At 42.2% G+C, this 65,588-nt stretch overlaps 2 protein-coding genes across 2 annotated transcripts in view; both read left to right on the forward strand.

The window, feature by feature from the left end:
- The window catches only part of LOC137260855 (uncharacterized), a 2,404-nt gene extending 731 nt beyond the window's left edge, over positions 1–1,673 (forward strand). Inside the window, exons 2-3 of the mRNA XM_067798410.1 lie at positions 469–597; positions 1,326–1,673. Of these exons, the coding sequence (XP_067654511.1) occupies positions 469–597; positions 1,326–1,594 (398 nt within the window). The 3' untranslated portion in view covers positions 1,595–1,673. The remainder of the gene's footprint in view (positions 1–468; positions 598–1,325) is intronic.
- Positions 1,674–35,191: 33,518 nt separating this feature from the next.
- On the forward strand, positions 35,192–60,441 carry LOC137261924 (uncharacterized). The gene is made up of 3 exons (XM_067799741.1): positions 35,192–35,549; positions 59,132–59,260; positions 59,567–60,441. Exons 1-3 carry the CDS (start codon positions 35,219–35,221, stop codon positions 59,839–59,841), a joined length of 735 nt encoding a protein of 244 aa, XP_067655842.1. The 5' UTR covers positions 35,192–35,218; the 3' UTR covers positions 59,842–60,441.
- Positions 60,442–65,588: the final 5,147 nt, after the last annotated feature.

The raw sequence follows: 65,588 nt of genomic DNA on the forward strand, positions 1-65,588 counted from the left end.
TTTTGTTTCAAAAACCACATTTCAATAAATGTTGAATTGTGAGAATAATGCATTGTATCACCTAATGACGAGAGAAAAAAGACTTATACTTTCTAATCTTTGCAAGTCAGTCTTTGACATATGGTCCCTGGCAATTCTTTCAAAGAGTATATATCTCAAATTGATCTCAGTTATGTGTAGTATCCTAGAGGATTGTTTTCGACATGTAAACAAATATCCCATTTTTTCTCCAGACAACACGGTTTAGTCTGAATCCATTGTCATTTGAAAGCATCATGTTTGTGTGTCCTTATACGCATTTTAATTGGTGTACACATTACAATCACGTAGAGGGGAGCGAGTCTTAGAAGTTAGAGAAAGGCACGATCAGTAACGAATGCCGTTTGACAAGCTTAATGTTTGTTTGTTTAGTAATCCTTTCGATGTGAAACTATTGTTGGTTGAAATACTACATACTTTTTCTTGAAGATCCGTCGTTTGGGATGAAGTGCGAGACCTCATCAAACTGCGCCTTCGGAAACTCAACGTGTGTGGACGGCGTCTGTGGATGCATGACGGGAACCAGTTATGACGTCACGACTGGTGATTGTCTGATTCGTGAGTATTTATCACGTTTGAAAGGGAGCCAAATCGTCAACCAATGATTCCGAGTGACGTTGACTAGGTTTGCTTTTGTTTCCTGTTTTAACCATTTTATGTGGATGTTTAATTTTAGTTTTAGTTTAATACCGCAATCAACAATAATCCAGCTTTATGTCGCCGGCCTGTAGGTAGTGAGTGAGTGAGTGAGTTAATATTTTACGTCACATCGGCAATATCTCAGCCATATCGTGACGAGAACAACTAGTATCAAAATCAATCATATGTCGACTATGTCAACCTGTCAACGAAGGACAGTAAACAACTAGAATATCACAAATGGAATTAAAACTATCATGGAAAGTTAAAAACAACTTCACCATTTGGACAATACACTATAAAATCAGGCTATAGATCGCCAACAACCGAAGGTAGATCACCACACTAGGGACCATGGGGAGTCTGGACCAGACAATCCAGTTATTTACAGCATGATCATCGATCTATGTCACTGGGATACGATGACATATGGCAACCAAACCACCGAGCATGGGTCATTGAAGATCAATTCTGTCCTTTTGGATATGACTTGATATTTTCATGCACTTGTGTGTATGTACACACTTGGCGACATAAGGTGAAATTTAAACTCACTAAATCACTAAAATTAAGATGAATAGCCTGAATGGCGCAAATGTTACTGTCGCCACAGAAGTAATATCTGCGACTGTGTGGTTTTGTTGCAGGCTGCAGTGCATACGGAAGTGAAAGTACCACTTACAAGGACTCTGGAATAGAATATTGCAACATCAACGTGCTCACAACGTCTACAAAGAAGGCGTGCATTGCAGCATGCGAGGCAGAGTCTGGTTTTAAGTGTATCAGTGCGGAGTATTACCACGGAGATGGCGAATGCAACCTCTGTGACACACCCGCACTGGAGCTCCCTAAGGGGAGTCTTGAGTCTGGTACCGCTAGTAACTGGACCCTGACGGTACGGCACTGTGCATACTGACAGTACCATGTCAATGCATCAGAACGCACGCCAAGATGCTGGACACCAACCATAATAACCGCACTAGTCTTAAACATCAGTGTCTTGACTTCTCTTGTTTTTGGCTATGCCATTCGCTTCAAAGTCATGAAATAGCTTATCGTCGCATTATTTGCTATATTGATGCAGCTTGTTTGACACGTGTAATATATACACCACACTTACTGGATTACAAAGAGCTTAGCAGAAATATCTGAGGTTGTGAGTCTGGTCTTTTAAAATCATGCATCCGATTTGTGTGCATTAGTTACCCTGCACTAATATATGCTTCTCAATAAAAACTACTGTTTTGAGGAGTCACGAGGATAATACGACATAATTCATGTTTTCAGATGGTTATGTTCAGGTATGAAGTTTGATCAACTTTTACTTATTGTTTTGTCCATTTAAATATAGTTTCCACACAGTGTGTCATTAACATCCGTCAACTGCTAGTCACTTGAATGAGTTCAGTGAGTTATAATTTTACATCACATCGGCAATATTACAGCCATATAGCGATGAACACAGATAATCAATTTACAAACTAGTCCATCACAGATGTATAATTTTAAAACTGGAAATGAAATCTCAGATACTTTAACTATAGAGGACAATACAATTAAAAAACTGGCCATAGATGGCCAACGACTGAAGGTATTGGCTGAGTTCATGTTTGTGACTATACGTACCTTGGTGACCCTTCAGTATTGATACTTTGGTGTACAGCGAAATCTTTATTAGAATTAAAAAATGTGAGCAGGCATTCCTGGAAATGACATTGCAAACATGTCATTTTAGGTTGCTGAACAAAACAAGACACTGCAGGACTGCGTACTTGTGAATTTGTGTTTTTCTTAGAGTGAGTATTCTACATACTTTAAACATGCAATAAACAAATTGCAGTTATTTTTTTCACGTGGGGACCAACCAGCCTTCTTAATTACTTCCAAAAAACAGTTTCTTGCTTCATCATGCCCTCACGTCGTGGGTTTCCGTGACATTTACAACTATGAATACGATCGCTGATACTCAAGTCATATAAACATGACCTATATTTACCTTTGTATCATTTAATGTCAATAAAACACTTTTGTCATTCTGAAGTTCATCGTTGTCCGTATTGGACGACAGGCGGCCATAGTGCACAAACTCTGATGACGTCCTATGTTTTCGTGGTATTCCCTGCATATCGGCTTACGGATAAACAGGAGGTGTCACAATCTCACACGTTATGAACAGCCAATCGGGAAGTGTCAAAGTATGTTTACAGTAATAACGAAGTTGATAAATTGTAATGCAGTCAGTAATTTTAAAATTAACAGAATAGTCACGTTTCTTCAGCATAAATTTCCAGTTCACAAAATATGTAGCGTTGATCAACGAAATACGCAAAATGGAACATGAAAAACAGCTTAAGAGATGACCCTCTCGGGCTTCCTTAGTTTGAAAAATAGAGCAGGGATTCCTTCTTAGGTCACGTGATTTTATTACATCAGCCAGCAGACGAGCGAGGTTTGGAAAACTTTGAAACTGAATAATTTTATTGAAAACGTTTGTGAAGATCACAAGAAGAGTGCATCACGTGCTAAACATTAGTTTTTTTATTAATGAAAGAAATTGATGAACGTCTGATCATGTTTCGCTCACAACCGTGACGATCAATTGAGGAACATAAACAATCGATAGGTGGCGCAATTTGGTGACTGGCTCGTGACAAAATTATGCCATTAGAAAATACCACTGAAACACAAGTACCACGGAATCATACGGCGGCATGTCCAACACACAAACACATTCTAGTGTCAGTCGGACAAGCTGGGCTGAAGCAGACTCGTCCCATACGATGAAACCTTGTCTTCTTTCATTGCAGTTCTGAAAGAAGTTGAAGATTTGATGCGTGTGATGTAGATATAATGTTCCATCAAGGCAATAAACATCCTACATGTTTTTGGAACATATTTGAAGTTAAATCAACAAATGTTAAATCGACAATAACACGTTGTTAGTTGAGTACGAAATCAACATGTGTTGGGGGCTGTGTCTATAACTGAAATAAAATGAAGCACAGAACAATCTTTCTCTCAGTTGTTCATGCGGTCATGGATAGTCAGGTACACTTGGAAAAACTCAAAGTTCATTCAGTCCTCAGTAATACAGCGGGTTCAGTTCTAAAGTGAGTTGAGAGGGTCGCAGATTCTGTGACAATAAGGCTGTTCGTAGGTAGTCTCTCCCCAACCTGTTTTGTGTTCACCACCAGTTTATTCCATGCTTGCTAGTTTCAATCAATTGTGAGCTGTCTGTGGCAGTTCAAACTGACTGAACCATCGTTCTCAGTAATCAGTTTGAAAAGACTCATGTGCCGATACACACAACTTTGAAATAGTGCATATTAAATATAGACATCATTTAACTGAATGGTTGTCTCTGAGTTTATTCACATCAGTATCATCCCAGCCACTTAGACCCAGACCAAGTTGAGGTACAAGTGATAATTAAAGAACAAATTAACTCTCACGAACAGAGAATAAGCGCATTAAAATGCGTTGCAAAAACAGAGAACAACAGAGTGTGTTATAAGCAGGATTCTAATATTAACTAAAGGTGCACATTAATGCATGTATCGTGTTCTATCCGTTGCGGATTTGGACGACCAATGATTTCGCGTTTTCTGAACGATAGCTGCAAGCAACAAAAGATGACTATGCCAACTGAATAAAATTGAAAACTTCAAACATGATGGGGCACCCGTGGCGAGCCACCTCCTCGTGGTGGGTGCTGGGTAATGCTAAGAGCTCGCCGACACCCCCGTTGTGGACCCGGGTCAATTTGGTCCATAGCACCCCATTGCTGGTCGCAAGGAGCGATCGAATTGGGCAACCTGTTTGCCGTGGGTTGCGTCCCGTGTCGGTGGAGGACGGTAGGCTGGTGGTTGAGGACACTGGTTCCAGGAATAGTGTTCCTTTGTCCAACACACCACTTCGCCCCTTACTTCACCTAGACGGGTGGTAGAATGGGCCCGATTCTACCAATCGGCTGGTCATGCCAAGCCCTGTGGTATTACTTGTATCTGTACAATTTATCTTATAAATTATATTTTGACTTAGGTCTTGGCTCGCGTTTTTGGTTGTACAATGTCATTCAATTTTGAAATATGTCTTCTTTCATTTGCCTAGAGTCTTGTGCCCAGAAGGCGATGGCTCATGGGCCAATCTGGTAGACTGATTACTTGTTTAATCCTTCTGCTGGAGTATATCACCTCAGTATCCTTGGTGCTGCAAGTCGGAGACCCACTTGTATATAGCATTGTCTTTATGATACTCCGTGGTGGGTGGGGAGCTGGGGTGATGAATCTTTACAACTTCAACATGGCTCTTGAAACCCCTTTGAAAAAGAAGCGTCAACTTGATAATGATCATGATGACAATGATGGTTGTCAAACTCCTAAACAAATTGAGTACTGGCCGAGATTTCTTGTCATAGAATCTCCGGACAAACAACCTATAAAGTTAAATCCATTTGTGATTTCAAAAGCTGTACATGGTATAGCAGGAGATGTAAAGAACATCAGGCGTATGAGATCTGGATCACTTCTAGTTGAATGTGCTAAGCGACAGCAAGCTACCAACTTACTCTCTCTTGATACATTGGCGGGACTCCCTGTTTCAGTGTCAGTTCACAGGTCACTTAATTCAAGCAAAGGCATTGTAAAGGACCGAGATCACCTCCTAGATGACATGTCTGAGCTTGATATTGTTTGTGAATTAAAGGATCAGGGCGTGACAAATGTGAAACGCTTTACTCGGCGTAAAAACTCGGAAGTAATTCAAACCAACACTTACTTGATTTCTTTTGTGTCTCCGTCTCCACCAAGAAGTATCAAAGCAGGTTATTGCAGCCTTGCAGTTGAGCAATATATCCCCAACCCACTGAGGTGTTTTAAATGCCAAAAGTTTGGTCATGGGGTAAATTCATGCAAAAATGTTATTACTTGTGCTCACTGTGCAGAGAAAACACATGTTACTGAAGACTGCGACAGCAACATTAAGAAATGCGTTAACTGTTCTGGTCAACATTAATCTTCATCTAAAGATTGTCCTATATGGAAAAGGGAGATACAGATTAGTAAAATCAAAGTTGCTCAGAACATTAGTTATAATGAGGCTAGGAAACTCGTACCATCCAGTGATCCAAATGGTTCATATGCTTCTGTAACTAGAAAAGTAGCTGTAGTAACATCTTCAATTGGCTGTCAAACAGATCTGACATGGACACATTCTATCAATCCCGAGCCCACCTACACGTCAGATTCCAGTACACAAACGCCTGTTGAGTCTTCTTCAGCTAAACAAGTTCCTGTTACATCATCAGCTGTTACTGTAACTTCAGTTCAGCCGACAGGAGCACAGAATGATTCAGCCAGTTCACAGTCTAGGAAGGGGAAATATTCGTTATCTAGATATAAAACTGACTCTTCTCGTAACAATGAAACGGGTAGAGTATCAAAAGGTTCTGATGATCCCATCAAACTTTATAATAAGTTTGGATCACTTGAAGTGATGGATGTCTCAGAGAGCATCCCTCAGAGAACAACAAGTTTATCGCCGAAACGTAATGGGCGAACAAGATCTCCTGTTAACCCGCCGAAGAGATGAATACTTCTCAGGCTTTGATTCAGTGGAATTGCAGAGGATTGAAGAATAACTTAAATGAAATCCAGTTACTCATACAAGATCTTAAACCGTCAGCATTATGTCTTCAAGAGACATATCTTAAACATACAGATAACTTTAATCTGAGACAGTACAGTGATTTTCACTCTTTTTCTCCTCCAGGAGATAAAGCTACTGGAGGCACTTCTATTTTGGTTCATCAGAGCGTCATCCATAGCCCTGTCGCTCTGAATACACATTTACAAACTGTTCCTGTTCGTCTTACTCTGCACATGGCACTGACATTGTGCAGCTTGTATATACCTCCCTCGTCAAATATTCAACATTCAGATCTTCAAAATTTATATGATCAGCTTCCGAAACCATGTCTTATCATGGGCGATCTTAACGGGCACAACCCACTTTGGGGTAGTGTCACCACAAATACTAAAGGTAAAATCCTTGAGGAATTCATTTCCGATAATAATTTATGCATTTTCAATGACGATTCAGCTACTTACCTACATCCAGCTACGGGAACGTATTCTTCCCTGGATATATCATTTGCCGACTCAAATTTATGTAATGAATTCGAATGGGAGGTGCATGATGACCTATGTGGGAGTGATCACTTCCCAACTATTCTTAAAGGCATTATCCCTGGGGATGATACACCCTTATCCAGACGGAACTTCGAGAAGGCTGACTGGTCCTTATATAAAACACTTTGTATTGATCATTTAAAACCTGATGTTTTTGTAAACAGCGAAGATCCTATACAGCTGTTTTCAGATATAATCAATAACATTGCTGACCAAACTATCCCCAAATCCTCTGCAATTCCACATTTTCGCAAACCATGGTTTACTAATGACTGTAAACAGGCCAGAAAGAGTAGGAGGAAAGCGGAAAAGTATTTTCACCGCCACCCTACAGTACATAATTTAGATAGAGTAAAAATGTTTAATGCCAAGGCTCGACGCACTTTTAAACAGAATAAGCGTCTGTCTTGGAGGAACTATGTTTCCAAAATTAATTCCCGTACACCTATGTCTAAGGTGTGGAATATGATACAAAGAATTAAGGGCAAAGGTTCCACATCTACAGTTCATCATCTCAAGGATGGTGACCGGTTATTAACTGATACATCTGATATTGCCAACAAGCTTGGTGAAACTCTCGCCAAACATTCTTCTTCGTCCAATTACGTACCTGAATTTCAACACTACCAGAAACAGCAGGAAAAGAAGAGAATAAATTTTACCTCAGACAATGGCGAAGACTATAATGAATTATTTTCATTACATGAGCTACACAATGCCCTTGAGCAAGCTCATGATACAGCGTCAGGAGCTGACGATATTCACTATCAGCTCCTGAAACATTTGCCCAAATCATGTTTGGAAACAATGCTAAATATTTTTGATTCAATATGGACTTCGGGAAATTTCCCGTCTTCTTGGCGTAATGCTATTGTAGTTCCTATTCCAAAACCTGGCCGGGATCATACTGATCCGTCGAATTACAGACCAATTTCTTTAACGAGTTCTGTCTGTAAAACCATGGAGCGTGTGGTAAACAATCGATTAACATGGTTTTTTGAAACTAACAACCTTATCACAAATATTCAGTGTGGTTTCAGGAAGAATTGTAGTACCATTGATCATTTGGTACGTTTAGAATCCTTTGTAAAAAATGCATTTATCAATAAGCAACATGCAGTATCGATCTTTTTTGATCTCGAGAAAGCATACGACACCACCTGGAAGCATGGCATTTTAAAGGATTTACATGGTTTCGGTTTAAGGGGTCGTTTACCTCTTTTTATATCGCAGTTTTTACAAGGCAAGCAATTTCAAGTCCGAGTAGGTTCTACCCTGTCTGATCATTAGAATCAGGATCAGGGTGTTCCGCAAGGCAGCATTTTGTGTGTGACCTTATTTAGTATCAAGATCAACAGTTTATCCAAGGTTTTAAAAGATTCAATAGATGGATCACTTTTCATGGATGATTTTAATATTTCCTGTCGCGGTCAGAATATGCATACTATTGAACGGCAACTGCAATTATGTTTAAACAAAATAAATAAATGGTGTCTTGAGAATGGTTTTAAATTTTCTAAGACAAAAACTAATTGCATCCATTTCTGCCGTAAGTATAAACCACATAAGGACCCAGTATTATTTTTAAATGGCACTCCTATCAAAGTCGTTAAGGAGGCCAAGTTCTTAGGTTTGATTTTCGACTCTCATTTAACTTTTCTTCCGCATATCAAATCCCTGAAAACTAAATGCCTGAAGGCACTTGATCTATTGAAAGTTGTATCAAACTCAAACTGGGGAGGGGATCAAGCTACTCTCCTGCACCAATACCGTTCACCTGTCCGTTCGAAGCTTGATTATGGCTCCATCATTTATGGTGGAGCCTGTAAAAGCAATCGAAAACTCCTTGATTCTATCCACCACCAAGGTCTGAGACTTTGTCTTGGGTCGTTCCGAACTTCTCCTATTGACAGTCTCTACGTCGAAGCCGATGAACCATCTCTTACACAGCGCCGTATCAAATTAGCATTACAATATATTACAAAACTATACTCTAACGAATCCAACCCTGCTTTTAACTGTGTTTTCGATCCTCTTTATGAGCATTTATACAACAAAAAGCCTTCTCTTGTTCTGCCTCTCGGGCACAGAATTAAACCATTCATTTCTGCTGCCGGCATTGAGCTGAAAAGTATAGCGCCTTCTCGTCTTCTTTCTTCTCCTCCTTGGCAATTAGTGAGGCCACAAGTTGACCTCACATTAACAAAGTTAAAAAAATCAGACACAAACGAATTACAATATAAACAAGAGTTTATGCAATTAAAAAATAATTATAGTACATACAAATCCTTATTTACAGATGGGTCCAAGGATGGTGGCACAGTTGCTTGTGCCACTGTCATTGGATCCAGAACAATATCTTCTCGATTACCTGATAACAGCTCCATTTTCACTGCAGAAGCAAACGCAATATTAACGGGCACCCGTGGCGAGCCACCTCCTCGTGGTGGGTGCTGGGTAACGCCAAGAGCTCGCCGACACCCCCGTAGTGGACCCGGGGGGATATTTGGTCCACCAACCCGTTTGCCGTGGGTTGCGGCCCTGTGTCGGCGGAGGAAGGGATCCTGGTGGTTGAGGGCAATAGGAGCTTGAAGCCATGTTCCTGTTGCCTAACACACCACTTTGGCCCTGACTTCGCCTAGATGGGTGGTAGAACTGGCCCGGTTCTATCAATCGGCTGGTCACGCCATGCCCTGTGCATAGTAAAACTTTTTTGCACACTCAACTACTTATTGGGTCTTGGCCATTTCGAGTTTTCATTTCCAAAATATTAACATATTTAATGCCTAGAGTCCTATGCCAGAAGGCGGTGGCTCATGGGCCAATCTGGCAATGTTGACCTCCAAGTTCAATATGTGTCCAATCATTTGTCACGGGCAGAACCACCCTGGCAATTTATTTGGTATACAAATGTTGCTATTTGTGTCATAGTTGCCGGAGTATAGCACCCCTGTATCCCTGGTGTCGGCATCTTGGAGATCCGATGCTATTTGACATCGTCCTTGTTGACACTCCATGGTGGGTGGGGAGTAGGGATGCTGAATTTTTTCCTTCAATCATGGATCCCCAATCATCTGGTTCTTGGCGAAATGAAAAAAAGCGAAGAATTGAAAATATTGATGAATCAACAAGAAGTGTTTCTTCCAATGCTGATAACTGGGCACGTTTCTTAGTGATTGAGGCAACAGACAATCTTCCTATTAAATTAAACCCCTTTGCCATTTCTAAGGCTGTTTCAGGTATCTGTGGAGAGGTTCGCAATGTCACCCGTCTTCGTAGTGGTTCACTTCTGGTGGAATGTGCACGGAGACAGCAATCTCTAAATCTTTTATCTATCAAAACATTTGCCAATATTGAGGTTTCTGTGTCCGTGCACAGAACATTAAATTCCTGCCGGGGCATTGTTCGGGACAAGGCTCGCTGCCTGTCTGACATGTCAGAACAAGACATAGTAACTGAACTTCATGATCAGGGAGTCACAGCTGTAAAACGGTTCACCGTCAAGAAAGACGGAATCAGTGTCAATACCAATACATATCTCTTGACGTTTGCTCGTGCATCCTTACCACCTTCAATCAAAGCAGGGTATTTCAATATTGGAGTGGACGTGTATGTCCCCAGCCCGCTTCGCTGCTTTAAATGTCAGAAGTTCGGTCATGGGGTTAGTTCTTGTCGTGGTTCGGCTGTATGTCATCGTTGTGGTGAACAACATGATAATACAGACTGCAACAATGAGTTCAAATGCGCAAACTGTTCGGGATCTCATGCTGCTACATCAAAATCTTGTCCTGTTTGGCAAAATGAGTCCAAAATAATGAAACTTAAATGTGAAAGGAATATTTCATACTTTGACGCAAAAAAACTGTTGACAGCTGAAACCACACCTCCATTAAATAAGACCTACTCTGCTGCCGTCACTCACGCTGTTATGACATCTCCTGTAAGTTGTCAGACAGACTTGACATGGGTTAAGTCTGCAAAACCCATTACCTTATCCTCAGTTGCAAAACCATCTTCCCCAGTAACTCAATCTACATCTGGATCACAGACTGAGAGACAGCCTGAGCCCAAATCACAATCGTATGATAAACAGACTGACAGTCAAAAACAGAAAGGAAAAAAATTAAGCAGGAAATCAATTCCCATCATCCCTTCATCTTCAGAAGTTCCTGTAGAAAACTCTTTTGGGCCTCTGGAGATGGATATCACTCTGTCCTCACAGGACAGCAGGAGGAATTTACCCTCCACACATTCGCGTGGAAGATCACCAATTGAGCCACCATGAACCAGTCCAATCTATTGCAATGGAATTGTAGAGGACTAAAAACTAATTTCAACGAGGTACAATTGCTGATACAGGACTTTCAGCCATCTACGCTATGTCTCCAAGAGACATATCTTAAAAATACAGATACCTTGAATTTGAGACAGTACAGCGCTTATCACTCTTTTTCTCCTCCGGGAGATCGGGCTACTGGAGGCTCTTCTATTCTCGTTCATCAGAGCGTAATACATAGTCCTGTTACTCTAAAAACAAACCTTCAAGTAGTTGCTGTTCGCTTGACTTTACACATTGCTTTGACATTGTGCAGTTTGTATATCCCTCCATCTTCCAATATTTGTCAGTCAGATCTTCAAAGTCTATATGATCAGCTCCCCAAACCATGTATTATTATGGGGGACCTCAACGGACACAATCCATTATGGGGAAGTGACAATACTAATAATAAAGGCAAAATCCTTGAGGAATTCATTTCCGATAATAATTTGTGTATTTTCAATGATGACTCAGCTACTTATTTACATCCAGCTACGGGAAAATACTCTTCCCTGGATTTATCACTAGCTGATTCCAACTTATACAATGAATTTGAATGGCTGGTCCATGATGACCTATGTGGGAGTGATCACTTCCCCACCATGCTGAAAGCCATCAACCCTGGTGATGATCCACCTGTATCAAGACTGAACTTTGCTAGGGCTGATTGGTCATTATATCAGACACTGTGTGCTGAACACTTGAAGCATGATCTTTTTAAGAACAGTGAAGATCCAATACAGTCTTTTTCGGATATACTAAATGCCATTGCAGACAAAACAATTCCTATGTCCTCTGCAATTCCACATATTCGTAAACCATGGTTTAATGACGAGTGTAAACAGGCCAGAAAATGTAGGAAGAAAGCCGAAAAATATTTTCGCAAACATCCTATAGTTCATAATCTAGACAAAGTCAAAATTACTAACGCAAAGGCTAGACGTGCTTTTAAACAAGGTAAACGTCAGTCTTGGCGAAATTATGTTTCCAAAATAAATTCACGTACACCAATGTCAAAGGTGTGGAATATGGTCCAAAGAATAAAGGGCAAGGGTTCCAAATCTACTGTGCATCATCTGAAGGACGGGGATGCCATATTAACTAATGAAACTGACATAGCAAATAAACTTGGCGCAACTTTAGCCAAAAATTCATCTTCATCAAATTATGTCCCTGAGTTCCAAAAGTATCAGAAACAAGAGGAAAAGAAAAGAATCAATTTTAACTCAGACAATGGTGAAGACTATAACGAATTATTTTCGTTGCATGAGCTCCATACTGCCCTTGAGCAAGCTCATGATACAGCAACAGGAACCGATAATATTAACTATCAACTCCTAAAGCATTTGCCCGAATCATGTTTAGAAGTCCTTTTAGGAATTTTTGATCAAATATGGACGTCGGGGAATTTCCCAACTTCATGGCGTAATGCCATTGTTGTCCCTATTCCAAAGCCTGGCCGGGATCATACTGATCCGTCTAATTACAGACCAATATCTCTAACGAGTTGTGTCTGTAAAACCATGGAACGTATGGTGAATAATAGATTAACTTGGTATCTTGAAACCAATAACATTATAACAAATATTCAATGTGGTTTCAGGAAAAATCGTAGTACCATTGATCACTTGGTACGTTTAGAATCCTTTGCTAAAAGTGCTATAGTTAATAAACAGCATGCTGTATCAATTTTCTTTGATCTTGAGAAAGCTTATGATACGACCTGGAAGCATGGTATTTTACAGGATTTGCATGATTTCGGTTTGAAAGGCCGTTTACCTCTTTTTATATCACAGTTTTTACAAGACCGGCAATTTCAAGTCCGCGTGGGTTCTACCCTGTCTGAACATTATAATCAGGACCAGGGTGTTCCACAAGGGAGTGTTTTGTCTGTTACTTTATTTAGCATTAAAATCAACAGTTTATCCAAAGTTTTAAATGATTCGATTGACGGATCACTTTTTGTGGATGATTTTAATATTTCCTGTCGTGGTAAAAATATGCGTACTATTGAGAGGCAACTGCAGTTATGCTTAAATAAAATTAATAAATGGTGTTTTGAAAACGGTTTCAAATTTTCTAAATCGAAAACTAATTGTATACACTTCTGTAGACGATATAAACCACATAAAGACCCTGAATTGTTTCTAAATGGCACTGCTATTAAAGTTGTTAAAGAGACCAAGTTCTTGGGATTGATTTTTGACTCACATTTAACGTTTCTTCCCCATATCAAATCCCTTAAGACTAAATGCCAGAAGGCACTTGACTTGTTGAAAGTCATTTCTAATTGTAAGTGGGGAGGAGACCAAGCTACCCTCCTACAAGTTTATCGATCATTGATCCGTTCGAAACTTGATTACGGCTCCATCGTATATGGTGGAGCCTGTAAAAGCAACCTTAAACTTCTTGATTCTGTCCATCACCAAGGTTTGAGACTTTGTCTTGGATCTTTCCGAACTTCACCCGTTGACAGTCTTTACGTTGAGGCCGATGAACCATCTCTTACACAACGTCGTATAAAATTATCCTTACAGTACATTACTAAATTATCCTCTAATGAATCTAACCCTGCATATAACTGTGTGTTCAATCCACTTTATCAGGATTTGTACGACAAGAAGTCTTCTCTTGTTCCACCTCTCGGACACAGAATTAAACCATTTCTTTCTTCGGCCGGCATTAAGCTGGAAAACATAGCTCCCTGCCGTCTTCTTTCTTCTCCTCCTTGGCAGTTAGTTAGACCACAAGTCGACCTAACATTATCTTCTTTTAAAAAATCCGAAACTAATGAATTACAATATAAACAAGAATATAATCAATTAAAATGTAAATACAGTCACTACAAACCCTTATTTACAGATGGTTCCACGGACGGTGGTGCAGTAGCTTGTGCCACTGTCATTGGATCCAGAACAATATCTTCTAGAATTCCAGATAACAGTTCTATTTTTACTGCAGAAGCAAAAGCCATATTAACGGCTGTCAAATATATTCAAAGACACCCTAAACATAAACAATATATTATCTATTCAGACTCTCTTTCTTGCCTTCAGGCGATTAAAAATATTTCTTGTAAACATCCACTTTTAATTGAAATTATTGAATTGTATAATGATCTTGCTACTGGCCAGTGCGACATCGTCTTCTGTTGGTTACCCAGCCACGTTGGCATTTCTGGGAACACGCTGGCTGACCTTGCTGCAAAAGCAGCACTCAACAAATCTGTGACACCACTTCCTATTCCATACACTGATTATAAAGCAATCATTAGGTCTTACATCCATGATCTGATGCAGAAGAGGTGGGACACCCAAGTAGGTATCAACAAATTACATGAAATAAAACCGTATATTGGATACACCTACTTGGTTTGTCAGTCAAGATTTGAAGAGGTCATTATGCGACGATGTCGTATTGGCCACACACGATATACACATGAATATGTGCTTAAAGGTGAGGATCCTCCTTTTTGTATCCCTTGTGATGAAAGAATCGTATATTCCATCACAAGGGATAAGTATTTCAAATCAAGAAATATGAAGGATCTTTTTAGTAATGTTAGTTATCATTTAATCATTGCGTTTGTAAAGGAATTAGACCTGTTACATGACTTGTAAATAGATAAATATTTTATGATTGGAAGTTGAATTAGCAACTGAGATTGTTAGTGGCTGTATCCTCGAAGGGGGTTGAAGTACCGTAAAATTATTGTCCTCCTAAGAGGGTACGTAAGTCCCAAACAGTTGAAGTCAGATTTAATGTTCCACGTTTTTAGTCGTAGAATATGTGTAATTTTAAAATTGTGGCTAATCTTGCATACAGTCGCCAGCAGCTGAGGGGATGGTGTAAATCCAACTAGGAACCATGCAGGTAGCTGGGGTACTGTAAGTCCCCATGGTCCCTAGTATGGTGATCTACCTTCGGTTGTTGGTGATCTATGGCCTGTTTTTATATTGTACTGTCCAAATAGTGATAATATTAGCTTTTAAGTTTCTACGCTAGTTTTAAATACTAACTGTGATAGTCTAGTGGTTTTACTGTCCTTCGTCGACAGGTTCTTCATAATATGATTATATATTCCGTTTTATGTCACATATGTTCTCGTCACAATATGGCTGCAATATTGCCGACGTGACGGTAAATGATAACTCACTCACTCAATATTAACGGCTCTTCAATATATTCAAAGACATCCTAATCATGTACAGTATATAATTTTTTTCTGACTCTCTTTCTTGCCTTCAGGCTATTAAAAATTTGTCTTGTAAACATCCACTTTTAATTGACATAATTGAATTGTATAATGATCTTGCAACTGGCCAGTGCGACATCGTCTTTTGTTGGTTACCCAGCCATGTAGGTATTTCTGGGAATGTGATGGCCGATCTTGCTGCTAAGGCTGCACTCAACAAATCTGTGACACCACTTCTTATTCCATACAGTGACTATAAAGCTAGCATTAGAACTTACATTCGTGATCTGATGCAAAAGAAGTGGGACACCCAAGTGGGAATAAATAAATTACATGCCATAAAACCTTATATTGGTTACACTCACTTGGGCTGTCAGTCCAGATTTGAAGAGGTCATTATGCGACGATGTCGCATTGGCCATACGCGTTACACCCGCAGTTATTTCAAAAAAGGCGATGATCCTCCGTTTTGTATCCCTTGTGATGAGAGAACCACGGTCAAGCATATCCTGCTTGACTGTGTTGAATTCTCCATCATAAGGGATAACTATTTCAATGTCAAAACAATGAAGGATCTTTTTAGCACAGTTAGTACTCATTTAATTCTTGGATTTTTAAAAGAAATTGATTTTCTTATTGAATTGTAATTGATATATTCTGTAGATAGTTGTATTTTAATGATTGGTAGTTTGAATTAGTAACTTGAATTGTTAGTGGCTGTACCCTCAAAGGGGGTTGAAGTATTGTAAAATTATTGTCCTCCTAAGAGGGTACGTAAGTCCACAAACATTCACAGTAAATTTAAGTCTACCAGGTTTTTAATTGTAGTATTCATGTTCTTTTAATTTTGGCTAACCTTTCGTACAATCGCCAGCAGCTGAGGGGATGATGTAAATCCAACTAGGGTCCATGTAGGTAGCAAAGGTACTGTAAGTCCCCATGGTCCCTAGTGTGGTGATCTACCTTCAGTTCTTGGCGATCTATAGTCTGTTTTTATATTGTATTGTCTAAATAGTGCTATTAGTTTTTTACTTTCCATACTAGTTTTAATTAAAATTGTGATATTCTAGTTGTTTTACTGTCCTTCGTTGACAGTTTTTTCCACATGCATATATTTAATTTAAATGTTCTCGTCACGATATGGCTGAGATATTGCCGATGTGACGTAAAATATTAAGTCACTCACTCACTCACTCAAACATGATGGACGGTCGGCAGCCGGACCATATGCGCACAGGACGCATTGACTAAGGTATTATTTAATTCTGAGCATCGCGATGACGAAGTTCATGCCTCTCCCTGACATCGATGGCGCGCACTATGAAGGGTAGTAGCTCCGGAGTTCCCACTTGATCACGATGTCTTGCAGTATAAGATTTTCCTGGGCAACAAGCAATCGGGAACGGACATATCCACGATAGGCACTCCAAACCGTGACATTAATCCTTCCGAATTGGTCCATTTCCTGTACACAACACTGGGAGGTTCACGACGTCACCTCCATACTCTGATCCTGCAATCAGTGAACCGTTGAGAGAATCTGGATTGGATTCATTGGATTTCGTAAACACAACCCTGTTCCACTGCCTCTGAGTCCATCGGAAGTGCCGTTGTTCCCACAGCTGCCGTTGACGTCGGTGTACGGGTGTCACGATAATGGTTCCACGATATGGTTCCCGTACATAGAGGTGAGCGGCTCGAGGGCGATGACGTATGACTGGCGCAGACACATGACCGTGGAACAGTTTATTTCTGGTGAATGGTGCAGTGACAAATGCATTGCGACATTGACGTAATACAATATAGGGGTCTGCAGCTTGTGACGCCACACATGATCGACCCGGACGGGAATGGTCAGGTGTGGAGCCAGTTAACTGAAGAAGTGCCCGTAGCTTATGGACTGTCCGGCTACTGCATCCCATCATCCTCGCAACGTCAGCTTCGGACGTGCCCGTGTGACATTTGACAGTCGAGATATTCAAATTCACAGAATTAATTCTTTTTCTTAACTCGTTTTCCTGATTTGCCAGTCTACCGTGCCACAAAAAACGTGTGTCTCATGTGGTAACGTGACAAGTGGTAGGTGGAAACATTCTTTTGGTCCCAAACTCGTTTGCCTGTGCTACACATAAGTGCGCATGGGCAATGATGTGCGGCATGTCGTCTTTGGCAACGTCTGTACTGTCAATATTCATGACAACTGTCACATAACAAACGTCAAGAGACAGACAAAATCTACTCTGACTGACCTTTCATGAGCACTGAAATTAGAAGAAATATGTTTCCAGTGAGTTAGCCTCCAGGTGATTAATCGATAAAGTTAATAATGCATAGGAGCAAATATTTACATTTGTGTGATATCGTCCATAGTTAGCCCCTTAAGGTTGCACTATACCAGAAATAACAATCAGTGAAACGTGATCAGCTTCTATGACCAATATAGGTTGGTAGTTCGTTCATAGACTTTGTGGATGCAACACTGCAGCTCTATGGCGTTGCCTGTACACAAGACAACACTCAGACCAGATAATATAGTCATTAATAATGGCCAATCCATTTTTTAAATCAGAATATACATACAAACGGGGCCACACAACCAGGCCTGTTCAGTAAACTATTTCTCCTTAAAGCACTCTTGTGTGGCCGAAGAGCAATTCTAAAGATGAAACCTCTTTCTACGTCTTCAGCAAGCTATGCGTGTATCTCCAACTGACGAAATTCGATGATCATCTCAAAGGATAAATATTTTTGAATCATGAACTATGAAGGATGTTTCATCAACGTAAGTTCTCATTCAATTATTGTATTTTCAAAAGAATTAGATTTGTTGAGTGACCCGTAAATAAGAGAATATTTAATTATTGGTAGTTTAGATTGTTAGTGTCTAGTGGCTGTACCTTCAAAAGGGTTGAAGTACTGCACACTTATTGTCCTCCCGAGAGTCCCAAGACGTTTGATGTAAATGTAAACTTACTGGGATTTTTAGATGTATTATTCTTGTGGTTTACTTGTGGCTAACATTTCCTATACTCGCCAGCAGCTGAACAGATGGTGTAAATGCAACTAGGGTCCATGCAGGGGTAGCAAAGGTACTGTAAGTCCCCATGGTCCCTAGTCATTTGTTGGGGATAGCCTCCTTTTTATATTGTATTGTCCAAATAGTGATATCAGTTTTACCTTTCCACACTAGTTTTAATTCAAATTGTGATATTTTGTTGCTTTATTGCCCTTCGTCGACAGGTTTTTATGAGATACTAATAATCCTTTTCATATCGTCACGGCATGGGTGCAATATTGCCGAAGTGACGTTAAATATTAACTCAGTCACATGTGTATCCATCCATGTACTTTTTATAACCAGGAAGTCTGTTCTTTATAAGATATAATGTTCTTAACGAGTAGTATAGGGAATGGGGGTTCTGGATCACTTTCAAAAAAAGTCTCTACAACGCCTTATTTACTAACTAAGGCTTTGGTTGGGCCCTTAGCTCTTGCTACTATTACCCCTACTACAAAAAAGTTGGCGGTAATTACTGTGCCTATGTCACGTTTATATCGATGAAACAGTTTAACGTGAACCGCCTATGATCTCTTGCTACTCTTAACATGTGTTGGTAGGAGGTAACACTGTGCCGTACGGTACGATCAATAATTCTTCTCTTACAAACCCCCTACCCGGCCCATCCCTCAAGTAGTATAACTTAGGTTCGTCGGCTTTCATATCCACTTTATCTATGTTGTAAGTTTTGACTGACCATATAGGATCGGTGGCCCGCTTACGGTTATCACCCTCGTGTTCCCCCGGCTGGTATAGATACCTCACTAGGGCCCTATCTGGTATCTGTTTCTCCTTCCCACGCAATGGAGCGGCCGACTCTGCAACTATTGATTTTAGTTTGATAGCGTCTGCCGGTTTCTTACCGGTGAGACGGGTGACTTCATGGTTGATTGCCGACACCACCTTGGGTAACCTCGTGACCCATTCAGTCGATCGTTTTCCAGGGGTGGCCATCTCCCTAGCATACTGATGGCCGAACAAGCGCTCAGCCAAAGTCCTGTTAAATCTCTCAACTATGGCTTGGCTGCGATGGGCTCCGGCCGTGCCACGCCTGACCTTTGTATCGTGTTTGGCTAGCAGTTGTGACACGGCACCCATGAACTCCCGTCCGGGGTCAACTTGCAGCTCTGTTGGCCACGTCAGCGGGCTGCGTTTGTATATGCGTTCGAATCCTCTGGCTACCTGGGCCGAATCTTTCGTGGTCAAGGGTTCGGCTTCCTTGTAACGACTGGCTACGTCCACTACGGTTAAGGCATACTTGTACCTCTTGTCGTGGGGTAGGAACAGTAGGTCTGCCTGGTGAACGCTATTAGGTATGTTAATACCGAACCTCCTTCTAGGCACGTAGCGTGGTGCCGGCAAATAGATCTGCCACAGGGCTTGTTTTTCAAGCCACGCTTTGGCTTCCTCCAGGGGTACTCGCGCTATTTTAGCTAGCTTATCTACTGCGCTAGCTCCTTTCCAGTACCCACGCGGGCTGTAGTAAATAGCCTCAAATTTTTTCATGTCCATACGCGTATGTGTTTATCCCATCAATAGCTATCCAACGTTTCGTGTCCATAGGCGACAGGGACGTCTTGTTTATAGTCAGTCCGTATATCTTATGTCCATCACTTCTAAGTGTGTTCATTTTATGCCTAAAGGTAGGGGTCTTGAACAGGGCTTCCTTGAATCTGGCGTGTTTGATGTGTTGTTTCACCACATACTTCTTAACCCCCTTAGCCTTCCGGATCTCACTATTGTCGGCTTTCAGTATGGAGTACATCTTAGGTCTCAAACCTATGTACTCGGCTATGGGCGTGCCAGCACTCTCGTCCTTCATCTTACCTAGGACCTTTTTATTTACCGTACTGTGTATGGCATGGGTCTTAGGGTAGTCGCTGGTGTCGTATAAATCGAGGTGTTTTTTCATGTCCTCGTACACGTCCTCGGTTCGAATTTCTAACAGCAGGGAATCCGTGTCAGTGTACAGCACTTCACACCTGTCGCCGTACTGTTTCTTGAGCTCGTTGTAGTAAAAGTCGTACATCAGGTGTTTGGATAAATCGAGGATGCTCATCCCCACGTAAACAGGCCGGTTGAATTTTATGTGGCTTTTCTTCATGTGTAGGGCAACCAGGTTGTCTGTGAATATCTTACTACGGTTGAATGCCGGACTGACTATCAATCTCCTGAGCTTGTCTTCCTCACTCGACCGAACCAGCTTCACGGTCACGCGTTTCCTCAGGTTCTCCATAGTCTTACCAAACACCGAGTTGTTCATGAGCTTGTAGAGATTTTTCTCAAAATCACTGGTGGCATTTTTTCGTAGGTCTGTGGTCATTCTGATGTAGGGCTCCATCCATGGGCTCTGGTCGAACATGAGCACCCTGTGTATTTTGGTCAGCCTCATACCCAACGACAGGTACAGCTGTAGGTTGAGATAGTGAACGATGTACTTGGTCTTATTCATTAAGTTAGGCACGAGTTTTTCAACGTCTGTCACACGCCTACCTAACAAGTTATGTTGGTACTCAGACATCCAGTCTGGGTTAACCCTCATACGTTCGGGGGCCAGGGGGTAGCTGTTGTGTGATGTGTGTAATTCCTTGGTATACTCTAAGTCAACCTCGAGGATATACCCTTTGTTCGAATCTGGTGCAACCCCCATAACATCAACGTGGGGTACCCATTCGAATCCCCCTGTAGGTAGATACTGGCTCATGGCCCAGCCGTACAGGTTGTTTGCGTCGAGGTAGAGAATGTGATTGGTTGGCTTGTTAGGATCGTAACCTTTCACGTATTGATTATTTGCTTTCGCGTATCGTTTGGATGCCATGGAAATCCCACCTCGCAAGCCTTTCTCAATGAATAGGTGCATGTCGTAATCTGTGAGCAATTCCAAATTAACTCCGGTCTTTTTAAGCAAGCCGTCCCACGACAGACCTGGGCTGGTGTAATACCATGCGGGGTCGAGTTTATACTGCTTGAAACACGTCCGCCTAAACGTCTCAAACACATCGGCTAACAGCAGTACATCTGTCCTCAAGTACAGGTCGTGATAATCACCCAGGTTCTTACAACCCAGTTTATTCCATACGTTAGTCGCGTGCGAGTAATCATCTCGTGAGACGGACGCCTCATTCAGCTTGCTATAAAAGCAGTCAATAGGGGGTAGTCTGGTCTCGGTGAACTTGACCCAACTATCCATGTACTCATAGGGGTACACACCCTTCCTCATAAGCAGGGGTCTAGTCTCGGCGTCTGTGTATCGATCGGTGATGGGGAAGGCAATGTTGGCCTTGACCAGACTGTCGAGTGACGACAGGAGGAACTGAAACGAGTCAATGAACCTAAGTCCTTTTAAGCTGAAGGAGATGTATCTCTCCATGTTGTTGGGGATGCACGTTATATTACCATCGATTTTCGCGATGGCCTGCATGATCAAGTGTGAGTCGTACCCTCTCAAGTTGTGAAAGACAACGGGGATGTTTATTGTCTTAGGGTTGATTTTAAGCTTGAGGTTGCACGCGCTGTGAGCGGCGCCTCTATACTTACCAGTTATGTGGCAGTGATCTCTCACCGAATCACCGTTAAGTGGTGAGTCACACACGTGACAGTTAGTGCTACTAGCGTGAGCTAGCCTGTCGACTCGGGTCATACGCATGGGAGCGATTCTATACAATGCATTCCTAATAATTTTTTCTTCCTCCTGCAAACACTTTAGAAACCTTTCAGCCGCGTCAGGGCCCCTATACACTACCGGAGCTTTCGTTTCCCGTCACAACGGACGACAATGTATCCAAACCCACAGGCTTTATGCTCTTGTGTTTTGTGGGTGAAGCTACCACTGGGGGGTGTGGGGGATTCCCCCACAACCAAGGCTTCGAAGTCGGCGTATATGATATAAGGCACAGACATTTGGTTCTTGTGGTTACCGAATTTTAGGATATTATCACCTTCCTTAGGCATGTCGACTCGTATGGCCGTCTGCCCCACACCTTGGCAATCCTCCCGGTGGGATTCTAATAAATCAGCTCGTGTGAAGCCATGTAGGCATCGTTCACAGAAGTGGGTCTTTTCTCTGTGTGCCGATTGGTCATACAACAGCCTGCTAAAGTGTTTTATCCATGTGTAGTGATACTTGTCACCTCGCTGGATCATGAATATATTGATAACTTGGCGATCCTTCACCCCGCTGACCCTGTGTACTATTGTTGTGTTACCTTCGTGCCCAAAGATATTTATAGCCAGATTATTCTGTTTTTCTACTTTAGTGATCTGGGATATGGGGGTGGGTTCATCTATACCATCCCAGTTGAGCCCATCGTCTTGGGGATAGCTAGAAAGCCTATCTGAATTAGTGTCAGCTGGAAATAAGGCTGACCTGATAGCTAACCTCAGGCAATCGTTTCCTCTATTCTTAACGTTTACTATGGCATGTTTGTTCCTATAGTAGGGGGCAAGGCTAGGTATGACCCGCCTCTGAACGGCACGTAGTTAGCTATGTCTAGATAGACATTATCGATTTTATCTACAGCCCACCCGGACCCCAAGTGTGTGTAGCGTTCTAGGTATTCTCGTATCTGCTGAAAACTGGCATCGATTGATGTGTCAATGGTCTCTGTATGTGTGACGACCTCTTGTTTACCTCGGAAGTAAGGCTGAACATACTCAGTGAGGTCCCCAATCTGCTTATCGAGCGACATTTTCACTGTGATCTGAAACTTGATACTTCCTAGGTTATTTAGTTCCTGGTTGACCTTATCAGCTATCAGAGGCTTGATATCTGTAATGTCTATGTTTCTATCAACGTGCATGTGCCAACCTCTCAAATAGTTGCCTACAGCGCGCTCAGTGCGTACAAACTGTAGGTCAATAGCTCTATTCTGTCGTAATAATTCTAAAAGTTGTGGTTTCCTCATACGGGAATACCCGCCTAAACCCAAATCGTGTGCCTCGGCTTTCAGTTGTTTTACAGTGGGACGTGCTACGAGGGTATGTGATAACAATTCGACTAACCCGGCTCTCCCCAGTTTTGAATAACCCGTGTATCCAAGCTGTTTTGCTTGAGCTTTTAATTGTTTTACCGTAGGGGCTTCTAAACCTAGTAATCTCAACAATGCTGACTTCCGCATTCGAGAATACCCGATCACACCTCTCTGTTTTGCGACCCGCTTAAGCTCGCGTACAGTAGTCATAGTGTTTACACCTAAGAGAACCAATGTCTAATTGGTCCACAGATAAAAAAATATGTTTCAATCCTGTATATTTTTATTTGGCATGTCTTTAAGAGAGCCGCCTAGGTGAGGACCAATTCTCGGAAGTCTTCTATCATGTGATAACCGTAAATCTCAACTTCCGCATTCGAGATCACGTACAGTAGTCTATCTTGAGCAGTCGCCTACGTTCTTTTATGTAGCCCTTTTTATTCTCGTAGATGAGTTGATGTCTGACTACGTTCGCTCCGTGAGCTTTACATAGACAGTAGTGCCCTTTAACCCCGATACCACACACAGAACACGTGTAGTTAGGACTTCCCATATGGAAACAACAGAACCCCTGATTCCTGCATTTCCTACCACAGGCCTCGGTCTTCCCCATAAGTATGTATTCGCATCGGTATGGAGCGGGTCTCATGTTTACTTATATAGGTATTTTAATTTAATTGCTTCGCAACCAACGCAGTAGCTGCTATACCCAACACTATGAAGCCCAGTTCACGATTCATTTGCCCCTTGGATGGTGTGTAGTACTGAGCGAGTGTGGGTTTATTGAGCGGTTCCAATCGTTTACCAGTTAGTAGGTAGTATTCTTTCATTGCTTCATCGACATCGTTTTCACGCGTGAGTTGTTCGTTAATAAAATCGATCCTCTGGAGGCGTTTTTTAGCGTACTCGGCCTGTGCCTTTTGTAAGTTCTCAGTAGCGAGATTGTGCCGCTTCCTTTCTTCCTGTATTTCAGCCGCGTGGTCATCTCGTAGTTTCGAGAAGAGGAAATTACTCCCGGAAAATGCCAGGGCATTCACTAACGCCCCACTGACCATCATAGCTATCGTGGCCATCCTATATTTATTTCATTATATTTTCAGGTATTATCCCTTGTTTTACTAGGATGTCTTTTGTAGCCATCGCCATACCAAGGTTCATTATGAGCATACCCATATCCTGCAGGTTGAAATCTAGCTTGATAGTTGGTTGTTTAAGCACCATTTTAGTCAACCGAGCGTACCCTACGGCTAGACTGGCGACCACTGTGGCGTGGTATGCGTCGTTGACGAACGTTTTCCCCTCAGACATTATGTATATGATATAAAAATATTTAAATTATAACATGATATGCGGGTCGACAGGGGGGGTTACCCCCACACCCCCACTGTTGGGGGGTACCACCTCACTGTGGGAGGGTACCCCCACGTATAACCATGTTATAACCACGGCAGCGCCTACAGCCAACAACAGTCGGGGGTTGATAATTTTATGTTGGTTACACCACCGTTTTTTACCGGCAGCTACTCTCTTAGGATTCTTCTGCCTGGTTACTGTTGGGGTCACTTCCCCCACTGGTTCCCTGGTCTCCTGTGAAGGGGTCACTTCCCTCACCTCGGGAGGGGTCTCCTGTGCAGCATCCATCTATACTATTATTATTATTTTTTCTCTCAAATTGACAATGCTTTGCCGTGATAATCGCCGCCGTCACTGGAGCCAACAACATACCATATTTGTGGTACAGCTCGCAGCTGATAGAGCTCACGGCGTGTTCGATAAAAGGGTCTTTCTCGAGGTCCTCCCACAGGTAAAGTCGGCGCTCTGGTGGAATGGGAAGGAAGTATGACACAATACCGGTGTATATCTGGGTCATAGCCGATCCTATTGTCTTTGTCATTTCTGCTCCGAGCCGGGACTCGTATCTAGCGTACAGCTTATCGATTTCTTCGGCTGACATTTTGTGAATTTTATCCGGAGTGTAGTCTCCAAAGTAATGTTTGGCTTTGCCGCCAACAGCCAACGCCACCAGTTTCTCTCGCTTGTCATCATCCACTACCCCAGACAATTGTTCGAGCAATTCCTCACACTCCATCTTATAATATAACAAGTAAGATTTAGTTTTAACTATATAATACCCGATGCAGACAAAACACAGAGAAATGAAGGTTAAGTTGCACACGACAAACACTTCAAATATCATAGCTATACTTAGCATTTGCTTAGCTTTAGCTTAGCTTTGCTTAGCTTTGCTTAGCTTTAGCACACCCTATATGCTACTGGTTGGTCGGTCTTGAGCACGAGCTTAGCGTGTTTAGTTTCAGCGAGCTGTTTCTTCACCCGTTCCCGTTCTAATTTGCTCATCACATCGTTCTCTCTCAAACACTCCTCGAACGAATCCCTGTCCTTGCAGTGAAATAAGGCCACCCATCGCGTCTGCTCCCTGAGGTCTTTCAACACCGAGTTGAACTTCTGCGTTAGCACCCAGACGCTGTGATTTGCATGCCGGCCGGAGAAGGCCAGGTACGATAGCATGTCTCTTTTGTTATCTCGCGATTAGCGCTGCAGTCGTCCAGTATGAACAGCGTCGGTTCCCCTTTAAATTTCTCGTGAAGAGCTTTCAACCAGTCCTGCAGGCGTGTTCCAGGGTCGATTTTGTGTACGTCCGGGTCCGTCATCACCCAAGGTCGCGCGTACGTTTTATTCATGCTCAGAGTAGGGCACATGATAACGATGTTATCGAACACATCCTTGTAGTAACCCTCCAACATATCCAACACGAAAACGGTCTTCCCACAGCCAGTCTGCCCGCACACTATGGCGCAGTGTGGGTCAGTGGGGAGGTGGAGGTCAGTAGATGGCTTGCACGAATCTACCGTGCATCATCATCCGTGGATCGCATGTCCAACCATAGGGCGTACTTGGTGGTCAGGTATTCACCGATCTGCACGGAGCCGAGGTCCAGGTCCTTTGTTATGTAATCCCCCACTGGTAGCTTTTTTATCTCATCCCACTGCTGGTGTGGTCTCATACCATGACTGAACAGCTGGTTGGGCACGCCCTCGATGGTCACTTCCACCTTTTCAATCGCGCCGGCACGTTCAGGTTGATATTCCACACAGTGTCGCTCTTATCTCGCACGACTGATCTATGCCTCAGTACGCGATCGTACAGGATAGCCATCTTCCCAGAGTACTGGCTTCGAACCTGCCTGGCCAGCTCCGGGCTAGTGACCATGTCGAACTCCAGAGAGATGTTGTCTATGGCATAACTGGCCTCATCACCGTTCGGCGTGCGCACTACTTTGCTATAGTCGTTAAACGTGAGATCGTATTCGAGCCTATCACCCAGCGCGGCCTGGTAAAACGGCGTGTGTCCCGTGAGCAACTCGAAGTCGAGCGGCACGCAGAATCGATTCCCGTATGCTCGAGCGATGGCCTTTTCACCGTCCGATAGCTTGTCTAGCTGGTCTGGCGTGAAGGCATACCCTATGCGCGACCGGGTTGATTTGCTGAAGCCCTGGTACACATCATTGACTCGTTCTCCCTCGCTTTTCCAGAGATCCCCGTAGCAGTGAAACACGTCGCTGTCGTCGATGCTCAGCACCTCGTTACCGCTGATCTTGACGGTAGTTTTCTTGATGATAGCTCGACCCACGTTCCGCACTAGCTCGCGTTTGTCGTTGTCGGAGGTCAACGTGATATTGAACGCCAGTCGAACAGTGCCTGGTACAATAAGGTCATTCTCACCAAGGTTTGGAAATCTAACCAGCAGAGTTTGATTCTGGTCTATCTTGCTGGGATTGTTGGTGATGGTCACCGACTGGCGCACGGCTCTGGCTCCTAATGGCTCTCTCAATCTTCTGAAAGGATCTAATTTTCTGCCGTACATTGTTATATAAAGGAAATTATATTTTTAATACTAAATAATGGATTAAGACATACCTATGGAGACGTAGGGCGATAGTGCCCAGGCATTCGATGAGCAGGAGACCTCATTCTCAGGTGACGCACTCATGGAGGGCGCCGTCGACGATTATTACAACGCAGTTGAAAATAAATCCAAACTCAAGCCGTTGGGAAGGGACTATTCCAGGTTTACCCTCGATAGCAATGGCACGCTGCGTTTGAAGGCTCACCCGGAGATCGATCTCGTGAATAAACGCACAAGAGAACCGCTTGCTTTATCAACACTGGGCAGTCGACATGGGAGTGACTTGATCCGCGATGAACTAGGTTTCATAGATTATGGTGGCGCGCGACCTAAGCTTCCTCCGAAGGTCCGTCAAGATCTGCAAGCTTATGATATTAAAAAGGTGTTGGCCGACTACGAGAACAAGCCCTTCCCGGGTTTCGAACTTACCTTTCGGGAACTGCGGGGGTTGGACCTGTTGATGCAAACCATTCGTGGACAGCTCGCGAAAAGCATGGCCAAAGTGGGCGAGATAGACGACCACATCGACTATGAAAAGGAAAAACTCGGTGAAACTGAGGACGAGTCTATGAAAGCCACCATCGAGGAACGAATACGAAATTTGGAAGAGGAAAGGCAGGTCTGGTTGGAGACAGCGTCCGGCCACAAAGAAAAGCTTCGATCCCAGGCCAACCGTGTGCGGGAAACCATCAATCAAGTCCTCTACCGAGACACCACGTTAGCAGACAGGATTCGGATATTGTTCCGGGAGCAAGGGATGACCATCGCCAGCATTCTGACTGCATTGGGTTTCATCATATCAACCCTGGTGGTGTCACTGACAGGACGTACCGTGGGAGTTCCCCCCACACCCCCCACAGGCGGTGTTAAAGACTGGATAAAAAAACTCGGGGAAGGCCTAGCTAAACTGGCTGGTAAAGCCGCCGAAGCCCTTCCCGGCATCCTGGGTAGCATCGTCTCGTGGTTGTTGGGCGCTCTGGCTAAAACTGCCACGTGGCTCAGTCAAAACCTGTGGGCAGCCATTGTCGCCGTGGCGGGTCTGGTGTACGTAGCGGCTAAGAAATTTTTAACCAAATAAGCCCCAAAGCTACCCCACCAACCACCAGGGCCGTTTTACTATCAATATGCTGCTGATTGGAGGCCTGAATATGGGGGGCCACCTCCTGTGGTGTTGGTTGAACTTTAGACTCCGGGGGCGGCGCCACTATACCCGTTTCACGTGGTGGGATGTGTGGGATATAGGGGGTGTTAATATCGGGGTTGATACCCAACTTTTGATCCGCCGTGGCTATGACTATTTTGTTGTTATAACCCACCACTTTTTTTACTCTCAGTTGCATATCACTCGGAGCCATGTACAACCCCACGCCGAACACGTAGTTGACTTTCGATCTGGCGTATTCTAACACGTTTTGGTAGCGTTCGATGGCCCGCGGGAGATCAACTGGAGAATTGATAGCATCCTCAACGTTGGCAACGAACTGTTTCTGAGCGTCGTAAGCAGTTCCCTTACCGAGGATGTTGTAACGCGTCATCGACTGCGCACCCAACAGCGCCCACACGTACGTTCGAATCGAGTCGTTCAAGCGTATTGTACCAGCACGAGTGAATTCTTTCGATGTTTTTGAGATCATTTTAGTCCAGGCTGTGGCTGCATCAGGATTGGTTTGCTTTATGTAGCTGACATGGATCTGTTCATTCGTTGTGGGACCTGTAAATGTATGACGGTGTGGGTTGTATGTACCATCTGCAGAACCGGCCATATATGTTCCGGACCTGTAGAAGTACACGTAAACTATACCGAGACCATGGTTCACACCAGGAAGGCGAAAGTCTTTATTCGTTGGAATCTCAAACTCCCCACAAACACGTTCATAAGCGCGTTTATCATAGGGGTTATTCGTCATACTCCACGCTTTATCTTGGGGAAGAGGAGCACTTATTTCCTTCAATATTCGTCTCGTTTGATAATAAATATGAAACAAAATGACTGCCTTACTCAGTTCGTCTATACCGTAGTCTAGTGTCACACCCGACCCTGTCGTCGCACACCACACAGCAAAGTTGAGTTGGTTCTGCCAAAACTGCATTGGGTTTTGATTCCAGTTTACCACCGCCTGCGCGTTATTAACGGTCACGATATAGTTTTCAAAGATATTAATAAAGGTTGTTTTAAACCCCGTACCATCTACCACCACGATTTTCAATTGTGCTAAGTCCATATTATAATATATAAATTATATATTATAATATGTACATAACACTTCCAGGAATAACGAGCGGTGAGGCCGTTCAGCTGACGCACGCGATCGATAATACGTCAGGCCAACTCGAAGTCGCACTCTGCGATATCACCTACCTACCGCAATGGACTAACATCAACGCCAGCAACAATAAGCTGTTCGTCAGTGGAACTCGCAGCCAGATAACTGACGGCTACTACAGCGTGTGCTCTCTAAACGACGAGGTCTTCAAACCCCTGGGAGCCGAACTCAAGATGAACGACTCAAACGGCACAGTGGTGTTAATCAACAACGGAAGAAACCCCTTGAGGCTCGGCCGACCATTAGCGAGGATACTCGGTATGTCTCCTGACGAGATAAAACCAACAACAACCGTCACAGGCACGAAGTTACCCGATCTAGTACCGTACCGAGAGCTGTACATTCATCTCGGTCAGGTGAGCACAACGTACAACATTCAAGGAGGTCACCCTTCCACTATACTGAGAGCAGTGCCGGTGAAAACTGAGAAATACAACGACGGTAGAACCGAGTCGTTTTCACCACGGCAGTATAAGAGATTAACCCAGGGCAACATACCTGAGCTGATAATATCGGTGTTAGATATAAATCATAATCCTGTAAATATAGGATACCTCAGCTTAACGCTTCACGTAAAATGACCAGCGCACAAGGGCCCGGAGTGAAAAAATGCGTCAATATCGGGATCTCTGACCTCGGAGACACGCGCGGTTTCGACGCTCCCGGAGTAGATGGTAAATCGTACGCCTTGCAACTGAAAAACAACATTTACAAACGCGTTGAAGTCACCTCCGGTGGAGCCCTAAGTGATATAGTAGATACCACAAGAGCAACAGTCAACACTAAGTACGCCCTTGTCAACACCGGTAATAACTGGATAATATACCCATCGTTCGGTGGTAAACTGTTCGACTTAGACGATGTTGAGAGCACTACCGTCGTCCGAAACAAGCAATATATGTTCGTCTTCACCGAATATGACAAGTGGGTGTTGTTACCCGATAACGACTGGTTTCTCAATATTAGGCTCGGCTCCCCCTACGTGTTCACGGATAACAAAGACAACCACCTAAACAAAGTCGTGAACAATGGAACCCTGCTCGTGGCTTACGTCCCAACTCAGAGACGTAGCGTAGTTGTCAGCCCACTCGACACTATGGCAGCCCACATGCTATCGAGTAAACCGACCATACAAAACGTGACATTGCAGTTGGTGTCTGAATTCGAAGGCGTGGTTAGTATACTAGAGAGTCTACCGGCAAACTCAACACTGATCATCAAAGTCTACCTAGGGGAACCATCGGGGAATGATGTCGAGATCGTGAAGGGGATCAAACTCGGGTGGGGGAAACGACACCAGTATCAAGTTTGCAACGTTTACGTGCGGGTGGGTGTCGGCTCCAACACCAGTCTGCAGGGGGTCAACGTGATCGTGGAAAACAAGATATCACTAACCAAGATCTTCCTGCCTGACAACATACACTTCATGGGTATGAAGTTCACCCCTGAACTATTGTCAGAAAACCAGTTGGAAATTATATCGTAATAGTATAATAATGACCAGTCATCGTCCCAACACTACGCTTAACGACCTAAGTGACCCTGACTAGTAGTCTAGAACTTGTAGACTTCAAATTCATTAATAGAATATTAACTGAAACCCAATTAAAATATCTTTCAAAATATAGTCGTAGAGGAAGTAGCGAAGACGCTGGAAACCGTAGATGGGTTCCGCTTGAGGCAGTTATGTGATATGAAACGCCAACTAGAACATGACCGTGACACGCGGAAAGCACTATGTAAAAAGTACCATAGAGCTTTCAATATCGTAGATGGGGCTGACACTACCCTTATGGTAACCAGCATGGGACTAGGGGCGGCAGGTGTTGGGTTGTTGGCTACCATCGTGGCCGCACCTATAGTGCTAGGTATTGAAATAACAGCTGGGGTGGCAGGGTTGGCAGGGTTGGCGCTTAAGTTAGTATCACGCAGACTTCATCGTAAGGCATTGAAACACGACGAGATCAGGATTCTGGCCGAAGCAAAGCTCAACACAGTAAGTGGGCGTATTTCCACGGCACTCTCTGATAGTAAGATCTCAGAAGAGGAGTTTCGTTCAATCCTCTCTGAACTCACAAAATATAACGGAATGAAACAAGATATTCGGTCCAAATCTCGTAAGTCTGCTATCAGTGAGGACGAGAAAAAAAAGTACATAGAACAGGGGATACAAAAAGCCCAACAAGCCTTTATTATGAACACCAAAGAGATCATAGGCGGTTCACGTTAAACTGTTTCATCGATATAAACGTGACATAGGCACAGTAATTACCGCCAACTTTTTTGTAGTAGGGGTAATAGTAGCAAGAGCTAAGGGCCCAACCAAAGCCTTAGTTAGTAAATAAGGCGTTGTAGAGACTTTTTGTGAAAGTGATCCAGAACCCCCATTCCCTATACTACTTAACGATAGTGTCAGGTGAATATTACATGGTTTTCTTGAAGGTCCCTTTGGGACGGAGTGACGTCATCAAACTGCGTCTTTAGAAATTCAACGTGTGTGGACGGCGTCTGTTAATGCATGACGGGAACCACCTACGACGTCACGTGACTGTCTGATTCGTGAGTATTTGTCACGTCTGAAAAGAATGTCAAATCATCATCCCATGATTCCAAGTAATGGGGACTAGGTTTTCTTTTGATTGTTCTTTTAAACAAATGTCACTGATAATAATTTTTGTGCGAATGCTTCACTGACAAATTTGCTTTTGGATATGAGTGCGTGAGTTCAGTTTAACCACGCACTCAACAAAATTCCAGCTATGTGGTGGCGGTTTGTAAATACTCCAGTGCTCAGTAGCATCAACATCGATCTATACAACTGGGACACGATGACATGTGTCAACCAAGTTAAATAGCCTGAACACCAGTCAACTCTTACGACAAGCATGGGTTACTGAAGATCCATTCTAGCCTGTGTCGTCACTGGTGCTTCTGGATATGATTTGGTATTTCTGATTATCTTGTTATATGGTGATGTGAGGTAAAAAAACACTCACTCAAGATGGAACGTCCTTATTCAATCTGAATTGAAAGTGAGATGGACAGTCTGAATGACGCACATATCACCGTCGTCCCATAATCATTACCTGCCACTGTGTAGTTGCAGTGGGTTGCAGGTTACGATTCATACGTCAGTCAAATCAGTACTTACGAGGACTCCGGGGTACATGGATGCAACATTGACGAGCTCGAGAAGGTCCCGGGGTAGAACAGGCCTTCAGCAACCCATGCTTGCCATAAAACGCGACTATGCTTGTCGTATGAGGCGACTAACAAGATCGGGTGGTCAGGCTCGGTGGCTTGTTTGATACATGTCATCGGTTCCCAATTGCGTAGATCGATGCTGATGTTTTTGATCACTGGATTGTCTGGTCCAGACTCGATTATTTACAGTCCGTCGCCATATAGCTGTTGTTGCTGAGTGCGGCGCTAACCTAAACTCACTCACTCACCCACTCACTCTCAACCGACAAAAACACACTATTGTGTCAGTAGGACACGCTGGGCTCTTCCAGTTCGAACACAAGATGAAGATGTGATGCGTGTGGTGTGCATATGATGCATCATGATGGGTTTCATAATTATCAAATTTACATATGATATGTAACAGTTTGAGTAGAGCTTGACTGTAGAGACCAAATGCCAGTTTGGTTTGTATTCCAGTGTACCAAATTACACTGTGTTAGTTACAAGGATTACACCGTGTTAGTTACAAGGATTACAAGGATTACACTGTGTTAGTTACATGGATTACACTGTGTTAGTTACACGGATTACACTGTGTTAGTTACAAGGATTATAAGGATTACTGTGTTAGTTACAAGGATTACAAGGATTACACTGTGTTAGTTACAAGGATTAGAAGGATTACTGTGTTAGTTACACGGATTACAAGGATTACACAGTGTTAGTTACAAGGATTACAAGGATTACACAGTGTTAGGTACAAGGATTAGAAGGATTACTGTGTTAGTTACACGGATTACACTGTGTTAGTTACACGGATTACACTGTGTTAGTTACCGGGATTACAAGGATTACACCGTGTTAGTTACAAGGATTACAAGGATTACACAGTGTTAGGTACAAGGATTGCACTGTGTTAGTGGAATGAAGGTGTTTGGGGGTCTGTGCGTTTCGCTTAAACAAATTGATTCACAGAAGAACCTTTCATTCGGTAATTCGTACGGTCACAGGCCATTAGTTGCAGTTGTAACAGTTCAAATTAACCATCACAAGTGATAACTATTCTAAATCACGAACTATGGGTGATCTTTTTAGCAATAACAGTTGTCATTTAATTATTACATTTTTAAAAGAATTAGATTTGTGAAATGAATTATACATAGATGAATATTTTATGATTGGAAGTTTGAATTAGCAACTAAGATTGTTCGTGGCTGCATCCTTGGATTTAAGTACTGTAAAATTATCGTCCTTCTGACAGGGTACGTAAATCCCCAAACATTTTTAAGTACATTTAGACTTTCCACCATTTTAGTCGTGGAATATGTGTACATGTATTTTTAATTATGGCTAGTTATGTCTAAATTGCTAACTGGCTGAAATATTGCCGACGTGACTACTCACTCAACAGTTCAAATTAAGTTTCATTCAACGTTTAGCAACACGGGAGTGTCAGCCAGAAGGTCATTTGAGATGCTTGCTGGTTCTAAGTGTTTTGTGCGAATTCACTAGGAGGCAATGTTTATTGCATGTTTGTCAATTTCGATCATATACGAGCAGCATTTGAACAATCTAAGCTGAACAATCACACAATGTACAACAGTAACGCTGAAGTGAACCTTCAAAAGGTGTGCATTAAATATATAAAGTTTCATCTAATTTTATAGTAGCGTGGTGTAATCCATAGCTAGCCCCTTGAGATCGTACTGTTTTCTCTGGACGTTCGTATGATCACGTTGAATGAAAACCAGAAATTACAGCCAGTGAAGCTTGACCAGCTTCTTTGACTAATGTAGGCTGGTAGTCCTTTCATGGCCTCTGTCATGCATTCAACAACACTGAGACTCTGAGGCTGTTTGTTCACCTGTCGAAACACTCAAAAAAAATATAGTCGTCAATAATAGACAAACGTTTTCAATTTGTAAACCTCAGTATGCAGACACCTGTAAGCCACACAAGTTGTCTTTTCAGTAACTACTTTTTTAATAAAGCACGCTTGTGGTTCCGGGTAGCAATTCTACCACGTTATACGTCCCCAGTAGCATATATTTATCTGAGGCAGTTGGATGGTGAAGTTCAATTTGTTTCAAAGCAGCTCACAACTGGATCCCCAGGGAAGTAGGTTCCCAAAAGCGTTCATGTTAATGAGTGTGGCATTGAATACCAGAAAGACTTTGGGAAAACCAGTATTTTTATCAGTATAATAGAATATTCCCCAAACGAATTTCGAAATAAAAGACTTACTAGAAAAAAATGTGTAGTAGTCTGGGCGGTTAGAAGCAATCAGTTTAGTCATGAAAGCGGAAATCCGTCTGGCGACAAGGCAGCTCTAGGTAGGCTCAGTAAGGTTGTGCAAGAATATAGAAATACTGATATGTGTTCAAAAGTACAATACGTTGCTTTTATTACGTGTTTACTTCTCCAAGCCTTAGGTGTTGGTTGTTCATGCATTCAGTGCAATGATTTTCGTCTCTCTGAATTCGACGGTAAGGCCGTTACAGACTTCCAACTCGCTACGTTCCTTCATGTGGAGATGGCCGGTTTATGCACCAAAAGGTGTTCAGAGGATCACAGGTGTAGGTCCTACAGGTACAACACCAGGACGATGATATGTTCTACCTACGGCTGTGGCTACTCCCACCCTACGAAGACACTGAATCCCGTGTCAGAAGACAACGGATCAAGACTATATCCGTTCTGTGGACGTAAGTAAAGCATGAAAACAACATGTTACAATCATTGAGTATTTGTAGAAATCTGGCCATGGTTTTCCAGAAGCGTCATTGATATTCCTTTAGAAATTGTTATTTTTGTGACCCAGTCGTGCGATCCTATATATCGCTGATCCTTTCATTTTTCCGGTGTGTCAGCTTTATAAAACTCGTTATAAAGAATGTTTGGCATTATGTCCCAATCTAGCCGAGACATATCAGGAATATTCGTGTGTCTTATGCATTTCACATATTAACCCGAACCAGCAAGAGACATGGCGGACGAAAATTTCATTTTTTGATTTATTTCTGTAAAACTTTATTTGATGAAATTAGAAAATTTAGCTCACTTGGTAACATTCTTAAAATTATTTTTTAAGTATGCAGATTGAGTCACAAACTACATATCAATAAAGGTATTTCTAAGGCTGTTCAACTATGAGAACTATATATAGTCTAACATTTTCCAGTGAGAAATTGGGGTTCGTAAACTTTCGACCCTTGCGAATCTAAATACAGCATGTTCATAACCAATGCGGGATATTTACCAACAATACTTACCTGATAATCTCTTTGCCAGGTAATATTATTCTAATATTATCTCATAGAAAAGAGTTTGTGATCTCCCAGAAACGTTACCCAAAACCTGGCAAATTTCAAAGAATGCGTGAATTTAGAAACAGAAAATACGTCATACGTTAGGGAACTGTCAAAGAAAACATGTTTCCTTGACAATGTCATAACTACAGACTGGCAAAATAACAAAACACATTTTGTCTCCTCCTTCCTCTCAAGGTAGTTCCTCTGACACTCGCTAAACTGGTTGCCCTTTAGATAAATGAAGCTACTCCACCTCAGTCTGTGCAGAGTGTTTGTACAGTCGAATCCCAGTAAACCGGCATGCGTTGGACCTACAAAATATGCCGGTAAGGCGAGCGTGCCAGTTTAGAGAACTTTCCCCTCTATTCAGCCTGAGAATGATATTCTCATGTGTTCCGGAATCCACTGTGTTGTTAATAAACGTTCCGCTAATCTTTAAAGCAACGTTAACACGGCTAGCAACTGACAAAATGGGTGAGGCCAATTCATTTAATTTACTGCTCACTAATTTACCTACTTATGCTTAACCACTGTGCTTAACTGTAATCCACTGTGGCGTTAATACATTTTCAGCCAATCAACAGGAAAGCCAAATGACTCTTTTGTGAACGTTAAGTACTGTACAAACGGATGGGCGATCTTTATTGTGCAGAAGTACGGAGTAGGCTGATGCCGGATTAGGTGGCGGGCAAATGATAATAGTGAGTGAGTGCGTTACTATTTAATGTCACATCGGCAATATTTCTGCCATATCGTGACGAGAACATTTTACACTGAAATAGAATATAAATGTATCAGAAAACACCTGTCGACAAAGAACAGTAAAACAGACAGAATATATCACAATTAGCATTAAAACTAAAGTGGAAGGTTAAAACTAGCATCACTATTTGGACAATACAAGATAAGAACAGGCTGTAGATCGCCAAGCAAGTGATCATAAACTGACTTAGTCTAGCTACTGCGGATAATAAATTCTAGTTCTGATAGTGAGAGCATGCCGGATTGGAGAGATGCCGGTTTTGAGGGTTCTTACTGTATATACTTATTACTGAGGTGATTTTTTCCATATTAAGGGATACGTATTTCAATGTGAAGACTGTTAGGTATCTGTTTAAAAAAGTGGAGGGCATTACATATGCATTGATGTTTTTTCACTGTCGGTTACTGTTCTGTAAATTGTTTGAATGAGACGGTTTTGGACACTTGCAACACTTGCAGAAAGGAGTCTCTCCAGGGTCAAACCAGATGAAAGACACGTAATTAACATGCCGTTTCGTAACAGATTCCTTAACTCCGTAAATATTCAGAAAGAACACGTCAATGCTAACAATTTATCCAGCAGCACCGTTCGTTAATGTTTAAGGGCTGCCGGTAGGCGGCCAGCAGCTCTCTTACCACTAACTTCACGTCATAAGCAGGAGCGTTTGAGATAATGTAGACATCACACATAGCTTGCCGATATCAGCGGTATTCCGATGTTTAAATCGACATTAATGATCTTGTGAGTTCTTCACAGATGAAAGCAGATTGATTATGTCCTTCCACGATGGTCGGCAGAGGAATTATCGTCGCAGTGGAAAGTGAACCACACGTACAACTGTGGCCATGCGTAACTGATTTGACTTGGAATCGGTCATGATTTGGGCAAGGTTAACTACTACGGTAATCTTACCGCTGAGTCTTATCGGGACGAAATTCTAGCTCCCAGGGAGCTACCATTCCTGCAAGCTATGTGTGACTTTCAAGATTGATCCCCTTTACTGCAAGACAACAACGCTAGGGTTAATAGTGCCAGGATTATCATGGGATTCCTTATGCTTCAACCCAGTTGAGCATGCCTGGGATAAACTGGGGTGTACACATATCACCCAGCACCAGTGGATCTCCCAGGACTCCGCATAGCTCTAGCAGAGGAATGGAATGCGAAGCTGGGGTTACATATGTGTCATGGACACGTGGAGGGTCCACAAGAATGAATGCGTGTTTCATGCCTGTCATTTTCATTTTGTGGGGTTGATTTGTACACCTGGTGTTTGCCAGTGCTGTTTAGAACTTTCAGTCTATGTGTCACGTTTTTCAACATCATAAATATTACGATGACACCTCTAGTTCTATTATGAAAGTTTTCTGTAAATGTGCTTAATTTCATTTACCTTATATGGACTCAAACTTCGTTCGGATAAATAAATCACATGCAATGAAAAGCCGCCTACTTGGGTTATCGATAGATTTTAGGTCAATTTGCGACACTGTTGTATTACCCATATTGGATACACTCGTGTCTATTTGCTTAACTCTTTCAACACCAGTCAGTCAGAACCATATACTCAATGTTCCCGGAGACTCTGAAGTCATAGATGAAGCCTGTGTTTATCAAGGACAATATCAGCTCGTAAATCATCATCGCTAGGGATATCACACACTGTTTGAAGGGTCTAATCCCACTGTTTACAAATATGGAAGTTAATCTTTTATCACATTATTCAAGTAATGCCACTACAGCTTAAATATACTACCGACAAGAAATAAGGGAACTAATGAAATAATAGCATATTTGAAACTGCTTTAAATATCCACTAAATCAATTTTAGGCGTCAAGTTCAGTATCTGCTGTGTCCACCATGTTGGGCAACACATTCACGGCACCTTGATGGCATGCTGTTAATCAATTTCCGGATGGTTGCCCGCCATATCTCTTGGAGAGCTGCACCAAGCTGGGCCAGGTTGGCGGGTCCTGGGTCCCTGGCGTACACCCTTCGACCAAGAACGTCCCAGAGATGTTCATTTGGGGACAGGTCTGGGGACTTAGCGGGCCAGTCCTATGTCTGGATACCTTCTTGTCGGAGATAAGCGGAGACAATTCGGGCCCGATGTGGTCTGGCATTATCATCTTGGAATACAAAATTTCGGCCGATAACTCTAGCCAATGGAGCCACAACAGGACGCAATATTTGGTCAACGTATCGCTGACCAGTCATGGCTCCGTTAATGATGACCAAATCTGATCGTCTGTCATGTGTAATCCCACCCCAAACCATGACACTACCACCTCCATATCGATCATGGTCAAGAATTGCTGCTCTGGCATATCGCTCTCCGCTCCGACGCCAACAACGTTTTCTGCCATCTGTGAATCGTAGGCAAAACCATGACTCATCAGAGAACATGGTGTAAAGCCAGTGGCGCATAGCCCGTCCCTGATGCTGCCTAGCCCATGCCAATCTTTGGCGCTTATGGTGAGCTGAAAGGGTGACACCCTTAAAAGGCCGTCTTGCTTTCAGACGAGCTTGATAGAGTCGGTTTTTAACGGTTGAGGTTGAAATGCGTCTTCCAGTGAGTGTGCGGAATTCTCTATTGATGGCAGGGGCCGATTTAAACCTATCGCGTAGAGCAATTAACGTAATGAGACGATCCTGTCGTGGTGTCGTTGATTTTGGTCTACCACGCCCAGGTCTCGTTGCAACCCCACCCGTTTGACGGTACTTATCCCACAGGCGTGAAATTACACTCTTTGATTTACCCATCTGCCCGGCAACTTCACATAATGATGTCTCCTCCCCCCCCCCCCCCCCCCCCCCCTCTATCATCCCCACAATTCTCCATTTTGTTGCTTCACCGAGATACTACCTCGGAGGCAATTCTGTCAGTAAGTGTCAATCTCTATTGCATTAGTGATTGCGACTTCTCCAGTACATTTACAGGAGTTAACTTCTGTATGCACGTGTAGCACGTGCTGGGCATGCATTATGCGAAATTCCATTGTCATTGGATGTTGCGTTTGGGAGATACGCCACGATAACGGACCCTGTCACAGTCAAAGTCATCTACATTCAATTTCTTGGTTCCCTTATTTTCTGTCGGTAGTATATGTTGATTTTTGATGAGAATGCAGACTTATAGTCCAGATAACCAAAGAAGGAAGCAAAACCGTCACGTTATCAAAATTTATTATTAAAAGATTTCTGAAATAATATATGTGGTCGTCTATTTCTGATATCAATGGCATTCCGATCGGTAATGTGATGCAACTGTTTGACTCGTACCTCCGTCTTCGAATCTGTGAATAGAGAACATGTGAGGCGATTCGTTTGAGGGTGAGTATCGTTCAAAAATATCACTGTACCACTGTTTGACTCGTACCTCCGTCTTCAAATCTGTGAATAGAGAACATGTGAGGCGATTCGTTTGAGTATCGTTCAAAACTATCACTGTACCACTGTTTGACTCGTACCTCCGTCTTCAAATCTGTGAATAGAGAACATGTGAGGAGATTCGTTTGAGGGTGAGTATCGTTCAAAAAAATCACTGTACCACTGCTTGACTCGTACCTCCGTCTTCGAATCTGTGAATAGAGAACATGTGAGGCGATTCGTTTGAGGGTGAGTATCGTTCAAAAATATCACTGTACCACTGCTTGACTCGTACCTCCGTCTTCGAATCTGTGAATGGAGAACATGTGAGGAGATTCGCTTGAGGGTGAGTATCGTTCAAAAATATCACTGTACCACAGCTTGACTCGTACCTCCGTCTTCAAATCTGTGAATAGAGAACATGTGAGGCGATTCGTTTGAGGGTGAGTATCGTTCAAAAATATCACTGTACCACTGCTTGACTCGTACCTCCGTCTTCGAATCTGTGAATAGAGAACATGTGAGGAGATTCGTTTGAGGGTGAGTATCGTTCAAAACTATCACTGTACCACTGCTTGACTCGTACCTCCGTCTTCGAATCTGTGAATAGAGAACATGTGAGGCGATTCGTTTGAGCTTGAGTATCGTTCAAAAATATCACTGTACCACTGTTTGACTCGTACCTCCGTCTTCGAATCTTTGAATGGATAACATGTGAGGCGATTCGTTTGAGCTTGAGTATCGTTCAAAAATATCACTGTACCACTGTTTGACTCGTACCTCCGTCTTCGAATCTTTGAATAGAGAACATGTGATGCGATTCGTTTGAGGGTGAGTATCGTTCAAAAAAATCACTGTACCACTGTTTGACTCGTACCTCCGTCTTCAAATCTGTGAATAGAGAACATGTGAGGCGATTCGTTTGAGGGTGAGTTTCGTTCAAAAATATCACTGGACCACTGTTTGACTCGTACCTCCGTCTTCGAATCTGTGAATAGAGAACATGTGAGGCGATTCGTTTGAGCTTGAGTATCGTTCAAAAATATCACTGTACCACTGCTTGACTCGTACCTCCGTCTTCGAATCTGTGAATAGAGAACATGTGATGCGATTCGTTTGAGCTTGAGTATCGTTCAAAAATATCACTGTACCACTGTTTGACTCGTACCTCCGTCTTCGAATCTGTGAATAGAGAACATGTGATGCGATTCGTGTCAGGGTGAGTATCGTTCAAAACTATCACTGTACCACTGCTTGACTCGTACCTCCGTCTTCAAATCTGTGAATAGAGAACATGTGAGGCGATTCGTTTGAGGGTGAGTATCGTTCAAAAATATCACTGTACCACTGCTTGACTCGTACCTCCGTCTTCGAATCTGTGAATAGAGAACATGTGAGGAGATTCGTTTGAGGGTGAGTATCGTTCAAAACTATCACTGTACCACTGCTTGACTCGTACCTCCGTCTTCGAATCTGTGAATAGAGAACATGTGAGGCGATTCGTTTGAGCTTGAGTATCGTTCAAAAATATCACTGTACCACTGTTTGACTCGTACCTCCGTCTTCGAATCTTTGAATGGATAACATGTGAGGCGATTCGTTTGAGCTTGAGTATCGTTCAAAAATATCACTGTACCACTGTTTGACTCGTACCTCCGTCTTCGAATCTGTGAATGGAGAACATGTGATGCGATTCGTTTGAGGGTGAGTATCGTTCAAAACTATCACTGTACCACTGTTTGACTCGTACCTCCGTCTTCAAATCTGTGAATAGAGAACATGTGAGGCGATTCGTTTGAGCTTGAGTATCGTTCAAAAATATCACTGTACCACTGTTTGACTCGTACCTCCGTCTTCGAATCTGTGAATAGAGAACATGTGAGGCGATTCGTTTGAGGGTGAGTATCGTTCAAAAATATCACTGTACCACTGTTTGACTCGTACCTCCGTCTTCGAATCTGTGAATAGAGAACATGTGAGGCGATTCGTTTGAGCTTGAGTATCGTTCAAAAATATCACTGTACCACTGTTTGACTCGTACCTCCGTCTTCGAATCTGTGAATAGAGAACATGTGATGCGATTCGTTTGAGGTTGAGTATCGTTCAAAACTATCACTGTACCACTGTTTGACTCGTACCTCCGTCTTCAAATCTGTGAATAGAGAACATGTGAGGCGATTCGTTTGAGCTTGAGTATCGTTCAAAAATATCACTGTACCACTGTTTGACTCGTACCTCCGTCTTCAAATCTGTGAATAGAGAACATGTGAGGCGATTCGTTTGAGGGTGAGTTTCGTTCAAAAATATCACTGGACCACTGTTTGACTCGTACCTCCGTCTTCGAATCTGTGAATAGAGAACATGTGAGGCGATTCGTTTGAGCTTGAGTATCGTTCAAAAATATCACTGTACCACTGCTTGACTCGTACCTCCGTCTTCGAATCTGTGAATAGAGAACATGTGAGGCGATTCGTTTGAGCTTGAGTATCGTTCAAAAATATCACTGTACCACTGTTTGACTCGTACCTCCGTCTTCGAATCTGTGAATAGAGAACATGTGATGCGATTCGTGTCAGGGTGAGTATCGTTCAAAAATATCACTGTACCACTGTTTGACTCGTACCTCCGTCTTCGAATCTTTGAATGGAGAACATGTGATGCGATTCGTTTGAGCTTGAGTATCGTTCAAAAATATCACTGTACCACTGTATGACTCGTACCTCCGTCTTCGAATCTTTGAATGGATAACATGTGAGGCGATTCGTTTGAGCTTGAGTATCGTTCAAAAATATCACTGTACCACTGTTTGACTCGTACCTCCGTCTTCGAATCTGTGAATGGAGAACATGTGAGGCGATTCGTTTGAGGGTGAGTATCGTTCAAAAATATCACTGTACCACTGTTTGACTCGTACCTCCGTCTTCAAATCTGTGAATAGAGAACATGTGAGGCGATTCGTTTGAGCTTGAGTATCGTTCAAAAATATCACTGTACCACTGTTTGACTCGTACCTCCGTCTTCGAATCTGTGAATAGAGAACATGTGAGGCGATTCGTTTGAGGGTGAGTATCGTTCAAAAATATCACTGTACCACTGTTTGACTCGTACCTCCGTCTTCGAATCTGTGAATAGAGAACATGTGAGGCGATTCGTTTGAGCTTGAGTATCGTTCAAAAATATCACTGTACCACTGTTTGACTCGTACCTCCGTCTTCGAATCTGTGAATAGAGAACATGTGATGCGATTCGTTTGAGGGTGAGTATCGTTCAAAACTATCACTGTACCACTGTTTGACTCGTACCTCCGTCTTCGAATCTGTGAATAGAGAACATGTGAGGCGATTCGTTTGAGCTTGAGTATCGTTCAAAAATATCACTGTACCACTGTTTGACTCGTACCTCCGTCTTCAAATCTGTGAATAGAGAACATGTGAGGCGATTCGTTTGAGGGTGAGTTTCGTTCAAAAATATCACTGGACCACTGCTTGACTCGTACCTCCGTCTTCGAATCTGTGAATAGAGAACATGTGAGGCGATTCGTTTGAGCTTGAGTATCGTTCAAAAATATCACTGTACCACTGCTTGACTCGTACCTCCGTCTTCGAATCTGTGAATAGAGAACATGTGAGGCGATTCGTTTGAGGGTGAGTATCGTTCAAAAATATCACTGTACCACTGTTTGACTCGTACCTCCGTCTTCGAATCTGTGAATAGAGAACATGTGATGCGATTCGTGTCAGGGTGAGTATCGTTCAAAAATATCACTGTACCACTGTTTGACTCGTACCTCCGTCTTCGAATCTTTGAATGGAGAACATGTGATGCGATTCGTTTGAGCTTGAGTATCGTTCAAAAATATCACTGTACCACTGTTTGACTCGTACCTCCGTCTTCGAATCTTTGAATGGATAACATGTGAGGCGATTCGTTTGAGGGTGAGTATCGTTCAAAAATATCACTGTACCACTGTTTGACTCGTACCTCCGTCTTCGAATCTGTGAATAGAGAACATGTGATGCGATTCGTGTCAGGGTGAGTATCGTTCAAAACTATCACTGTACCACTGCTTGACTCGTACCTCCGTCTTCAAATCTGTGAATAGAGAACATGTGAGGCGATTCGTTTGAGGGTGAGTATCGTTCAAAAATATCACTGTACCACTGCTTGACTCGTACCTCCGTCTTCGAATCTGTGAATAGAGAACATGTGAGGAGATTCGTTTGAGGGTGAGTATCGTTCAAAACTATCACTGTACCACTGCTTGACTCGTACCTCCGTCTTCGAATCTGTGAATAGAGAACATGTGAGGCGATTCGTTTGAGCTTGAGTATCGTTCAAAAATATCACTGTACCACTGTTTGACTCGTACCTCCGTCTTCGAATCTTTGAATGGATAACATGTGAGGCGATTCGTTTGAGCTTGAGTATCGTTCAAAAATATCACTGTACCACTGTTTGACTCGTACCTCCGTCTTCGAATCTGTGAATGGAGAACATGTGATGCGATTCGTTTGAGGGTGAGTATCGTTCAAAACTATCACTGTACCACTGTTTGACTCGTACCTCCGTCTTCAAATCTGTGAATAGAGAACATGTGAGGCGATTCGTTTGAGCTTGAGTATCGTTCAAAAATATCACTGTACCACTGTTTGACTCGTACCTCCGTCTTCGAATCTGTGAATAGAGAACATGTGAGGCGATTCGTTTGAGGGTGAGTATCGTTCAAAAATATCACTGTACCACTGTTTGACTCGTACCTCCGTCTTCGAATCTGTGAATAGAGAACATGTGAGGCGATTCGTTTGAGCTTGAGTATCGTTCAAAAATATCACTGTACCACTGTTTGACTCGTACCTCCGTCTTCGAATCTGTGAATAGAGAACATGTGATGCGATTCGTTTGAGGGTGAGTATCGTTCAAAACTATCACTGTACCACTGTTTGACTCGTACCTCCGTCTTCAAATCTGTGAATAGAGAACATGTGAGGCGATTCGTTTGAGCTTGAGTATCGTTCAAAAATATCACTGTACCACTGTTTGACTCGTACCTCCGTCTTCAAATCTGTGAATAGAGAACATGTGAGGCGATTCGTTTGAGGGTGAATTTCGTTCAAAAATATCACTGGACCACTGTTTGACTCGTACCTCCGTCTTCGAATCTGTGAATAGAGAACATGTGAGGCGATTCGTTTGAGCTTGAGTATCGTTCAAAAATATCACTGTACCACTGCTTGACTCGTACCTCCGTCTTCGAATCTGTGAATAGAGAACATGTGAGGCGATTCGTTTGAGCTTGAGTATCGTTCAAAAATATCACTGTACCACTGTTTGACTCGTACCTCCGTCTTCGAATCTGTGAATAGAGAACATGTGATGCGATTCGTGTCAGGGTGAGTATCGTTCAAAAATATCACTGTACCACTGTTTGACTCGTACCTCCGTCTTCGAATCTTTGAATGGAGAACATGTGATGCGATTCGTTTGAGCTTGAGTATCGTTCAAAAATATCACTGTACCACTGTATGACTCGTACCTCCGTCTTCGAATCTTTGAATGGATAACATGTGAGGCGATTCGTTTGAGCTTGAGTATCGTTCAAAAATATCACTGTACCACTGTTTGACTCGTACCTCCGTCTTCGAATCTGTGAATGGAGAACATGTGATGCGATTCGTTTGAGGGTGAGTATCGTTCAAAAATATCACTGTACCACTGTTTGACTCGTACCTCCGTCTTCAAATCTGTGAATAGAGAACATGTGAGGCGATTCGTTTGAGCTTGAGTATCGTTCAAAAATATCACTGTACCACTGTTTGACTCGTACCTCCGTCTTCGAATCTGTGAATAGAGAACATGTGAGGCGATTCGTTTGAGGGTGAGTATCGTTCAAAAATATCACTGTACCACTGTTTGACTCGTACCTCCGTCTTCGAATCTGTGAATAGAGAACATGTGAGGCGATTCGTTTGAGCTTGAGTATCGTTCAAAAATATCACTGTACCACTGTTTGACTCGTACCTCCGTCTTCGAATCTGTGAATAGAGAACATGTGATGCGATTCGTTTGAGGGTGAGTATCGTTCAAAACTATCACTGTACCACTGTTTGACTCGTACCTCCGTCTTCAAATCTGTGAATAGAGAACATGTGAGGCGATTCGTTTGAGCTTGAGTATCGTTCAAAAATATCACTGTACCACTGTTTGACTCGTACCTCCGTCTTCAAATCTGTGAATAGAGAACATGTGAGGCGATTCGTTTGAGGGTGAGTTTCGTTCAAAAATATCACTGGACCACTGCTTGACTCGTACCTCCGTCTTCGAATCTGTGAATAGAGAACATGTGAGGCGATTCGTTTGAGCTTGAGTATCGTTCAAAAATATCACTGTACCACTGCTTGACTCGTACCTCCGTCTTCGAATCTGTGAATAGAGAACATGTGAGGCGATTCGTTTGAGCTTGAGTATCGTTCAAAAATATCACTGTACCACTGTTTGACTCGTACCTCCGTCTTCGAATCTGTGAATAGAGAACATGTGATGCGATTCGTGTCAGGGTGAGTATCGTTCAAAAATATCACTGTACCACTGTTTGACTCGTACCTCCGTCTTCGAATCTTTGAATGGAGAACATGTGATGCGATTCGTTTGAGCTTGAGTATCGTTCAAAAATATCACTGTACCACTGTTTGACTCGTACCTCCGTCTTCGAATCTTTGAATGGATAACATGTGAGGCGATTCGTTTGAGGGTGAGTATCGTTCAAAAATATCACTGTACCACTGTTTGACTCGTACCTCCGTCTTCGAATCTGTGAATAGAGAACATGTGATGCGATTCGTGTCAGGGTGAGTATCGTTCAAAACTATCACTGTACCACTGCTTGACTCGTACCTCCGTCTTCAAATCTGTGAATAGAGAACATGTGAGGCGATTCGTTTGAGGGTGAGTATCGTTCAAAAATATCACTGTACCACTGCTTGACTCGTACCTCCGTCTTCGAATCTGTGAATAGAGAACATGTGAGGAGATTCGTTTGAGGGTGAGTATCGTTCAAAACTATCACTGTACCACTGCTTGACTCGTACCTCCGTCTTCGAATCTGTGAATAGAGAACATGTGAGGCGATTCGTTTGAGCTTGAGTATCGTTCAAAAATATCACTGTACCACTGTTTGACTCGTACCTCCGTCTTCGAATCTTTGAATGGATAACATGTGAGGCGATTCGTTTGAGCTTGAGTATCGTTCAAAAATATCACTGTACCACTGTTTGACTCGTACCTCCGTCTTCGAATCTGTGAATGGAGAACATGTGATGCGATTCGTTTGAGGGTGAGTATCGTTCAAAACTATCACTGTACCACTGTTTGACTCGTACCTCCGTCTTCAAATCTGTGAATAGAGAACATGTGAGGCGATTCGTTTGAGCTTGAGTATCGTTCAAAAATATCACTGTACCACTGTTTGACTCGTACCTCCGTCTTCGAATCTGTGAATAGAGAACATGTGAGGCGATTCGTTTGAGGGTGAGTATCGTTCAAAAATATCACTGTACCACTGTTTGACTCGTACCTCCGTCTTCGAATCTGTGAATAGAGAACATGTGAGGCGATTCGTTTGAGCTTGAGTATCGTTCAAAAATATCACTGTACCACTGTTTGACTCGTACCTCCGTCTTCGAATCTGTGAATAGAGAACATGTGATGCGATTCGTGTCAGGGTGAGTATCGTTCAAAACTATCACTGTACCACTGTTTGACTCGTACCTCCGTCTTCAAATCTGTGAATAGAGAACATGTGAGGCGATTCGTTTGAGCTTGAGTATCGTTCAAAAATATCACTGTACCACTGTTTGACTCGTACCTCCGTCTTCAAATCTGTGAATAGAGAACATGTGAGGCGATTCGTTTGAGGGTGAGTTTCGTTCAAAAATATCACTGGACCACTGTTTGACTCGTACCTCCGTCTTCGAATCTGTGAATAGAGAACATGTGATGCGATTCGTGTCAGGGTGAGTATCGTTCAAAAATATCACTGTACCACTGTTTGACTCGTACCTCCGTCTTCGAATCTTTGAATGGAGAACATGTGATGCGATTCGTTTGAGCTTGAGTATCGTTCAAAAATATCACTGTACCACTGTATGACTCGTACCTCCGTCTTCGAATCTTTGAATGGATAACATGTGAGGCGATTCGTTTGAGCTTGAGTATCGTTCAAAAATATCACTGTACCACTGTTTGACTCGTACCTCCGTCTTCGAATCTGTGAATGGAGAACATGTGATGCGATTCGTTTGAGGGTGAGTATCGTTCAAAAATATCACTGTACCACTGTTTGACTCGTACCTCCGTCTTCAAATCTGTGAATAGAGAACATGTGAGGCGATTCGTTTGAGCTTGAGTATCGTTCAAAAATATCACTGTACCACTGTTTGACTCGTACCTCCGTCTTCGAATCTGTGAATAGAGAACATGTGAGGCGATTCGTTTGAGGGTGAGTATCGTTCAAAAATATCACTGTACCACTGTTTGACTCGTACCTCCGTCTTCGAATCTGTGAATAGAGAACATGTGATGCGATTCGTTTGAGGGTGAGTATCGTTCAAAACTATCACTGTACCACTGTTTGACTCGTACCTCCGTCTTCAAATCTGTGAATAGAGAACATGTGAATCGATTCGTTTGAGCTTGAGTATCGTTCAAAAATATCACTGTACCACTGTTTGACTCGTACCTCCGTCTTCAAATCTGTGAATAGAGAACATGTGAGGCGATTCGTTTGAGGGTGAGTTTCGTTCAAAAATATCACTGGACCACTGCTTGACTCGTACCTCCGTCTTCGAATCTGTGAATAGAGAACATGTGAGGCGATTCGTTTGAGCTTGAGTATCGTTCAAAAATATCACTGTACCACTGCTTGACTCGTACCTCCGTCTTCGAATCTGTGAATAGAGAACATGTGAGGCGATTCGTTTGAGCTTGAGTATCGTTCAAAAATATCACTGTACCACTGTTTGACTCGTACCTCCGTCTTCGAATCTGTGAATAGAGAACATGTGATGCGATTCGTGTCAGGGTGAGTATCGTTCAAAAATATCACTGTACCACTGTTTGACTCGTACCTCCGTCTTCGAATCTTTGAATGGAGAACATGTGATGCGATTCGTTTGAGCTTGAGTATCGTTCAAAAATATCACTGTACCACTGTTTGACTCGTACCTCCGTCTTCGAATCTTTGAATGGATAACATGTGAGGCGATTCGTTTGAGGGTGAGTATCGTTCAAAAATATCACTGTACCACTGTTTGACTCGTACCTCCGTCTTCGAATCTGTGAATAGAGAACATGTGATGCGATTCGTGTCAGGGTGAGTATCGTTCAAAACTATCACTGTACCACTGCTTGACTCGTACCTCCGTCTTCAAATCTGTGAATAGAGAACATGTGAGGCGATTCGTTTGAGGGTGAGTATCGTTCAAAAATATCACTGTACCACTGCTTGACTCGTACCTCCGTCTTCGAATCTGTGAATAGAGAACATGTGAGGAGATTCGTTTGAGGGTGAGTATCGTTCAAAACTATCACTGTACCACTGCTTGACTCGTACCTCCGTCTTCGAATCTGTGAATAGAGAACATGTGAGGCGATTCGTTTGAGCTTGAGTATCGTTCAAAAATATCACTGTACCACTGTTTGACTCGTACCTCCGTCTTCGAATCTTTGAATGGATAACATGTGAGGCGATTCGTTTGAGCTTGAGTATCGTTCAAAAATATCACTGTACCACTGTTTGACTCGTACCTCCGTCTTCGAATCTGTGAATGGAGAACATGTGATGCGATTCGTTTGAGGGTGAGTATCGTTCAAAACTATCACTGTACCACTGTTTGACTCGTACCTCCGTCTTCAAATCTGTGAATAGAGAACATGTGAGGCGATTCGTTTGAGCTTGAGTATCGTTCAAAAATATCACTGTACCACTGTTTGACTCGTACCTCCGTCTTCGAATCTGTGAATAGAGAACATGTGAGGCGATTCGTTTGAGGGTGAGTATCGTTCAAAAATATCACTGTACCACTGTTTGACTCGTACCTCCGTCTTCGAATCTGTGAATAGAGAACATGTGAGGCGATTCGTTTGAGCTTGAGCATCGTTCAAAAATATCACTGTACCACTGTTTGACTCGTACCTCCGTCTTCGAATCTGTGAATAGAGAACATGTGATGCGATTCGTTTGAGGGTGAGTATCGTTCAAAACTATCACTGTACCACTGTTTGACTCGTACCTCCGTCTTCAAATCTGTGAATAGAGAACATGTGAGGCGATTCGTTTGAGCTTGAGTATCGTTCAAAAATATCACTGTACCACTGTTTGACTCGTACCTCCGTCTTCAAATCTGTGAATAGAGAACATGTGAGGCGATTCGTTTGAGGGTGAGTTTCGTTCAAAAATATCACTGGACCACTGTTTGACTCGTACCTCCGTCTTCGAATCTGTGAATAGAGAACATGTGAGGCGATTCGTTTGAGCTTGAGTATCGTTCAAAAATATCACTGTACCACTGCTTGACTCGTACCTCCGTCTTCGAATCTGTGAATAGAGAACATGTGAGGCGATTCGTTTGAGCTTGAGTATCGTTCAAAAATATCACTGTACCACTGTTTGACTCGTACCTCCGTCTTCGAATCTGTGAATAGAGAACATGTGATGCGATTCGTGTCAGGGTGAGTATCGTTCAAAAATATCACTGTACCACTGTTTGACTCGTACCTCCGTCTTCGAATCTTTGAATGGAGAACATGTGATGCGATTCGTTTGAGCTTGAGTATCGTTCAAAAATATCACTGTACCACTGTATGACTCGTACCTCCGTCTTCGAATCTTTGAATGGATAACATGTGAGGCGATTCGTTTGAGCTTGAGTATCGTTCAAAAATATCACTGTACCACTGTTTGACTCGTACCTCCGTCTTCGAATCTGTGAATGGAGAACATGTGATGCGATTCGTTTGAGGGTGAGTATCGTTCAAAAATATCACTGTACCACTGTTTGACTCGTACCTCCGTCTTCAAATCTGTGAATAGAGAACATGTGAGGCGATTCGTTTGAGCTTGAGTATCGTTCAAAAATATCACTGTACCACTGTTTGACTCGTACCTCCGTCTTCGAATCTGTGAATAGAGAACATGTGAGGCGATTCGTTTGAGGGTGAGTATCGTTCAAAAATATCACTGTACCACTGTTTGACTCGTACCTCCGTCTTCGAATCTGTGAATAGAGAACATGTGAGGCGATTCGTTTGAGCTTGAGTATCGTTCAAAAATATCACTGTACCACTGTTTGACTCGTACCTCCGTCTTCGAATCTGTGAATAGAGAACATGTGATGCGATTCGTTTGAGGGTGAGTATCGTTCAAAACTATCACTGTACCACTGTTTGACTCGTACCTCCGTCTTCAAATCTGTGAATAGAGAACATGTGAGGCGATTCGTTTGAGCTTGAGTATCGTTCAAAAATATCACTGTACCACTGTTTGACTCGTACCTCCGTCTTCAAATCTGTGAATAGAGAACATGTGAGGCGATTCGTTTGAGGGTGAGTTTCGTTCAAAAATATCACTGGACCACTGCTTGACTCGTACCTCCGTCTTCGAATCTGTGAATAGAGAACATGTGAGGCGATTCGTTTGAGCTTGAGTATCGTTCAAAAATATCACTGTACCACTGCTTGACTCGTACCTCCGTCTTCGAATCTGTGAATAGAGAACATGTGAGGCGATTCGTTTGAGCTTGAGTATCGTTCAAAAATATCACTGTACCACTGTTTGACTCGTACCTCCGTCTTCGAATCTGTGAATAGAGAACATGTGATGCGATTCGTGTCAGGGTGAGTATCGTTCAAAAATATCACTGTACCACTGTTTGACTCGTACCTCCGTCTTCGAATCTTTGAATGGAGAACATGTGATGCGATTCGTTTGAGCTTGAGTATCGTTCAAAAATATCACTGTACCACTGTTTGACTCGTACCTCCGTCTTCGAATCTTTGAATGGATAACATGTGAGGCGATTCGTTTGAGGGTGAGTATCGTTCAAAAATATCACTGTACCACTGTTTGACTCGTACCTCCGTCTTCGAATCTTTGAATGCAGAACATGTGATGCGATTCGTTTGAGGGTGAGTATCGTTTAAAATATCACTGTACCACTGTTTGACTCGTACCTCCGTCTTCGAATCTTTGAATGGAGAACATGTGATGCGATTCGTTTGAGGGTGAGTATCGTTCAAAAATATCACTGTACCACTGCTTGACTCGTACCTCCGTCTTCGAATCTTTGAATGGATAACATGTGAGGCGATTCGTTTGAGGGTGAGTATCGTTCAAAAATATCACTGTACCACTGTTTGACTCGTACCTCCGTCTTCGAATCTGTGAATAGAGAACATGTGAGGCGATTCGTTTGAGGGTGAGTATCCTTCAAAAGCTCTGAACATCAAAAATATCACTGTACCCTTGCCAAAACCATTTTCTCTTTTGTAAAAGCTATTCCATAAAGACTGTAGATTAAGACGGCAGTTTTAGGTAACATCATGCTATTCTGAACGTGTTACACAAACACTCACCACATGTACGTATATTATGGGGCTTAGACGATGCAACATGCTAGGTTTTGAACAGTGGCAAGAAATTCACCCATGCACATTCACACCAACTAGAAGCTTTTGACACCATGAAAATATTCAGCCATGTTTTGGAGGGTCCACAGGCATGTTGTGAATTTGGAATGACAGTTGTAGTTAATGATATAAAATGTATTTCTCAGGGTGGAACGCAATGCGGTATGATTTATTTACACGCAAAAAACGGAAACAGGGAAATACAGATAGTTAGAAACAATTTACAAAGGAATGTTTCCAGTAGTTGACAGTTGTACATGCATTAGTTATACATTCGATCCATATATTATCATCAAGGGATATACAATATTCCGCTGGAAGTCTTCCGAGGAAGAAACATAGAGGCAGTTCTTCATCACTGTTCAAAGGCTGGAAAACGTATTTACATCTACTGTGTCAACAATTGAATCGATACGAAGATCCCTCTGGCGTTTGTCAGTTCGTAGTACATAAAAGGGAACATGTTTGACAATATCTTAGGCAATGTGTTACATACACAGTCTTTTAACTGAATACGCAGAGTACTAATTTGCACCACGTTTGCAATACAGTGAAATAGGTCAGGCCGTAGGATGAACATTTGCCATAGCCTGTGTACGTTCTGATCTCGCAGTGAATTGTATCTATGCTGATTTTCCTTTGACGATATATGTAGACATATTTTCAGCACCATGACTTGTTTTCGCAAAATAGACATTCCATTGTGATCTGCTAGCAGTGTGTGAGTGAGTGAATGAATTTAGTTTTACGCAACACTCAGCAATATCCAAGCGATATGCCGTCGGTCTGTAAATAATCGATTCTGGACCAGACAATCCAGTGACCCACGGCATGAGCATCGATCTGCGCAATTGGGAACCGATGACATGTGTCAACCAAGTCAGCAAGCCTGACCACCCGATCCCTTTAGTCACTTCTTACGACAAGCATAGTCGCCTTTTATGGCAAGCATGGGTTGCTGAAAGCCTATTCTACCCTGGAACCTTCACGGGCTGATTTGCTTGGAAAGCTAGCGGACACAATGTGTGCATTTACAGAATCTGTCATGTTGTATTTATTTCTTAGTAGCAGCAATTATGGTAGATAGGTAATTTTGTACGTTGAGCTTCTATTTCATAACATGAGTCAAGTAGAAATTGACTAACTTAATCGTTTAGTACATTCTTAAAGGCAAAGTTAGAATTAAGTTTTTGTATGTATGCTTGGACTGATAGTAAGTTAAAACAGTCTCGTGCTACAACTGTCGAAGAATATTTAGAGAGTCCCGGAATGTTTTACAGAAGAAAGATTGTTTTCTTTCAAGTATTTCATACTCTCATGTCCGTTTATACCACAGTTCACAAGCAAACAGTGCCTATGGCAACGTAAGTCTGTTGCAGACCCAACAGGCAGATATGGGGTTAGACAACGGTTTGTGTTGACCGACATTCTAAGTTCTTATGATTTTTGAGTCCGCACAAAAGTTGCAATGGGAGATGCAATGGTTATATAAAATGGTAGACATGTATGTTTTTGGTTATTACAAAACAATAAGAATACACTTTAGTCGGCATTATATATAAGATGCCATTTAAAGCACATATTTAACGCACAGTGTAGACAATCTGTGTCTCCGCTTACAATAGTTGTTTCATCTGTGTGACATTATCCCATAGAAGACCGTTTTGTAATGTTTCCACTGAGTATAACAGGTCATTTATATACAATGAAAATAACCAGCTGACAAAACAAAACCTTGACCAACACCTTGTTTTACATGGAAGGAAGAAGATCTAACTCGCCCTATTTTAACACCAGATTGCATTGAAATATATTTGATGCGTAGGATACGCCACAATTTACCATTTATACCAATGTGATGAAGTTTATAAAATAGCCCATCGAGTCATACTCTATCAAAATCTTTTTCGTTGTCTACAACGACGCAATGCACTGGTGAATTTCTTTCCTTGTAGTAAGCTATACTTTTTAACAGTATTAATGCAGCTGTTTCAGCGCCAGCACATTTACTGAATCCAGCTGGTACTTGTTCGGGAAAGACTCATTGTTACAGCACCAATTTTCAATTCTTTCCCGATAACTCTTTCGATTAATTTGCTTAAAATAGCAGTTAAGGTTATTCCCCGGTATTTGAAGGATCTTGTGTAATTTTGCCTTTACCCATATGAATGGGGAGAATGGTACCAACATTACAACCACAGGGTAGATATTAATAATGAACAATGGAATGATTAAATGCCACTGGGTGATTTATAAGAGTGAGTGAGTTAAATTTAAAGTCACATTGGCAATGTTTCAGCCATATCGTGACTAAAACAATATATAGATTAATAATAATGAAAGATAGATTATACAATCCTGTCAACAAAGGACAGCAAAATAACTAGAATATGACAGATATACATGTAAAACTAGTAATTGATTTAAAATATTTAGCTATAGGGGACAACACAATATAGAAAGAGGCTATAGATCGCCAACAACTGAAACTAGATCACCATACTAGGGACCATGGGGACTTACAGTGCCTTTGCTACCTGCAAGGACCGTAGTTAGATTTACGTCATCCCCTCAGCTTCATTTTTATGAGATCTACCTGCATACTTAAAGTGTTCGTTAACGATACCATCAGGTCCAGGTTTATACTCGATAGATTAGCAACAACGACTGTTGGTAGCTGTACGCTCAGAAGTATTGTAAATTTATTGTCCTACTGAGAGGGTACATATGACCTGCATTCTGCCAACCGGTCTGGAGTGCCGAAGAGAGGACACTCGATGGCAAGTGCGCAAGAGTTAATCAGACTATAACACCCTTAAGTCCACGATATCAGGCGTGCTAGGGGTGACATGAAGAGGGTGGGTGCACATGGGGCGGGTAATTGACCCTTCTTCGGCACTCCACACTGGTTGGAAAAATGCAGGCCAAACTTCAACTTTGCCAAGGTAAGTCTCGTTTAACCTTTCCTTTCTGCAGTTAAGTTACATGAGACTACAAAGCAATATCGTATCCAGGCCTTAAGTGAACTATTAAATCAAGATCAACAAAAGATCTGATGAAAAGACATTTATTAGAGTAAGCTAAATGCCTCAATTGAAGCCCGCATAAGGCACTGTCCCTGAACAAATGTTCCAGTCAAGAACGTGTGGTAACATCAATCAAAACAGATCATTAGCATACTACTGTGCCTGCACTGACCAGATCACTTAATGATCCTTGAAGACAGAATAGTCTGTGAGAAGCTCTGTGAACTGCACTTAACCAAAGGTTTATTGTTATGTTTGGCAAACGTTTTTGCTGATTATCAGCCAGCTCTCAGCAGAATGTCTGAAACAGATACGCTTGACGTCATCGCAGCAGACACTGAAGCTGATCTTGAAATGTGTGCTTTAAACCTCTATGTGTCTATACCAGCTCGACTTAGACCACGTCTAATCCATCTACTGACAGTATTTCGGGAAACTCGAGTATGAGGCTTGATCGCACTTATCAACAGCCTTGTTTCTGAGCCTCTCAACTTTCCAGTTCTAGCAATGTACTCATTAGGAGTCGTAATAGGATAAATGCTCCTATCCGCATCATAATCATGTACATCCACTTTAGGAAATGCTTCCCCACACATTGACTGTTCAATATGTTCTCGGAAATAAAATATCGCTCTTGGACACTTGTTTCTGATATCCATGTGGTCACTATCTAATAAATGCAATGTTTGCCCTCTCTAGGCGGTAGTTGATTGACAAAGTCACTACACACAGGCGACAACTTTCTCAAGTAATCCAATACAACATTCGCGCCCCATATGTCCGAATACCTAGGAGTAACGGGGCGAGCTTTGAATACGCTCTTCATAAACCTATTCACCAGTGGGTGTTCTCCCACCGACAAAGCACTTCCGGCTGTATCAAGACTGTTATAACACAAACCTTATGAGTACAGTTCATACAGGAATTCTAACACCATTTCTGTAGGGGGAGAAACTGAATCAGATTGTTTCCTAGAACAAAACGTAATCTGTCCCAGTTTGTCTTGTACTGTTTGCGAGTACTTTCTCGCCAGGTGTGCAACATGACGCCGGGAACTTGCAGAGACATTCCTCTCGCTTGCCAGGAGATTTCAAGAGAAATGTCTATGACTGAAAACCATGTAGACGCGTGATCTACTTTTACATTTTCAATACCAGCAAGATGAGATATGGCAGCCTTGAGATGATTATCAATGCATTGTTTGAATGTCCTTGCAATTTGGTCAGGTGATACCACACCACCCATTTCTCTTACAAAACTAACAGTTGTAGTGTTATCACACTGGATATGAATAACGTTCCCTGAAATGTGTGTTTGAAGGACATAACAGCTAATAGAATTGCTTTCACTTCTAACACATTTGTGGGATTGTCACTTTCTGATGGTGTCCATCTGCCATTACAACAGGCACCCCAGCCTTCTCTGCTTGCATCTGTTTGATTACTGTCTGACAGAGTCAATGGTAAATACAAGAAACTTGATCTTTTGACAGGGTGCAAGGTGGGATTTGTTAACATTCACTGTCAAAACCAGTTTTGTGAACAATGTGATGGCAGTGAATCCATTTTCTTTACAAAGTAATTTGTTTCGCTAGAAATCAAACTGCCATCTATATTACCAGGCAGTTTATGCCTTTCTGTCTCAAAGAGAATAAATTACTTTTGTCAGCTTTGTTAAGATACGGGGGTCGATGCCAGACCATTTGGCAGACAGGTAAATTGATACATATTCCTATTTTCTGTGTGAGTTGTGTATGTTCACAGAGTTTTATGCATCCTGTAAATCAACAGATATCACGTATGCCATTTCGAAATGAAGGCAATGTGTACGTTTCTTCAATTCTTTAAGATCCACCTCTCCTGCTTTCAGAAAAATATTTGAAACAAATTAGCAAGTTACACTGTGAACTTTTTCGATCAAGATATTGTTATACTTGTTCAGAGAGAAACTTTCTTACTTCCTGAAGTAAGTTGGTTTTGGTTCTGATTTCTGCACTAGTAATTCATTATCAATGAATTCAAATTTTACTCCCAATACAAACTGCAATATCGTCTTATCACGAGTCCCTTTAGCCCATTAATGGATAAAATGTTTCCACCTACCGGCCATATTTGTGTTATTCTTATCAATATCTGGCCTATCGGGGTACATTCACCTCCCTGAGTGGCCCTATCCTCCAGCTCGCTGGGGTCGTCTACTTATTCCCTCACTCATTTTAAAGTGTTTCTTGAATTGGCTCTGTCCGTTCTCTGAAAAAGTGTTTGTCTGTCAGGCGTTATGAGGGAAAGCGTCATAGACCTGTGACCGCCGAAATCCTCTACCTCGTTTCTGAACTGTAAGTTGGTATATGCCATAATATTCAACACGTCCCCGAGTAAGGTAAGCATTTTCTCGAAGTGGGGTTTAGGAAGCTCTGATTTGTCTGCATGCAGACAGCAATACCATCGCGCGGACTGCAGACTTCAAACTTTTCATAACACCATTTTGTATTTTCTGCATTTTCGTGTCAGCCGCACGTGTGTGACCCGAAGCATTGTCCCATATCAGTTAATTGAGTTCTGGAAGCGCTGACAGACAATTGTCCCGAATCTAGACTGTAACCACCAATATCCTCCTCATAACATTCAACTTCGTCATAACGAATCTCACCCAGAGTTCATTTTCTTCATTTCCGACAGAATGGCCATCACTGCAGTGTCAAGTGACATGGCTGAATGAATCGTCTTAAATTTATTTTTAGGTAGACGCCCCCGAAGGCGTAGATTTCATTGATATTTGCGAGTCAACTTTGTTCTTCGATTTCTCGTCAGATTTGGCGCTTTTCTTCCCACGTTGGGGGGAGAGCATGACGTCAAATTTCATCAATCAGATTTCAAACGAGATAGTTTCTCTGAATTAGCACACAGTTATTCCTAGGAAAAGCTTTGCTGTGACACCTAGGGTCATATAGGCTCGTTTCAAGTACGTGATTATTTGAAACACCTATATATAAAGTCACCTCAGGTCTTTTCATCCAAATACGAGCACTCTGAGAAAGCGTCTGAACTTAGCGCGAGTTGCCAGTGCTCTGACTAGCGCACACGCACACGTGACCTTCGACACGTGCTGGTTGAAATGTTACATACTTTTCTTGAAGGTCCGTCATTTGGGATGAAGTGCGTGACATCATCAAACTGCGCCTTTGGAAACTCAGCATGCATGAACGGCGTTTGTGGATGCGTGACGGGAACCAGCTATGACGTCACGACTGGTGACTGTCTGATTCGTGAGTATTTGTCACTACCGAAAAGGAGTCAGATCATCACCCCATGATTCAAAATGACTAGGTTTGCTTTTCGCTGCTGTCACTAATAAAAACGTTGTGCGAATTTGTTGATGGACAAATTTGCTCTGGATATGGTTTGTGCATATGTACAATCTCTTGGCTTTATGGCCATGCAGGGCAAATAATAACTCACACTCTTATGATTCAAAGTTTTTAAAAATTTATAAACATATGGATAGTCTAAGCGACGGGAATACTGGCGTCGCCACTTAATTATTACCTCCCTGTTGTTGTTCTATATTTCAGGCTGTAATGCATACGGAAGTGAGGTTAGTACCTACGAGACATCTGGAATAGACTATTGCAACACCAAGGGCACTAAAACGTCTACGATGCAGGCGTGCGTTGCCGCATGCAAGGCAGAGACAGGTTTTGTGTGTATCAATGTGGAGTTTTACCACAGTGATGGCACATGCAACCTCTGTGACACACCCGCTTTGGAGCTCCCTGAGGCGACCCGTGAGTTTGGCACCAGTGCGAGTATTAATTGGTCCCTGGCAGTGCGACACTGTACATTCTAACGGTAATTTGTCCAATAGTCAGAACGAACAGCAAGATGGTGGGCGCCAACAACGGTGGTCTTAAACGTCAGTGTCTTGATGTATCGGTTTTTTTTACTATGGTATTCACGTCAACATCATGAGAAAAGATAACAAGAGTATTACATAAAGAACATGGTTGTCCATTGCAAATCACTTGCTGAGACCTCTTTACAATGTTCACGTTTGTCACTACACCTCTCTCCGTGAAGGTTCCGAGGTAGAATAGGCCTTCAGCAACCCACGCTGGCCACAAAAAGCGACTATGCTTGTCGTAAGAGGCGACTAACGGGACCGAGTGGTCAGGTTGACTTGGTTGACACATGTCATCGGTTCCCACTTGCGCAGATCGATGCTCATGATGTTGATCACTGGATTGTCTGGTCCAGACTCGATTATTTACAGACCCCCGCCATATAGCTTGAATATTGCTGAGTGCGGCGTAAAACTAAACTCACTCACTCTTCGTGAATTTAATATTGACGGTGAGTCTATAATGGGAAAACATAGTGAGAAAGCATTCCTGAAAATCGCATAGGAAGATGTAATTTCAGCGACGATAAAACACGTCACGATACTGCAGGACTGCGTTTGAGAATATGTGTTCACAATAGAGTAAGTGTTTTACATACTCTAAATAGCCAAGAAACAGACTCTAGTTTTTTGTTCACATGGAGGTTAGTCTTAATGAAAATCACATTTTTGGGTCAATAGCAAAAGCGGAGCTGAAGCGGGCACTTTTTTCGTAGTTCGGAAGGACGTTCACAATCTGATGCGTGTGATGTACATATAATGTACCATAATGGCAATTCTAAAGTATTTGAATTTGAATGTTATATTGGGGATTACACATTGTTAGTAGAGTACGGATACCATTTCGGTTTGTGTTACAGTGTACCATAGGTCGTAACAGGGATAACACTTTGTTAGTAAAGTACAGATACCAGATTGGTTTGTGTTCCAGTGTACCTAATGTCTTAACAGGGATTACACTGTGCTAGTATTGAACAAGCGATTTGAGAGGCTCGCCAGTAGTCTCCTCCTAACCTGTTTTGTGTTAGTTCAATCAATGACAATGTCATTACATGTTTGTCAGTTTCAGTCAAATGCGAGCTGCACGTGACAGATCCAACAGACTTCGAAAGACTCATGTGCAACATTACTGCTGACCTAAAGTACATTCATATACCGCATATTAGACATAGAATGTTCCGTTAACCTTAATTGTTGTCCGTGAGTTAAATTTTAACAGCAACATTTACCAGAGTTACACAATACTCTAACAGTGCACACTCTTTCGGTGTTGCCACAAACTCCTAGAGCACAGAGTGAGTGAGCGAGGTAATATTTAATGTCACATCGGCAATATTTCAGCCATATCGTGACGAGAACATTCAGTAATGAAAACGACTATTGTTTACATTATGAAACCTGTCAACGAAGGACAGTAAAACAACTAGAATATCACAATTAGCATTAAAACTAGTGTGGAAAGTTAAAGCTGATATCGTTATATGGACAACAAAGTATAAAAACAGGCTGTAGATCGCCAACAACCTAGAGCACAGAATACAAACATATGCACTGAAAACAATCCCTAGTTGCGGGTACAGTAACCTGCAGTAAAATTTGAACAAAGTACTGTGACTATGTGTCCCACTGCACCCAGGCGTGAATAGGTAACTCGTAAGGATGGAAACGTCACGTTAGCTCGGTGCGCCTAGCGTGCTGCAAGAGTTGTATGAACCCGTTAATATGCCGTTTGAGAAGTAATGCGCCGTTTGAGAAGTAATGCGCCATATGAATGTGTAATATGATCTTCTGAACCACAAAAGAAAGGTCGCACATTAAAGGAGTATGTTTCACATACGACATTACGATTATGTGGGTTTTCACACGTTCCGGGGTAACTTGACATCGCAAAGATGACACAAATCCACAACCCCGCACTGAAGTTGCTGTCCTTCATCGACAGGGATTAATAATGTACTTTTATTTTTTTATGAAATCATACCTTGTTTTTAGTCACGATATGGCTGAAATATTGCCTATTTGACTTAAAATCTTAAATCACACACTCACACGTTAATCGTTTAGAGCATTCAATGTACAGGAGATGCATAGCTGTTACCAACTCAAATGATGGTGAGTTTATTTTTTACGCTGCACTCAGCAATATTCTGTTTATATAGTGAGTGAGTTAATATTCAACGTCACATCGGCAATATTTCAGCCACATCGTGACGAGAACATTCTTGAAGAAAAAATATGTATATGGTAAAAAACTGTCGACAAAGGACAGTAAAAGAACTAGAATATCACAATAAGAAATAAAATTAGCGCCTTAAAACTAATATCACTTTTCAGACAATAAAATATTAAAACAGGCTATGGATCACCAACAACTAAAGGTAGATCACCATACTAGAGGCCATGTTGACTTACAGTACTTCTGCTACCTGCATGGTCCCTAGCTGGATTTACATCATTCCCTCAGCTGCTGGTGACTGTATGCAACACTGACAGAAATACTACGGCTAAACAAAATTGAAGATTAAAATTGATTTCAGATGTTTTGGTACTTACGTACCCTCTCAGCAGGACAATAATTTTACGGTACTTCTACCCACCTCGAGGACACAGCCACTAGCAATTTCAGTTACTAATTCAGCTTCCAGTCATAAAATACTTATTTATTTACGAGTCAGGCCACAAATCTAATTCTTTTTAAAATGCAATAATTAAATGAGAACTTACGTTACTAAGAAGGTCCTTCATGGTTCTTGATTTGAAATAATTCTCCCTTGTGATGGAATATTCAACACAGCCAAACAAGACATGCTTGGCCGTGATTATTTCATCACAAGGGATGCAGAACGGAGGATCCTCGCCTTTCAAAAGATATTCATGGCCATACCTGGTGTGGCCAATACGACATCGTCGTATTTGGACCCACAACCCAAGTAGGTGTAGCCAACATATGGTTTTATTTCATGTAATTTATTGATGCCCACCTGGGTGTCCCACTTATTTTGCATCAGATCACGTATACAGGATCTAATGGTAGCTTTATAATCAGTGTATAGAATACGAAGGGTTGTCAAAGATTTGTTGAGTGCTGCCTTGGCATCAAGATCAGCCATTGTGTTACCAGAAATGCCAACGTGGCTGGGTAACCAACAAAAGACGATGTCCTATTGGCCAGTAGCAAGATCATTATACATTTCAATAATTTGAATTAAAAGGGGATGTTTACAAGACAATTTTTTAATAGCCTGAAGGCAAGAAAGGGAGTCTGAATAGATTATATACTGTTTATTTTTAGGTGTCTTTGAATATATTTAAGAGAAGAGGATTTGTACCATAAGAAATCTTCTCTTGTTCCGCCTCTTGGTTTAAGAATAAAACCACGTATTTCTGCTGCCAGCGTTGAGCTGGATAATATAGCCCATTCCCGTCCTCTTTCTTCTCCTCTTTGGCAATTGGTTAGGCCACAAGTGGACTTAACATTGACCACATTTAAAAATCAGAAACGAATGAGTTACAACATAAACAAGAATACAAGCAATTAAAACTTAAATATAGCAATGTATAAATCCTTATTTACAGATTGATCCAAGGACGGCGGCGCAGTAGCTTGTGCCACTGTCATTGGATCCAGAACAATATCTTCCACATTACCGGACAACAGTTCTATTTTCACAGCTGAAGCTAACGCAATATTACCGTCTCTTAAATATCTTCAAAGACACCTAAACATAAACTATAATTGATGTTATTGAATTGTATAATAACCTTGCTACTGGCCAATACGACATCGTCTTTTGTTGGTTACCCAGCCACGTAGGCATTTCTGGTGACACAATAGATGGGGCAGCACTCAACAAATCTGTGACACCACTTCTGATTCCATACTCTGATTATAAAGCGAGCATTAGAACCTACATCCGTGATCTGATGTAGAAGAAGTGGGACACCCAAGTAGGTATAAATAAATTACATGAAACAAAACCGTATTTTGGTTACACCTACTTGGGCTGTCAGTCTAGATTTGAAGAAGTTATTTTACGACGATGTCGTATTGGCCATACGAGATATACTCATTCACACCTATTGAAAGGTGAGGATCCTCCGTTCTGCATCTCTTGTGATGAGAGAATCACAGTCAAGCATATCCTGTTTGACTGTGTTGAATTCTCCATCACAAGGGATAAATATTTCAATGTCAAAACTGTCAAGGATGTTTTTAACACTGTTAATTCTCATGTAGTCATTGGTTTTGTAAAGGAAACTGATTTTTTGATTGAATTATGAATAGTATGTGCTGTAAATAGATGTATTTTAATGATTGGTAGTTTACATTAGTAACTAGAATTGTTAGTGGCTGTACACTCGAAGGGGGTTAAAGTATTGTAAAATTATTGTCCTCCTGATAGGGTACGTAAGTCCCAAAACATTCGATGCAAATTTAAATCTGCCAGGTTTTTAATCGTAGTATTCTTGTTGTTTTAATTTTGGCTAGCATTTTGTACACTCACCAGCAGCTGAAGGGATGACGTAAATCCAGCTAGGGTCCATGCAGGAAGCAAAGGGACTGTAAGTCTCCATGGTCCTTCTGTTTTGGGCGATCTATATCCTGTTTTTATATTATATTGTCTAAATAGTGATATTAGTTTTATCTTTTCATGCTAGTTTTAATTAAAATTGTGACATTATAGTTGTTTTACTGTCCTTCGTTGACAGATTTTTTATCATATACATAGATTATTTTTTTCAGGAATGCTCTCGTCACGATATGGCTGCAATACTGCCGATGTGACGTTAAATATCAACTCAGTGAATATACGTTTCCACTTTGATATCGCAGTATCCAGCCTTTATCGACTTAGAAGCAGTCGGAGTAGAGAAAGAAAACAAATAGGTGTTTGTTTGTTGGATCTCATTGTGTTTCCGTGTAGTGAAACGTTTTACATATAGCACACATTGTTCCTTGTTCACATTTCTGAGGCAATATCAATGTCCAGCATATCAGCAAAAAGGCGGTCTCAGTCTCTCACTATGCCTTTGCTGGTGTTAAGCGTTTGGTGGGCAGAGACTGATACGGGAATGCCGACACAAAATTTAGTTGACAGGAGGTTAGTTGCTTGTTGCCCCTTACTGCATTCAATAAGAAGAGAACCTGAACACAAACGTCTACCGTTTTTTACATTTCCTGCTATGCTTTGTATGCCTTTTGAAACAGCAACAGCGTTCAGCTTCAAGGGCGTCTTGTCAACGGTCTCAAGTACTATAAAATAGTCAATGGCCAATAGTCAAATGTGGACGGTCTTAGTTCATTAATATTAGGATCTGTGTCAAGAGGACGTTTTTCTTGGTGATAGGGGTTTCGTAAACCATGGCTAGTATTTTAAGGTTCATCATCCGAGCTCCCCACCCACCACGGAGTATCACAAGGACAATGCTAAAAACAAGTGGGTCTCCAACTTGACTACCATCCTAGTCAACTTGATCTGCAGAAAGCGATGACGTGTCAACCAAGTCAGGTGGTCTGACCACCCGGTATCTTTAGTCGCCTCTTACGGCAAGCATAGGCGTCTTTTTTGACAAGCATGGGTTGCTGAAGACCTTTTCTACCCCGAATATTCAGGGGTCCGTAAATGATGGTCACACGAAGTACTCAGTTCAGCAATCTAGATCAAGGACATGTTTTCATCACGTGACACCATGTT

This window comes from Haliotis asinina, chromosome 14, assembly GCF_037392515.1.
Source record: "Haliotis asinina isolate JCU_RB_2024 chromosome 14, JCU_Hal_asi_v2, whole genome shotgun sequence".
NCBI lineage: Eukaryota > Metazoa > Mollusca > Gastropoda > Lepetellida > Haliotidae > Haliotis > Haliotis asinina.

Coding starts and splice junctions, on each gene's coding strand:
- LOC137261924 (XM_067799741.1), top strand. CDS start 35,219: ATGTGTTCAAAAGTACAATACGTTGCTTTTATTACGTGTTTACTTCTC. Junction 35,550..59,131: donor ACTATATCCGTTCTGTGGAC/GTAAGTAAAGCA, acceptor CTTTTCTTGAAG/GTCCGTCATTTGGGATGAAG. Junction 59,261..59,566: donor GACTGGTGACTGTCTGATTC/GTGAGTATTTGT, acceptor TCTATATTTCAG/GCTGTAATGCATACGGAAGT.